Source organism: Saccopteryx leptura, chromosome 2, assembly GCF_036850995.1.
Source record: "Saccopteryx leptura isolate mSacLep1 chromosome 2, mSacLep1_pri_phased_curated, whole genome shotgun sequence".
In the NCBI taxonomy this organism is placed as follows: Eukaryota; Metazoa; Chordata; class Mammalia; order Chiroptera; family Emballonuridae; genus Saccopteryx; species Saccopteryx leptura.
Genome location: NC_089504.1, coordinates 363,600,462 through 363,664,750, shown reverse-complemented (window position 1 = coordinate 363,664,750; position 64,289 = coordinate 363,600,462). Strand labels below are relative to the sequence as shown.

The 64,289-nt window shown below is 53.7% G+C and overlaps 1 protein-coding gene across 1 annotated transcript; it reads left to right on the top strand.

Annotated features, from left to right (window-relative positions):
• The first annotated feature begins 6,303 nt into the window (after positions 1-6,303).
• On the top strand, positions 6,304-38,436 carry PMP22 (peripheral myelin protein 22). The gene is made up of 5 exons (XM_066364921.1): positions 6,304-6,450; positions 8,234-8,346; positions 9,602-9,701; positions 27,863-28,003; positions 37,032-38,436. Exons 2-5 carry the CDS (start codon positions 8,269-8,271, stop codon positions 37,193-37,195), a joined length of 483 nt encoding a protein of 160 aa, XP_066221018.1. The 5' UTR covers positions 6,304-6,450; positions 8,234-8,268; the 3' UTR covers positions 37,196-38,436.
• The last annotated feature ends 25,853 nt before the right edge of the window (positions 38,437-64,289 follow it).

Here is a 64,289-nt window from a genome sequence, read left to right as displayed (position 1 = left end):
CCGTTGCCTCAGTTTCTTTACGTAGAAAATGGCCACGATTCCCTGCCGAGTAAGACACGACACGAAATGGCATTTTATTTGGCAGCTGGAGGTGCGTGGAAAAACAAGGGTCTGCCTCCCACTTCCGATTCTGCGTGGATTCCACCCCCAGGGGTGACAAGAGGGGACAGCCCAGTGACAGGAAACCGCCCCCTCTGTGCGGGATCCACCTGGTACTGGTGCTGTCCCAGTGAGGGGCACAGAGACCGCAGCGGGCAGGGTGAGGGAGGAGGGCGCTTACTGGCGGGGGCGCAGGACTGGTGCCGTCAGCGGAGGTCTTAGGGCATTCTCCCGGTTTACTGATGGAGAGAGAACATTCTCCCGGTTTACTGATGGAGAGAGAAGTGTGACTCTCAGGTAGGCACGGTGTGTCAAGCTCTCAGGCAGGAGAAGGACGTTAGATTACCCAGTGTCTGTGGGAGCCGAAAGACGTGTGGGTGTCTGCGGCCACTGGACAGGGTCAGGGGCACAGCAGGTGCAGGGCGTGGTGTGTGGCTCGGCCACCAGAATGCCTGCTTTGGCTCGGCCGTTCCTCTGGGGGGTGTCCTGAGAGAGTCACCGGATGTCTTTCTGCGCCTCACTAACCCCCCCGACATAAAAGAGGGTGGTGGGCTGCGTGTGCCATAGGCGGCTGCAAGGATGCGACGGTCGGACCCACCCAGCACGTTCAGAACGGTGCCTAGCACACATAGCCAGCACCAAAGTGACCATGAGCTACTGGCCCCATAGCTACTGTGATCAACGACTTCGGATGACGTGTCCGTCACTCAGAAGCTGGAGCGGCTAATGAGGCTCTGAGGAGACTTCGCTGAGTTGCCTCGGGAAGTCTGTCCGTGCTGCTTCTCAGTCTGTGAGATGGGATGGGAGGAAACAGTGGCGATAATGAGAGTCAGACTGGGTGAATATTATGTCCACTATGACGCAGTGTCTCCATGGGATGTTCTCGCGAGCCCCGAGGACAGACACACCGCTCCACACAGACGCCTGGCGGGGGCTCTTGTTTTGTGAGGAGAGCCCCCCCCCCTGCCCCCGCCGCCCCCGCAGGAGGCAGAGAGAGGACCAGAGAGGCATCTCCTCGGTTGACTGCGGGACGCAGAGTCTGGCTCGGGGCGGGTGAAGGCCAGGGCGTTGGGACCTGGTGGATGGCCCCGTGGAGGGCAGCTGTGACCAGCTCTCCGGCCTTGAAGGCTCAGGAGCAGGACAGACAGGCCACACAGGGCACAGCCGAAAGCCGGCAGTGCTCCAGGCCTCGCTGCGGGAGGAAGGGGGTCACAGGAGACACGGGCCAGGACAGCAGGTCCTGAGACGTGGAGCTCAGAGGGTGAAGAGCTGATCAGAGTGGCCCCGTCTCCTCAGAAGCAACGTGGAGCTCCAGGCCTCGCTGCGGGAGGAGGGGGGTCACAGGAGACACGGGCCAGGACAGCAGGTCCTGAGACATGGAGCTCAGAGGGTGAAGAGCTCAGAGGGTGATCAGAGTGGCCCTGTCTCCTCAGAAGCAACGTGCACGCCCCCACCTCTGTCGTTCCTCCTCTGAGCGGGAACGGTCTTCTCAGGGGTCTCCAGGTGTCATCCTGCCCCGAAAGGCCGCAGCCTTCACAGTCTCACTGTGGGGGGCACCCTGGAAGGGGGCTGTCCGGGGAGGCGTGAAAACCACCCACACAGGTCCCCCTCCACGTTAGGAGAGGATAGAGAAAGACTCTTCCCTTTTCCTTCCTTCCTTCCTTCCTTCCTTCCTTCCTTCCTTCCTTCCTTCCTTCCTTCCTTCCTTCCTTCCTTCTTTCCTCCCTCCCTCCCTTCCTTCCTTCCTCCACCCCCCCCCACACACACCCGTGATTGGCTTGGCAGGACGGTGATCTATAACTTGCGGAACGCCGCAGCCCACCCTGGGTCTTGCCTTGATTTGAGCTCCGGAGCAGAAGGCAGCTGGAAGGGAATCGGAACCACTTGACATCTGACACCACAGAACAACCTGGCTGGACCCTGGACCATCCTGGGGAGCATCAGACATTAACCACACCTCAGCACCACCCCGGACCTCGGTGGCAGCTGCTGGGAGCTCAGGCCCCGGAGAGGCGGCTGCAAAGCCCTCAAGTGATGCAGAGGAAAGAGCGTCCGGGGCTGAGCAGCACTGTGGGGAGAATGAATGACGTGCCCGAAGGGAAAAGGCTAGCATTGCCCTGGGATGGGGAGGCTGGCTGGGAGCAGGACAGGGCAGAGGGCCACTTGGAGCCCCCATGCCACTCCCACACCCAGCAGGACCAAGGGTCTGTGGCTGAGGACACTTCCCCACACTGTGCGGGGCATTCCAGATTGGGAGTCCCTGACACAACAGATGGGGGAACTGCCAGAATCTTAGGGGACTTATTCAGTAAGACTGAGTCCCCTTGTCTGGAGGTTTCCTCCCAGGAGAACTTGTGAGGGACAGGGGGACTCTTTCTGAGAGCTGGAAGGGGGTCCAGCCACAGAGAAGCCGAGGACACTGTGCCTTCACTTGTCCGTCTCCCCATGACGTTCCGATGGCGCTTTTAGCTTATTGTGCCTGACGGCTTCGAGGGCTTTCGATAGAGGCTTGCTTACTTGAATTGAATTATTTCATGAAGATCAATATATATATTTTTTGTATTTTTCTGAAGTGAGAAGCAGGGAGGCCGACAGACAGCCTCCTGCATGTGCCCGACCGGGATCCACCCGGCACGCCCACCAGGGGGCAATGCTCTGCCCATCTGGGGCGTTGCTCTGTTGCAACCAGAGCCATTCTAGTGCCTGAGGCAGAGGCCATAGAGACATCCTCAGCGCCTGGGCCAACTTTGCTCCAATGGAGCCTTGGCTGTGGGAAGGGAGGAAAGAGAGAGAAAGGAGAGGGGGAAGGGTGGAGAAGCAGATGGGTGCTTCTCCTGTGTGTCCTTGCTGGGAATCGAACTCGGGACTGCCACATGCCGGGCTGACGCTCTACCACTGAGCCAACCGGCCAGGGCCAAAGATCAACATTTAATAAGGACAGGGGTGTGTGTGGGGGGAACAACACCGAGATAGTTGGTTCCCTGGGTTGATGGCAGGAGACATGATCTGTGCCATGTTGGAGCTCTTTAAAATGATGCAGATGAAAAATGCCATCTGTCTGCACACCTATAACACATGGACACAGAGTCTGCACACAGTGTATTCTGTCTTTGCAGAGTTGACTGGGAGGTGGGCGGGTGGGGTGGCCCCTGAGAGCCCAGGAGACCTCTGTGCTCTCCCACAGTCCGGCACAGCCAGCGGGCACGGCCTCGGTGCCCCGGGTTCCGGGCACAGATGCAGAGCTTGTCTCCTTGTTGGTTTCAGGTTCTGTGTGCCCTGAGGGACCTCTCGGGGTCACTGCGTCTGGAAGCACACAAAGCCGGGCACTGTCTCTTTAAATGGTAGGGGCTGAGATATTCTCAGGCCACCATGACATATCCCAGCATTGGACCAGCTCTTGAATCACTGGAAGGACGCCTGGCCGGGCTCTCAGTGACCGGGAGCAGGACGGGGAGCGTCGTCGTGGGGAGCCTGGCGTGCCAGCTGCTGGTCTCTCTGCTGCCCCGTGGGGAGGGCACCTGGCCTGTGCATCCTTCGCACTCGACTGCAAAGAGAGCCGCCTGGAGGAAGGGGTGACCCTGTTTGGCCCGGTGAGTTTTATTGCAGACTGTGCCTCTGGGTGGTGTGTACATTATGCTTTGTGGAGTATCTGTTGCCCAATTCCCACCCCCCCAACCCCACCCCCCGGGCAAACCGCAAATGGAAAGGTTTGCGGAGGAGACAGTGCATTTGTGCTGGAACTGACTGGGGTGTCAGAATGCTTTAGATCCTGGGTTGAGAGCTGGGTATATATATATATATATATATATATATATATATATATATATATATATATACACTCTGGCTGGTGTGCCAGCCTGTCTCGGGGCATCTAGAAAGCCCAGTGCCTCAGGTTTGAAGAGATGAGGGGGTCCAGATGCTCTTTCCCCGACGGGGGAAACAGCTCAGCACGTACACCCGGCCGGTGAGCTCGCCTCGCCTCGGTAAGCAGGCTCGAGGGAAGCTCCCACCTGTAGGTGAGCCCTGGCCCGCCCTGGGTGTGGCAGTGCCTGCCCGCACTGCACTGACCAGCATTTCACCCGCCACCACTGGGAGCGCGGGAGGCAGGAGGGGCAGGGAGGGGCAGACCACCGGCTCACGTGTTCTGCAGCCCACGGTATGGCTGTGACCTGGTATTTATTCAACTATTTGGTTCAGAAGAAAGGAAGGTGTGAGCTGTGTCTTACAATGTGTATACTTTTCTAGATGTAGCTACTTCATTAAAAAGTTTACTTGGTTGGGGGGGGGGGGGAGAGGGAAGAAGAGAAAAAAATCCTGAGTCAAATATGCTAATATTTATAAAGTGCCTCGAATTGCCCCAGGTACACAATGACCACATAAAGGTTGGTTAAATAAATTAAAAAGTCTAAATGGCTTAAAGCAAAGCAATAACTCCTAGGGCGAACCTGACCATAAAATGACCTGGGGCGAGGGAAGGAAAATAAAATAATAAAAAAAAACCACTTCCCTTTCTTTACTTAGTGGTTCTACTTATATATGTGTGTTTTCAAGCCAGGGGGGTTGCGAGCTATCTCAGTGCAGGGCACTAGGGCTTGACCTTTTTGTGAGAGTTAAATGTGATATCATGATAAGAACGGTAACCACTTACTGGGCAAGGGTCCCTTCCGAGGGTTCAGACACTATGCTCACAGCTTCCCACCTTTTAAAATATGCATTGTTAGTCCCGTTTGTCAAGAGGACAGGAACTCGGCCAAGGCTAGCTTGTCACTCAAATCAACCAGCCCTTAGTAAGCAGGGTAATCCGGTTTGTGTGAGCCCAGAGCCGCAGAGCCTAACCAGTGGACACCCCGCCCCTCACAGACCAGGTGTAAATAAGTCCTGCTCCAGTGTCTGCCCTGTGAGGACACGGAATACAACTTGTACTAGGATTCTTCTATTTGATCTGATAGTATAACAAAACGTGAAAGACCATTGTTTGAGGGCTTCTTCAAATGAATTTATTTCCACTTCAAGATAAGACTAGATAACTAGCTACAAGGAGCAGCTATGTCCTTTCGAATCATAAAATAAGGTGATTTAAATCATTTGGAGTGATGAGGTTTTATGACGCAGTTCACTAAACTGGTGGCAGGTAGGGGTGTGTGTGTGTGTGTGTGTGTGTGTGTGTGTGTGTGTGTGTGTGTGTGTACTGCATTAGCAGGCAAAGACGTTTGGTATCCACATCCAGGCTCTCAGCTCCTGCACCTGGGCTGGCCGCCCCCGTGTCTTACTTGAGCGCATCTCCGCCACACCCGGAAGGGCTGGTCTCTGCCTGCGACGCTGGGCGGGCCCCGTTCAGGCTCAGGCGGCTATGAATCAGCTGATTTCCCTGGCTGTTCTTCCCCCAACCCAAATGGCCAACTCCCCACCTCGTGGCAGGGACGCCAGCTGGGCCCGGGAAGCAAGCCAGGCAAACTTCGCCGGGAGCATACCCGGTGGTATTCTGGTTTAGCCGGGGCTCGGAGGAGCTGGACCCCGGGACAGGCTGTCTCAGAGTGGCCAGGGTTCTCCCTCCGCCCCCTTGCTGTCATTCAAGCGGGCCCGCTAGGTCGGCCCATTTCACTCCTAGAAACCCCACTCACGGCCTTCTGCAGACACGGATGGCACGGGCGCGCGCGGGGTGCAGCTGTGCCCAGCCAAGAAGGCAAGGGCCGGCCAGGTGCGCCAGGACCTGAGAGGGTTAGGAAGGACATCTTCCTAACCTGAACCGGAGCTGAAGGGTCTGCCCACGCCCCCACCCCAAACCCCGACCCCCACTTAGGAATGGAACCAGCCTAGGTCCCCAAGTGAACTCAGTCCGCGTGAGCGAGCCCCCGAAGCCCAGCGCTGGGCACCCGTGGGAGCCAACTCTGTCTGGCTTTCCCCACGTGGGCTGAGGGGGCGGATGGGCCAGTTTATTGGTCAACACTCGGTTTCCGTGAACTCGGCGGAGCAGGGGAAGTGGAGGTGAGAAGCTCCGCTGTTTGCTAGTTTCCAGTCGAGTCGCAGCGGTTCTGCAGTAATCGACTCTCTCCCGAGGAACGCTGAGGACGGAGTAACTGTCTCCGGCCCCCACCCGCCACTTTCCTGCCCTTTCTCCTCCCCGAGCCCCGCCCCCCGCACACGCTGACCCAGGGACACACCCTACCGCAGCGACGCAGACAGGGCGTTGTTCCCGTTAAAGGGGAAGGCCGGGAGCCTCCCTCTGGTCCCTCGCTTCGCGCCTGCAGCCCCGCAGCGCAGCTGTCTTCGGGGACGCCAGCAGCCGCGAGAACGCACCGGGTTTGTGCCTGAGGCCGCTGTGAGGACCGGGGACAGCGATCCCTTTGGGCTGTAAGTGCTTTGGTCGGGAAGGCAGAGAAGATGGAGGAGAAACGTGGGCATCTTCCGTCGATGGTGCCAGAAAGCGCGCAGCAGGCGCAGGCGCGGGGCTGGCCAGGTCCCTGAACTTTGTGTCCGGATCGGTCTGTGCCGTGTGGTTCCTACGGGGCTTGTAGGGAGACAGTGTGGGGTGCTGTGTGGTCTGTAAGCCCTAAGGAGCGCGGGTGTTGGGGTCGGGATGGGAGGCAGGGGCGGAGCCGTTTGCCTTGCCAGAAAGGAGCCCACTCCGGGACGCATTGGCAAAGCAGTGCCTGCCGTGGGCATCGCGGGGGTACTGCAGCTTCCCCCCCACTTTCTAGCTATGTGCCCGGCCATTCTCCTCTTGCTCGCCCCAGGCATTACGAGCCACTGGATTTAATCCAAACCTTCGGGGAGACAGGGCAGAACTGTGCTTCTTTCTTCCTGAGCATTCCTCAACGTCTTAGAATGCGTTGCTCAGGGAGAGAAACGAAGAGGCCTGGGATTGGGTAGTTTAAAACAAAAACGAGTTTTGAGAACGTCTCCCTAGCCAAAGATCCCATCTGTAATGGTCCCCAAAGACGCAGTGGTCTCTCGGCTTTACACATCCTCTAACAGGTTTCCCCAAGGTCTGAAAAACGGGGAGGGGGTGAGGGCGAGGGGCGCACAGCTGCGGGTAGCGGTCTTGCTGGCTGCGCTGCACTTCTCCAGGGACTCAACCCTTAATCCCCCCGCCTCTCCTTCCCGCCGGGCATTTGCTCCGCTCTGCCACAAAACACCCTTTAAGACTTAAAGTTGGAACGTTAAAATTGGCTTTTTCAGAAAAGAGCTTCGCGTCCCAGGTCTGCTGGACCGGGTAGCTTCCCCGCTGCGTGTTAGGGCCCCACAGGGCCCCGGGGGCAAACGTGCGCGGGGGCTGGATCGAAGTGGCGCCCCTACCCACGGGGGCTGCCTCGGAGAAGCGCACGGTGGGCGGTGGGCGCTGGACGCGGGGCGCAGGGTCCCCATCACTCTCTCGGGCCATTCTTTCCTCCCCAACTACCCTGCGCCTCTCTGCGGGGCCGCCAGCGTCTGGCGGGCTGAGCTGAGGCCAGGCCGGCTGCCCGGGCGCTGGCAGCTCCGAGTGGAAACTTGGAGACTAACGGAATGCGGAGCGCGCCGGGAGCTGGGAATCCAACCCACTGCCGGGCGCTCTCCCCCTCGCAGCCCGCCCCTGGGGTCCCCAGGCCTCTGCGTGCAGAAATCCAGCGACGCCGAGCCCCTCACCCTGCCTTAATTCGGAAAGGGAACGTGCGCTCTTTGCCTTCTGCCCCCTTCCCCAAGTTGGGATGTCCCCAGGAGGCGCACGGGGTGGGTGGAGGCGGGCTGTGGCCTCAGCCTGCTAGTCAATCTGGAAAAACTTCTCCTGGAGTGACTTGCCACATGTTTTTTTTTTTCCCCCAAAAGCAAAAGATGTTCTGTCGCAGGATTCCTCCTCCCCGTTCCCCCCTCCGCGTGCACGCGCGCGCGCGCACACACACACACACACTCACACACACACACACCCGCTGATGGCCAGGCGGGCATCCCGTGGTCCGCTGCTGCCCCCTCCCGGCAGGCTGCCGGGCGTCTAGGCGACCCCAGCTCGGAGGCGGGAGGGCGCGGCGCCAGCCCCTGGCATTCCGCTAGCGCGGGGAACCTCCCTCCTCCCTGCTCCCTCCTCCCTCCTTCCGCCCTCGCCCGCTTGGACCAGTCGGTCAGTTCGGCCTCGCGTCCAACGTTGGCCCTCTCCTTGCAGGCAGAGACTCCGCTGAGCAGAACTTGGCCGCCAAAATGCTCCTCCTGTTGCTGGGTATCATTGTCCTCCACGTCGCCGTGCTGGTGCTGCTCTTCGTCTCCACCATCGTCAGCGTGAGTGCCTGGCCGACGGCGGGGGGCGGCGGGACACCCAGCCCTCACCGGTGCTCGGCCTCCGCGGGCCACGATTCCTCCGCGGCCCCCTCTAGTCCAGGACTGCCTAGTTATTTGTAGACAAAAAAAAAAAAAAAGAAAAGAAAAAGAAAAAGTCTCAGATGTTCCAGACGTTTTGCACTTTCTGGCGACCTGCCCCCTTTTAAAGTTGTTTTGAGAAAACCGGAGCGGATTAAGGGGTAGCAGGGACGTGGTCACTGGTCTAGGTTAGCTGCCTAGGCCTCTGGTTAAGCCCAGTCATTTCAGGGCAGATCCGGGGCGCTGCGACCTTTATTTGGTAACATTGTTTAGCATTTTTTTTTTCTTCAGGCAGGTTTGTTTGGAGAGAGGCAGATGGAGTATTTAGGAAGCTTTGCTCCCCCCCCCCCCCCCCAATGTCCTAGGTCTGATGGATGGCTTAGTTCACAAAACACTTTTTAGGACTTAAAATTGGAAAGTTAAAATGGGATTTTTTTTTTTTTTTTTTTGCAGACAAGAGTTCACGGTCAGTCAAGGCTGCACTGTGTGAACAGGCCATCAGGATACCTTGAGTTGCAAAGCTTCCAGTAGATTGGGTTCTAAACCTTATATTCTTGGCCTTGAAGCTGAGCACCCAGGGGGTCAAAGGCTGGGGCTTTAACCTCTTAATACGGGCAAAGCCCAGGCATGATACACTTCCAAGGCTGAGAAAGAACTACGTAGGGATCTGTGCATTTTGTCAGCGTTCTCCGGCCTTTCGGTGGTGCCTGATCATCTGCCCGATGGGGGTTATAAATAGAGTAAAAGGCTCAGCGGGTGGCGGTTTGGGGGACTGAGACCCAGAAGATCCAGGGAGGAGAGGCGGCTGGCAGGCAGGTGTCCCGGGTGGAGTCTCCGGCGGCTTCTTTTGCTGTAGCGCACACCTCTGCCCGTCACAGCTTCTCTGTGTGTGTGTGGCGGGTACTTTTCCATTCACAAAGTGCCCTCTACTTGCAGAAACTGGCCTTGGCCTCCACAGAACGTCTGAGCCACACCAACACCTCTCTCCTTTCTCCAGCCTGACTCTGTGGCCTCTGGCGGGCATCACGGGGCAGGGGCGGGCTGGGTGGACAGGTTGATAGGGCAGCTCTTTGCTTTCCCTTGGATTTCTCTCCCCTCTCCCCCCGCCACCCCTGCCTAGCCCCATTCTGTCAGTCCTCACTGCCTCTCCTGACTTAGGGTGTCTGCTTCTTTCTAGCAATGGATCGTGGGCAATGGACACGCCATCGACCTCTGGCAGAACTGTAGCACCTCCTCCTCGGGCAGCATCCGCCACTGTTACCTGACGTCTGCAAACGGTGAGACGGGCATTCTGCTCCACAGCTCTCTCTGTCTGTAGCACGTGTCCCGGGCCAGACCTGGAAGCCCTTGATTCCGGAAGATGTAGACTCCAAAGTGGTTGTGGGGGGGGGGGTGGAATGTGACAGGGGGCCGTCGATTAAGATGAAGGGAGAGAGGGCAGTGATTTCTGGGTCCTGGGTAGCATTGTACATCCTCGGTACCTAGACACTGCCCCTGAGCTCCCCCTGACCCCTGAGGGTGACGCTGCGTCTTGTGAGTAAGAGACATGTGGATGCAGATAAACAAGCAATAAAGGTGGCGTACTGGCAAGAGCTCGGGTGGACCCCCTGGGGCTTTGGTTTGGTGGCTGACTTTCTCCAGAAATGCCCGCCTCTTCCTGGTGTCTGGACAGGGGGGCTGTTCCAAAAATAGCTGGGTCAGCTTTGGTCCCCCCCCCCCCAGTTATAAAACTGCCTGTCCACGTCTTGGGACTCAGTAATGTATCAGAACCTCTAAGTGTTTCTCTGTGCAGAATGGGGACTTGAAACTATTTGTAAAACCCTCCGCGGAACCTGGGAGGCTCCCTGGTCCTGAAGATTGTCTCTCTCCTCTGTCCTCTGTCCTCTGTCCTCTGCACCCTTGCTTGTGAGACACTGGACACTGGGCTCCCTTGGACTCAGGCGAAGGGGGTAATTGGCAGTGAAGCTGCCAGTACCCCAAGTTCTCAGCGGGGAAGGAATGCTCTGCAGGGGGCCTTGTGTCTAGGTGTGGAAGTAGGATGCCTTCTCTTTGGTGGCTGGGTAACGTTTCGCGGCAGTGTGGACCCTGAAGGGAGCCACAGTGCTCGGCGTCGAGGATGCGTACAGTGAGCCCGGCCCGGCTGCAGTCCTGTGTTCTGAAGGAAGGGTCCTCAGCCTGGAGAAGGAAGCAGGGACAGGTGTGACAGTGCCTTGCTGACATCCTGAGGCTAGATGACCCAGAGCCTACGGGTTTGGATGTGTCTGCAGTGGACTCATCGACCCAGTGTTTCTTGTTGAAGATGCCATACCCGACGAAGAAACCAGTTCAGACCCAGCTCATCAAAGCCGGCTGGGAGGAAGCCCCCAGTTCTGGCTTCGGACAGTCCAGTTTCTGTGGGAGGCTGTGCCTCCCGTGGACTCCACACCCAGAGCCACCCGAGCTGTCGCTGAAGCTTTGCAAACGACCTAGCTCGAACCTCAGGAGCAGGAGACACTGCTAGAATAGTCATTTGGTAGCTGATACGGGGAGGGTAGGCGAAGGGTAGAAAAGCGTGTTTTATGTTCCTGCTTTCCTGGGGGGGGGGGGGTTGGGGACATAGAACCAAGCAGGGCCCGAGCCCTTATGGGAGCCAGCGGTCCTTCTTTTGTCTAAGTGTAGGGAGGGTATCGAATTAAAACCCTCCTAGAAGTCGCCTGATGAGGTTGCATGGTGCGCAGCAAGTAGCACAGGAAATCATCACGAGTGCCTGAGGGTCTGAGACTGGACTGCTTGTCCCCGAAAGCCACAGCGTCCGGCCTCTGCCACTTCGGGGTTCTGGCGGAAGTGCCCCCCAGACCTCGTGCGGGGGGTGGGGGTGGGGGGTGGGAGCCTCCTCCCTCGCCATCGCCCCCTGGTGGTCACACGTGGCGACTCAGTCCGGAAGGCGGGCTCTTCCTCCTGCCAAGCCGCGTCCACAGAGTGTCGGTCCGTTCCCAAGTGGCGTCTGGCCATGCGGGGTTGGCACGGAACCCTGGACTCGGAGGCCCGGAAGGAGGGCAGCTGGAGCAGGCGTCCTGAAACCCCAGCTGGGTTTCAACAGACATGAGGTGGCAGAGGGGTCCTTATCTCAGCTGTGCTGCAACTGTCCGCAGGAAGGAAGGCGGTGCCGGGCTCCTGGCCTGAGATTGACCCGCCCGCACTTGGCAGCCCCTGCGGTGTTGTAAATAGCCGTTGTTCCGTGCTAGAAGCAGAGCTCTGGGAGGCGCGGGTATTACTGCAGTCAGAGAGCTGCTTTATCTCTCAGCTGGCTCTCCACGTACCAGCCTCGTCCCCGAGGGTTGAGGCGGGGCGACTCTGAGCGTGGTGGCAGCTTTCTGCGGGGGTCTCGGAGCACGGGCTCACCCCTCCATTCTCAGCTCCCACAACAAGGGCGTTCTGAGGAAAATCGACCCATCCCCTGGTGTCATGAGGACGTGGGCTTATCCACTGAATGAGCAGTTTCCATTTCAGCGTCTTTGGTGGTCGCTGTCTCTGGTGCCATCTTCCTGATGGGTCAGCACGTGTTACAAACTTCAGCTCTGACGGGGGTGGGGAATCCTCTGGGCCTCTGTTGCCTTTTTTTTGGTGGGGTTTAACAATTTCTGGGGCGGACGGTAAAGCGGAACATAGGTAACTTTTAAAGATGAGACCGTCTTTGTAAAGGAACTCTTATCAGTCGCAAGCCATTTACCTTGCTCTGAATGTGGAATATGCTCTTTCTTTATTTAGCTTAAATCAAAAGTAATTTGTTACTGATAACAATTTAACAGAGTATGTTGCAAGTGTGCTATGTGAAAACACATTGGTTTATACGACCTATTCCTTTGCCTGAAGGGGCTCATTTTTCTATGTGTGCGGCCATGACACGACCCCTTTCTGGGGGTTGACGCTCGCTTGGTTTTTGATATGAGTGGTGCCCCTTGCCCGGCTACCCGCGTGGCCATCAGACGTTTCTTTTACGTAGTTTGAAGGAGGCCTGTGCCAGATCTTGCCTCCTCGTTGCCTCTTCCTATTAGAAGTAGTTTTAGATTTCTTACAAACTGCCTTCAAGTCTGCCTCCCTTTCCAGTCTTAGAATTTACTTGCGTACTTTCTGAGCCCACCCTGATCCTAGGCGGTGCAGGTCAAGGTGAGCGAGGTCCCCTGGGGACAGAGTCACGGTGACCTCGAATTGAGTGCCTCTTAGGCCCAGGGAATCCGAGGACCCAGAGTGTAGGCACCGTGCCGTTGGTGGTCCTGAACCCCTCCGCGCCGTCAGGAGGTAAATGTGGAGGGCTGAATCGCTGTGAAGGCAGCTTCGGCCAGATGCCCGAGGAATGGGGCCAGGCGGGCAGGGCCAGGGTCCAGGGCGGGAAGTGGAAGGCAGGTCTCGTGTGGGAGGTGGAATTCGATCCGTCCTCCAGAGCGCGGGCAGGACTGAAATAAGTACAGGCAGAGAGAGGATCTTCTCTGTCCAGGCCGGGCTGTGACCCGAGGCCAGGGGAAAGCACGGCAGGCGAGGTGACCAGCCGGCCAGCCAGCGTTCCCGTTAAGACGAGGATTCACTGCGGAGAACACAACATCTTCAACTGACGGCGGTTTGAATAAGATAGTGCTTTTGTGCTTCTTTCAAAAGAAGTCTGGAAGTAGCCGATCCAGAGGGAAGCATGGCGGTTTCCTGCAGCTGCCAAGCACTGTTTTTGCTTATTGGCGTTCATCCTCATGGGCCCAAAGCCCGCGAGGGCGCCGGCCACTTCATCCATGCTTCCAGCAATACGAGAAAGGAGGAGGAGCAGAGTGAAGGCATCCTCTTCCCTTTGAGTGAAACATGCCCACTTGTTTCTGTCTTTTATCGGAACTGAGCCACACAGCCACGCCTGGTTTGCAGGAGAGGCTCAGAGCATAGTCATTTATTTGACCATGTGACATTCATGGGCTTCTCCCTTTGTGCTGGGAGGCAGACAGACAGATTCTTGCATGCATCCCAGCTGGGACCCACCGGCAAGCCCCCTGTGGGGCAATGCTCTGCCCATCTGGGGTGTTGCTTTGTTGCTCGTCAACTGAGCTATTTTAGCACCTGAGGTGGAGGCCATGGAGGCATCCTCATCACCTGCGGTCAACTTTGCTCCAATTGAGCCATGGCTGCGGGAGGATAAGAGAGAGACAGAGAGAAAGAAGAGAAAGGGGGAAGCATTAGAGAAGCAGACGGGTTTCTCCTGTGTGCCCTGGCCAGGAATCGAACCCGGGATATCCACATGCCGGGCAGATGCTCTACCACTGAGCCAGCTGGCCAGGGCCTCTTTGTGAAAATTTAATAGCCAGCACCTTCCAGCGAGCTGGCTTGGGACACTTTTCTCCTGTTCCCTGACCCCCTCTCCATGTCCAGTCATACTTTTTTACAGCCCTGCTGGGCCCCTATGCCATCTCAGAGCGGATTTGGGATTCTTCAGATACTCCGTCTCTGCCACACGGGGGCTTTAGCAGCAGTGGTAGCAGCTCCGTCCTCACAGTGACCCATGTTAGAACAGCAGACAGACTCCTTCGGCTCCTCTCTCTCTCTCTCTCTCTCTCTCTCTCTCTCTCTCTCTCTCCCACCTCCCTAGACGTCAGTGCACTCTGATTATTTCACGGTAGCTCTTGAATCTCCGTTTTCTTCCTACCCAGACCTCCCTTCCGAACTTCAGAACCCACCTATGCAGCCATACCTACTGGACACCTCCAGGGGTGTGTCTCAGGGGCACCCCAAGTCAGCCAGCATTCATTGTCCTCTGCCAAGTCCACCCTTTGACAGTTTCTGGTATTTTGGTGAATGCTGCTCCACCAGGCAGCAAGCTAAAACATCAGAGTCTTTTCTGATGTGTGTCCTCCTGGGTCCCCTTTCTCAGAGTCATCACGGGTCCCACGGGCCGTTCCTTATTATATAACAGGCTGCCACACATGCCCGTGCGCTGTGCCAGCCTCTGAGCTCCCAGCCTTTCCTGCTCCCTTGTAACTCGTTTCTCATAGTGAGTCCAAGGTGGTACGTTTTTATTTTCTTTGTATTTTTCCCAAGTTAGAAGTGGGGGGCAGACAGACTCCCGCATGTGCCCGACCGGGATCCACCCGGCATGCCCACCAGGGGGCGATGCTCTGCCCACCAGGGGGTGATGCTCTGCCCATCTGGGGCATCGCTCTGTTGCAACTGGAGCCATTCTAGCACCTGAGGCGGAGGCCATGCAGCTGTCCTCAGCGCCCAGGACAACTTTGCTCCAATGGAGCCTTGACTGCGGGAGGGGAAGAGAGAGACAGAAAGGAAGGAGAGGGGGAGGGGTGGAGAAGCAGATGGGCACTTCTCCTGTGTGCCCTGGCCGGGAATCGAACCTGGGACTTCCGCACGCCAGGCCGACGCTCTGCCACTGAGCCAACCGGCCAGGGCAGAAGGTAGTCCATTTTTAGACATCCAAACCTCACCCTCTTACTCTCAGATGAAAACATTTCAGAGGCCTCAGTGGGTCTCACTCTTCAGCTGGGAATCTTGACCACAGCCTACAGAGAAATCTCCCTGCGTGATCTGCTCCTGTTTCCCACAGCATCTCAGCTTCCGTCTCCCCTCCCTTTCGTCTTGGAAGTTTAGCCTCCTCTTCCTTCCTTGATCATGAGCGTCCGGTCCCGGGACTGCCCCAGCCCCTTCCTCTGCTCTCCCCTTCGGAAGGGCTCTTCCTGAACACCTGCCGTGAACCAGGTGCCGCTGTCCGCACCGAGGGCACAGCAGGGAGTTGGAGCTTCGCTTCTCCCGGGCGAAACAGTCCATAAAGAAGGACAACGTGGGGGCTCGGATAGGAGCTACAAAGAGAATAAAACGGAGTCATGTGATAGAAAGCAGGGGTTGGGTGGGGAGGGGAGGCCTCTGGGAGGGGGGTGGTCAGGAGTCGGCGTAGGAATCTCTCAGAGGTTCCAGGTGGAGGGAGCAGCGAGGGTGAGATCGCTGCGGAGGGAAGGACCCGGCCAAGTCGAGCAGCGGAGGGCAGAGCGGCACAGAGAGCGAGGCATGTGTAGTGAGACGGCCCCACACCCTTGGGGGCCCAGGTGAGGACTCGGGTGCAGCTGGGACGCCTTTCTGGTTTCTACGATGTCACATGGCCTGTTCTGCTTTCTGTGTGTTCCTCAGCTGCCCGTTTCCTGCCAGGTTAGAATGACAGTCCAGGGCCCTTAGAAGGCAGAATAGCGTAGGAACCTTACCAAGCAGGCCCCTCACAGCTGGTAGGCGTCTGGTGACCGGTCGTGCTAGGTCGCCATCCTGGTTCCTTTCTGTTCCTCTGCTGCCTGGCTCCGTTCCCTCAGGGAGATGCTTTTGTTTTTCACAATCAATAGTCTGTGTTAGGGAATTCCTACTGGGTAACACGTAAGGCTCTCTCTGCCTTCGTTAAGAATGGGGTGCACCAAGCCTCCCCCTCGAGTCCTGAAGGTGCCTGTCTCCCTGGGGTCTTCACCCTACAGGTGAGCTGAGTATTTAGCGACCCGAAGGTTAGTTAAAACATTGGCCTTGCGTTGAGCGGACGAATGCTTTTTGCTTCGAGTTCTCGGAATTATTCACGTTTGAAGCCCGGTTACGCGTAGGCGTTCTCGCAGTCTGTGTTTTATGGTGGGGACCTGGCGTGTCGCCGGACGGGTCGGAGGCCCGGGGTCCGGCTGCCGGGAGGGCTAGAGCCGGAGGGCACAGCCCTGGCCCTGCCCCTTGGCCTGGACCTTCGGAGGGCACAGCCCTGGCCCTGCCCCTTGGCCTGGACCTTCGGAGGACACAGCCCTGGCCCTGCCCCTTGGCCTGGACCTTCGGAGGACACAGCCCTGGCCCTGCCCCTTGGCCTGGACCTTCGTCAGCTTCAGGGAGTCCAAGGGAGGCGAGGCCCACGCAGAGGGTGTCGTCGCCCGACCCGCCTCCCGTCTCCACATACAAGGTCCTTGCCTGTCTCCGAAGGGAGCTGAGACCGAAGGCACCTAAAGCGTGTCCCTTCTTGAGGTTTTGTCGTTTTTAAAGGGGAGGCCCGTGCTCAGCGCAGAAGCAGGGAGGGAGACACTGGGCCTCCTTCTAGCCTGTCCACTGTCCTTTGTCACCTCTTCTGTTCAGAGGTGGCTGTGCATAGGCTCCCCCATTTCCCAGGGGAGTGGGATCAGAAGCCAAGAAAATGAGCCCACACTGCCTTTGCCTTCCATTCTGAACGATGTTGACAAACTCACGGTGACCGGCTGGTTGTGGTCAGCCTCAGACCAATGCTTTGGAACGAAAATTAGAAGAAAAAAAATAAACCCTGGCCGTCTGGGGAGCCCCGGGCTCTGGCGCTCGGAGGTCTCCTGTTGTCGGTGGCCCCTGTGCCTCCGGATTTATCCAGTGTAACCCTTGAGTGGGTGGTGACATTCTCTTCCAGGGCATGAGACCATCTCCTCGTCTGTGGCTCAGCTTTCGGTCAGGCTTTAGAAAACACAGGAGGCCCTCTGCTTTTGTGGCTTCATGTTTTGCAATTTGAAATCTTTGTGGCTCCCTGGGCCAACCCACACTCTCGGCCCAAGTAATGTCTCTTGAATTTCCAGACCCTTGTGGGATGCCCGAGCCCTGGCCAGCGAGAGAGGCCCCGGGGGCTGGGCTGTGGTGTCCCGATGCCCACGTATCAGCCCCTCAGCTCTGTCACCGACAGCCAGCAGCTGATTTGAAACGCTCATTCAAACCCGGATCCAAACCATATGGCTCTTGCAGCTCACAGATTTATTTATTTATTTATTTATTTATTTATTTATTTATTTTTGCCTTTTACAAAATTTAAATGGCATTCCTGGGACTTCGCCAGAGTCGGGGAGCCTCCCTGTGCTACTGCAGGAGCAGGGATGGACCGTGACACGGCCTGAGGGGGCAGGGGTTGGTTTCCAGCGGGAGAAAGGTGTGTGTCCGGAAGCCCCTGAGTGTGTGGTCACTGAGACACACGGACGCCCAGTGCTGGCAGTGACCCAGATGGTCATCAGGCCCCTTCCTACACCCTGTCCCACCCAGCTTCGGACCCCTCTGCCGTATGCCTACAACGTGTTTATCCTCCCAGTAACGGGGAGCTCACTACCTTTCCAGAGAGTCCCCCCTGTCACGCCAAGAGCTAACAGCGTGGTCTATTCATTCATTGATTCTCCAGATGGGTGCACCGATCTGACGGGCCCTGTTCCCCTGGAGCCCACAGTTCCTCGGGGAGACAGAGAACACAGGAGTCCGTCGTGGGGGTGGATGGTGGACGGGGCTTCGCAGGGGACAGATAGGGTGGATGGTGGACGGGGCTTCGCAGGGGACAGATAGGGTGCTGGTGGACGGGGCTTCGCAGGGGACAGATAGGGTGGATGGTGGACGGGGCTTCGCAGGGGACAGATAGGGTGCTGGTGGACAGGGCTTCGCAGGGGACAGATAGGGTGCTGGTGGACGGGGCTTCGCAGGGGACAGATAGGGTGCCGACACAGAGAGTCGCCCTGGGGAGGAAACAGCTGGTCTCGAGAGGCCTCTTCCTGTCACGGTCCTGTGGATTGAGACTTAGAGACCGAGAGGGACGGTCACAGGAAGAACCTCAGGAAGAAAACTGCTGGAGGGAATGGAAATGGCTGGAGCTCCCCCCCCTCAGGCAGGAAAGAGCTGATGTGTCTGTCAGTGACAGGGCTAGGGTGACCGAGTGTGCCCGGCTAGAGCAGCCCTGGGGTGGGGGTGGGGGCTACTCACAGACGTCCTGAGCAGCACCCCTGGGAGGAGGAGTCCCGGGGTGGGTGGGGGGCTACTCGGGCCTCACAGACGTCCTGAGCAGCACCCCTGGGCTGGAGGAGTCCCGGGGTGGGGGTGGGGGGTACTCGGGCCTCACAGACGTCCTGAGCAGCACCCCTGGGCTGGAGGAGCCCCAGGGTGGGGGTGGGGGGCTACTCGGGCCTCACAGACGTCCTGAGCAGCACCCCTGGGCTGGAGGAGCCCCAGGGTAGGGGTGGGGGGTACTTGGGCCTCACAGACGTCCTGAGCAGCACCCCTGGGCTAGCACCCCTGGGAGGAGGAGCCCCGGGGTGGGGGTGGGGGGGACTAGGGCCTCACAGACGTCCTGAGCAGCACCCCTGGGCTAGCATCCCTGGGCTGGAGGAGCCCCAGGGTGGGGGTGGGGGGCTACTCGGGCCTCACAGATGTCCTGAGCAGCACCCCTGGGCCGCCACCAAAGGGTGTCAAGCGGCAGAGTGCGGGATTCGCCTTGCGTTTTGAAAGCTCGTCCGGCTGTTCTGTGGAGAGCGTCTATTGTGCACTCGGATTTAGCCGTCTGTCCTTCAAGGCAGAGGTCTGGGCTGGAATCTTGGTCTCTCCAGGGGGCATTTAATGTCGTGATGCTGAACAAAATTACTAGTGGGGGGGGGACTGCACGAGAGGAGAGGGCAGAAAGGAGGGAACAGGGCCCACGGGAGAGTCTCGTCCTGCCCGGGGGGCTCCTGGGGGTACGGGGGGGGGGAGCTGATGAGAGCAGGGAGGAGTGGCCCACGTGTAGGGGGCATGCTATGAGGCCTTGTTCATTAAGACCCTACTTAGCTAACCCCCTCTGTCCCCCTTTCTGTCCGGCCATTTCCGGTTGTCTTCGCTCACGCCTGACGGGTGAGACGTGGTTTTATGCAGCGGCCTGGCTTGTCCTCAAGGAGTTTAAATCTCCTTAGTGTCCCTGGACTGTTTCTCCACGTATTGGAGACGACGGCTTTATCTTCCCCGGGGGTCTTCCTTTCTCCTGAGGATGCGTCCTTCTCGAGGCGCCGAAGTCACGTCTGCGCCCAGGAGTGCCCGTGGGTAGCGGGCCGGAGGTCTGGCCCTGCTGGAGCAGGGTCAGGGGTCCCCTTGGCCTGTGGACGCAGGGAGGTCAGGGGAATCTCTTTCTCTGCACCCCCCCCCCCCCCCCCCGTCTATCTGTTGTGGATTCTAAACATAAAGGAATCGTTACAGCATCATTTTATTCATTAGCTTTCAAACCTGTCGTCGAACTTCTCAGGGTCCCCCCATCTGTTGTAACTGGGAAACCCAGTAGACCGGGCGTCGGGAGTCCTTGCTTTTCTGCCTGGGTCTTGTTCTCACAAACTGGGGGGCTGGGGGAGGGGGCCTGGTGGTGTAGGACCTGGCGTGGGTGCCCACGTGAGTCCCGGGGTCCCCTCCCATGCAGGAGGTAGTTGTGACGTGGGGGACCTCTGGGTGGAGGCAGTCTCAAGCTGGGCCTTGGAGGTCGAGTAGGACTTCTGGAGGCTTGGTGGGGGCGGGGGAGCAGAGGGTTGTGCCCGGGGAGGGACATGTCCCTGCTTTGCTGTGACTGGAGAGCGGTGGGGGCGGGGAGCGCTGGGGTCAGTCTAGGTCAGGGGTCCCCAGACTACAGCCCGCCGGCCGCATGCGGGCCCCCTGAGGCCATTTATCCGGCCCCTGCCGCACTTCCGGAAGGGGCACCTCTTTCATTGGTGGTCAGTGAGAGGAGCATAGTTCCCATTGAAATACTGGTCAGTTTGTTGATTAAAATTTACTTGTTCTTTATTTTAAATATTGTATCTGTTCCCATTTTTTTTTTTTTACTTTAGAATAAGATATGTGCAGTGTGCATAGGGATTTGTTCATAGTTTATTTTATAGTCCGGCCCTCCAACGGTCTGAGGAACAGTGAACTGGCCCCGTGTAAAAAGTTTGGGGACCCCTATTCTAGGTCTTAATTTGCAGGATGCTTGGCCTTTTCTTGTACTTTAGGAGTGAGAGGGAGAGAGGGGGCTTCCGACTATTTTTCTCAGGAGAACGCCTTTTCCACCCAAAGGGTCTGCAAACAACGCAGTCCTCATACTCCCCAGGGCTCTCTCCGTCAGTGCCGTGGGCGGGTGGTCAGGTGATGAAACCCGTCCTTCCCCTCGTCGCTGTCCTTTTCTGTCGATGACCCAGCGTTTCCAAGTGAGCGATTCTATTATTAAAAAAAATTCGGGTAACGAAAGTTAAAGTTAAGCAGGCTCCGCCCCCCCCCCCCATGTCCCCAATGGCGAGATGAATACTCGACTATTTCATTGTTCATTGTAACGTCTGAGGAGGGAGGTTGATACACTTGACCGTGGAACCCACTCCCTCTATTTTTTATTTCTTTTTTAAAATTAACCGGGGGAGGGGGGGTATAAGTCTCCCAACAATGCTTTGGGAAACACAGCCTAACCCGATCTTCTTGATCCAACTAGAGTTTTCCAAGCAGGGAATGAAGGAAGGGAATCTTGATTTTCAGGCAGCCCAGGTACCTCAGTGGCTGTGCTACACATGCCTTTTAAGTCCAAGGGTTAGTGAGCAGAACAAGAGACTCTTGGTGTCACACCACAGGTACCAGCTGGACTCTGAAGCAGTTTCTGTGCGCCCCAGGAAGCCCCTTAGCTTGGAGTGCGTTAATTGAAGGGTGGAGGCAGGTTCAGCCGAAATGGAGCCTCTCACATAACAACGTCCGTATCGCTGTGAGCTCCCGGTCCACGTCTGGGGGCGGAGGGCCCACAGACAGCGTCCTGCTGCGGCCTGCGTTCTGCGTCCCCGCTGGGCCCCGGCAACGTCGCCGTGAGACCCGAACCCTGTTTCAAAGCCAGCTGCTGGTCCAGACGGGGAGGAAGCTGAAGTCCCCTCTGGGGAAGGGAACCGGGCTGGGGCCCCACACAAGTTCCAGCTGGTGGTGGGCGAAGCCAAGTGCAAAGGCCACATTGTTTGGAGGGAGGCCTCTTGGCCAGTCAGCTATTCCTGGAATGACATTCACCCCGAGAAGCGAGAAAAATGGGGATTTGTATGATGGCCGTGGGCCGGGAGGTGTGAGGGTGGGGTCCAGGCCTCGTGGGTCATGTGCTTCGGAGAACAGCCCGGCATTATGCAATGGGTAGTGCTGGCCCTGGCCGTGGGCGGGGTCTGTCCCCTCTGGTGGCCCCTTTCCTCCATGGCTCGTTTCTGTCCCCCGGCCTCTTCACTGTGTGTTGTGACCATTCTGCAACGGGCCTTCCTTCCCCTTTGCAGAAAACCTGTTCTCTTAATTGAGTCAGAAAGCTTTTATGAACTGACCAGAAGTGGGACTTGGTGGGGGGTGGGGGAGAAGGGGTCAGGGGACAAGAGGGGTGGGCGCTGCCTCCTGGGGAGGGAAGACACAGACAAGGACCTGAATGAACTGGTCGTGCAGAAGGGCTTCATCCTTTCTGGGTCCTTAACTTACTCAACTCTAGGCCCCAGGCTAAGAATACAGCTGCGGGGGCATAATATATAATATATCTTTCCTTCGTTGCTCAGCTTCCGGCAGCAGTGGGGGGGGGGGGGAGCGTGTGTGGGGGGGTCTGACCTTGAAGCAGGCTGTGACCACCGTGCGGCCCAGCCTTCCCCCTGACCGGCCTGGGGCGCTGGGTCAGCCTGCGGCCGGGGCCCGTGTCCAGAAGCCGTCCACCAGCCACTTTGCCCGTCACTCTTGCTGGAACAGTAGCAGGTCAGCGACGAGCGTTAGGACCTTTTCATCCCTGTGCTCCGCACCGAGGGTGGCGAGGGGAATGAATGCTGCCGCTGGGAATTCCAGGGATGTTCGCCGGCCCCGAGCCAGGCCCCGAGAGTGACGGTGGGGACGGGCCGTGGGCTTCTGTTAATAACCGCAGACGCATCCGGGCGGCTCAGGGAGGCGTTCCGATCCGTCACCGGGAACGCTGGCCTCAAGCTGGGTCAGCTCGGTAGGAAACAGGCTTGTACTGGACGGCTTGGCCGCGGCATCTGACTCGAGGAGTCCTTGTCCGCACACCTGATTTGTCCGGCTGCCGTGGAGGTTGGCAAATTAGACCGAAGCTGGCCAGCCAGCTGATTTTGTAATGTACGTCTTTATCACTCACGTCTTGACTGAGGCAATTGCGTGCTCCAACGGCCAAGTTCAGGGGCCCGCGGTGGGGACCACGTGAGCCGCCGAGCCTAAACCATCTACGATCCGAATCTTCACAGGTGCGTCGCCCGCCCACCCCTCTGCGGACGATTAAAATAGAAAGGGCTATAAAAGCTGCACCAAAATGCTTTTCGGAGTTCAGGATGGTGTCCTAATAATACGTGCAGCATAGGTAAACACTGCGGTCGCCATTATTCCATCGCTTGGTGGCCCACGTAGAGGTGTCCCCCCCCCAAATAAAAGCCGTACCCTGGAACAGTCTGTAAATGCTGTTTCCCCTCAACACCCTCCATTTCAATAAGACCAGCAGAGATTAAGTACCGGGTTAGAAAGGTGGTCAGCTGAGCTAGGGAGCAAAGCCACCCCGGCCTGTTCCAGGTAGGGCGCAGGGTGTGACGGCTCCTCCTGGTCACTGCCCACCCTTGGGTGAGCCCAGTGCCGATGAATGACCCCAGCTCTGGAGCAGTGTCCTCCGACCCTCAGGATCTCCCCACGGGATCCTGAGCTTCCCTTCGGAGCAGTTGATACCCACGGCCCCCTTTCCATCTCCAGCCAGCCTGGGGGGCCAGACGGGCAGCTGCTTCCTTCTGGCCAGCTCTGTTCGCCCCCCCCCCCCCCCCGCCCCTGTATAGCTTCCGGACGGACAGCAGGCAGGGAAAGAAAAAAGCCCCTGGACCTCAGTCCTGTCCCAGGATTCCGGTAGCTCTTCGAGTTTTGGAATCCTTAACTTATGACTGACCGCCGTGTCTTCTTTACCTTATAATCTTTTAATTGTTTACATATGATGTGAAAATATCCTCCTTGTTAAAAATAAACCAAATTATACAGAGCAAGTGAAACAGGCCTCCTGAACCAACCTCTTCATTCCAGCCCCAGTTCCTAGGGGTGAACCATTGGTATTAGTTTAGCTAACACATTATTGGCTCTTTTTTTCAATGAACACACACACACACACACATGCTTGCATGTGTATATCTCTCTACACATATCGTTTTTTGGTGTGTATTTACATATTGACTTCCTGTGGTGTGTATACTCTGGTCTTTTCATTGTCTTGGAGATCTTTCAAAAGTGGTTCATTTTCTAACTCATGAGTTTTGAACCATTGTAGGGGATATACCCTAATCTGTTTTCACCCATAAGAATGGTGTTACAATGAACAACCGTATTCATTTCTCTTTGAATTTATGTGTATTTATCCAGAATATAGTGATCAAATTGTGCAGTCGTGTTATAGGCATTAAAATTTTTAAATATATTTTGCCAAATTGCTGGTCACAAAGGGATGATTATATCATCATTCCTGTGAACATTGTATGGGGAGGTATTTATCACATACATATTCTGTTCATTTCAATCATTTTGGTATTTTTGACAAGTTGATGGATCAACATTGATATCACATTCCTCGTGAATTTTACTTGCATTTTCCTGGTTATTAGTGGGTCGAGTACCTTCCAGTACGTTTGCTGGCTGCTCAGATTTCTCCTTTGTGAATCACATGTCTATATGGCTTTTAAATTCTACATGTGGCTGTTCGATGCGTCTGGAATTGAACTTTGTGAATGGTGGGAGGTAGAGAGCTAATTTTTATTTTTGACAAACAGATCACAGCACCACTTATCTGTGTCACACTCTTTCCCGACTGATTTCTATGCCGTGTTTATTGTGCGCTGAATTCACGTGTGTGCTTCCACCGTCTTTGTTCTGTCTCTTGTTTTATTTTTCTTTCATGATTAATACCACACTGTTTGAGTTGCTGAAACTTAATCATGAAAATATGAGCTGTGTCTATCTCTGTATCTGACATCGGGTGTGTGGTGTCCGGACTCATGGGTTTTGTTGGTTTATGAGTCTGTTTTTGTTCTTTGCTGTTGTGTTCGGCTCAAAATCATTCTTGGCTATTCTTGCTCATTATGTTTCTTTATTTTTATTGTTTTAAGATGAATCTTTGGAACATTTTGTCAACATTTAGCTGAGATGTTAATTAGGATAACGTGGAATTTGTAGATTACTTTGAAGAAAAGTGACATCTTTCCAACTTTGAGAGTTTCTATCTGGAAGCACAGTATGTTTCTGTTTCTTGAGCCCTTCTCTTATGTACTTTAATAAAATTTATCTACTTTGTTGATTTCTCCTTCCCCCTCCAAAAAAAAAAAAAATCCAGATTCTTTAATTAACTATATTTTTGTCATATTTTTCTATTTCATTAATCTCTGCTTTCGTTAGTACGAAGTCAGTTAATTATGGATTTAACGTTTTTCTGAGTTTAGTTCATTTTTTTCTATGCTTTCTAGCAAGTGCTCTATGGGTACACACATTTCTCTGAGCACTGCGTGGCCACAGCCCACCGGATTGCTGTGCAGAATGCTCAGTATTGTTCCTGCTGGAGAATTTTTTACTTCTCATCTTGGTTCCTTTATCCAAGGGATTATCTGGAATACTATTTTTAAATTTCTGAGTTTATTTTTGGCTAGCTTGTTTTTAATTTCTACTTCTTGTTTGCTTTTTGTTGTGCCTGTCTTATGTCTGTTTTATTTCAGATTTGTTGAGAACACGGTCTGTAAGACTACCCCATGCATATTTGAAAATAATTTATACTCCTTGTGATATGGAGACAAATTTTCTATATACCTATCAAATTGGGTTGGTTGATTCGTTATATAAATAATCTATATTCTACTGTATATTTGATTTATTTGAGTTACCTGTTCTGAGGGAGATATGGTCCACTCTTCACTGGGAGTGTACCTTTATTTGAGTGTCTTCTCACACTTAAACTACTTTTGGCTTTTTGCTCTTTCCCTGGCCTTGTTACATGCATAAAGGTTTCTGACTGACTTTTTTCACGGTCAACTGCATCTTTCCTCATTATGAACTATCCCTCTTTGGCTACTTCTTTCCTATTTAAATTTTTTTGTCTGAAACTATTGTTACTATATCTGCTTTCCTTCCGTTTCCTTTCCTTTCACCTGGTGGCTTCTTTTTAAAATCTTTGATTTTTGACTTGTTTGCTTTAGGTGCATCTCTTATGTAAGACTATATAGATAAGAATTATGTAGTTCAGGATGAAACCCTAAATCGTATCACGAGTGATTTGAGTCCAATCACGCATATTGAGGTTGTTGATAGAATCGGACTCACTACCTTCATGTGTGTGCTTTATTTATGGAGCCTGTGGCGGAAAATGTTCTTCTTCAACTTGATAGCCCCAGAATCCGCCGAAAGGGGCCTGGCTCAAACAGTGGGTGCTCAGCAAATGCTCACTGAGTGGAAACTTCCTTAATCCCCTCATTCTGATCTGATCTGAGAAACAACTCTTGGCAGAATGCCTCAGGGGTCATGAGTGGGAACTAAGGTTTAAATTATTGGTAAGCTGAGTTTTGGAAAAGGATTTGGTTACTTGAAGCAGCTGAGGGATGTGCCCTATTCATGTAGATGGAACGTGTGAGAGTTGGAGTTTTCTCTGAAAATGAGATCTGGTAAAAGTTCCTGTTGTGAATGACAGTGGAGGGTAAAGACGAAGTTAAGGTCTCTGAACAGGAGAGGAGACTCCCGGACATCACCTGCACCCACTGCTGTCCCTTTGCAGGTGCGCGCCGAGGGGACCCCTGTGTCTGCAGGTGCACGCTGAGGGGACCCCCGTGTCTGCAGGTGCACGCCGAGGGGACCCCCGCGTCTGCAGGTGCACGCCGAGGGGACCCCTGTGTCTGCAGGTGCGCGCCAAGGGGACTCCCGTGTCTGCAGGTGCACGCCGAGGGGACCCCCTGTGTCTGCAGGTGCACGCCGAGGGGACCCCCTGTGTTTGCAGGTGCACACTGAGGGGACCCCCTGCAAAGCCAAGTTGCTGTCGGCCTTCGTTGTGGATTTGTGGGCTTGCTTCCAGCTTCTCCTACTAGAGTGATGGATAATTTTTTTTTAAAACAATATTAATGGCAACATTAGCTTTATTGCAGACTGTCCTTCCAGGAGAACCACGAGGCTGGATAGCGACAAACACATCTGATTAGGAATATATAAAAATGCAGCCGGCGTGGCTCAGCACCTGTTAGACATCAGCTTCTTACCTTAATTGACAAAGAAGTTGAAAAACATTTTGAAAAGCATGTGTCCTGTCATAGTGAAAAGTACACTGAATAGGAACCGAGGGCCCCGGGTTCGGCCGTGCCAACTGGGTTCATCCAAACATCCCGGGAAATCTCTTTCCGTATAAGGGAGGTGAATTGGTTGATCTTTCATGTTTTCTTCCGAGTCTAAAATGCTTCTGGAAAATCTTACGTGAGGCTCTTGTAATGTTTAACCAGCACCTTTATTTGTTATTATTTTTTAAAACTTTTAATTTATTGATTGATTTTAGAGAGAGAGAGAGAGGAAATCAACCGGTTCTTCTCTGTGTCCTGACCCGGGATCGAACCAGCAACCTCTGTGCTTCAGGGCGATGCTCGAACCAACTGAGCCATCCGGCCGGGGCTAACCAGCACCTTATAAAATTCTGCCACGAGCCCCCTACGTGTCACTCAAACCAGGCTCATTTTATTGGGTGGCGATTGTAAACCATCCCCAGGCCGTCGCTTGGAAGGCTGCGTTAAGCGCCTGTGTGGTTTTTCCATGACACCCCCGCCCGACCCCGAGCGCAGAGGGTGAAGGCCTGTGGCCCCTGCAGCTGCTCTTCCCCGTGGAGAGCAGTGTCCGAGAAAGGGCGTGGCCGGCGGGTGGGCAAGGCCCCACGCAGCTCTCCCAGGCGGACGCGCCGGGCTCCCTCGGGAGCGCTGGACCCAGGCTGTGCCCCCCCCCCCCCCTTGCTGGAATGCAAAGATGAGGATCAGGACGGACCAAGGAAAGACGGACTTGGCTGAGGAAACGGGTTTCCATGGCTCTTCTCCATTAGCACCTTCTTCCTTTTTATTTTTATTTATTTATTTATTTATTTTTTACCATTTTCTTATTCCCATCTGTCCCCTGTCTGTCTTTGGGGGACACTGATATGTTGAACAGCGGTTTTAAACTATTCTTGTACTACGGGCATTCCAATACGCCCTTTAAACACCTCCGAGGGCAAGGCCAGAGAAGGCAGGGGCAGGGCTCAGGCCCTCTTCCACACATACCCGTCTGTGTGAGGCAGGGGTCCCCAAACTACGGCCCGCAGGCCGCATGCGGCCCCGAGGCCATTTATCCGGCTCCCTCCGCACTTCCGGAAGGGGCACCTCTTTCATTGGTGGTCAGTGAGAGGAGCACATTGACCATCTCATTAGCCAAAAGCAGGCCCATAGTTCCCATTGAAATACTGGTCAGTTTGTTGATTTACATTTACCTGTTCTTTATTTTAAATATTGTATTTGTTCCCGTTTCGTTTTTTTACTTTAAAATAAGATATGTGCAGTGTGCATAGGGATTTGTTCATAGTTTATTTTATAGTCCGGCCCTCCAGCGGTCTGAGGGACAGTGAACTGGCCCCTGGGTAAAGGGTTTGGGGACCCCTGGTGTAAGGGGTACGTTTGGGGTGCCGGCCCTCACGCGGCGTCTCTCCCTCCAGAATGGCTGCAGTCCGTCCAGGCCACCATGATCCTGTCCATCATCTTCAGCGTCCTGTCCCTGTTCCTGTTCTTCTGCCAGCTCTTCACACTCACCAAGGGGGGCCGCTTTTACCTCACGGGCTTCTTCCAGATCCTGGCCGGTGAGTGGGGACACCGCCGTCCGCGGCTGTGGGGCGGTCAGTGCTAGAGGGACGTGGCCCGGAATGACTGATTTTCCCGAGTCTGCCCGCTGGACGGTTTTCCTGAAGGACAGGTGTGTGTGTGTGTGTGTGTGTGTGTGCGTGTGCGCGTGTCTGTGTGCACACGCACGCGTGTGTGTATACCTTAGAATTCGGGAAGTGCCCCTTCTTCGTGGAATGCCGTGCACAGGAAGTAGGACCAGGGGCTCTGGAAGGAAGGTCCCTAACCAAACCCAGAGCCTTCGCCGGGAAGGACGCTGCAGTCTGGGCACAACATCCGCCCTGAGCGCTGAGGGTGCAGTGTGGCAGAGGCCAGTCCTGAGGGTGGATTCGCACAGATTGTGTTAGGTCCCCACGGAGCCATTCCAGCCCCGGCACAGAAAGTGGCGCCGACCTGATGAAACCACACTCACAAGCTCTCACTCCCCTCTGCCCCCTCTCCTCGGTTCCGCGGGGCTTTGACTTACTGTTGTCACTTGCAGGTGTCTCCATTTTGACACCGTGGTGAAACTTGCCATCTTTTCCAACTCTGGGACCCTGCCGACACACCAGGAGGTCTTTATCTCCTTCCCAAACTGCCCCCCCCCCCACAGGCTGTCCAGATGTATGGTGTGCAGAGCCCTCGAAACTTCTGCTGCAGAGGGCGACACCTCCCCGTCCCCTCTCTAGAGTTTGACCGCGTCCTACTTCTTGTCCTTTTGTCCGTAGACTGCCGGCTCACTGAGTCAGCAGGACGTTGTCGAGACGTAAGAGGCAAATGTGGTGGTGGATTCTGTAGCCCAGGTTAATGAATGGCGAACTCCCTACGGGCCAGAGCACAGCTGGGCACCGTGCGATGTTCTGCGTTCTGACTGAGCAGGCGAATGGCAGAACATCTCTTGCTAAAAAGAGACAGAGGCAGAGAAGGAGCGAGAGGGACAGAGACAGACAAGAAGGGAGAGAGAGGAGAAGCATCAGCTCATAGTTGTGTCACCTTAGTTATTCATTGATTACTTCTCATATGTTCCTTGATGGGGGGGGGGGCTCCAGCTGAGTCAGTGACCCCTTGTTCAAGCCAGCAACCTTGGGCTTGAAGCCAGCAACCTTTGGGTTCAAGCCAGTGACCATAGGATCGTGTCAAAGAGCCCACACTCAAGCCAGCAACCCCATGCTCAAGACAGATGAGCTTGCGCTCCAGCTGGTGACCCTGGGGTTTCAATCCTCTATCCCAGGTTGATGCTCTAGCCAGTGCACCACCATCTGGTCACACTAGCATCTCTTGTTTTAAGTGCTTGTCAGAGTGTCACTAGTGCTGAGTCACCCCCTTGTGCTCGGGAGCAGTCATGTGAGGGTTGAAAACGGTCCATGTGCCCTTGATGGATGAGCAGATAAGTGCATCTAATGGCTTGCATAGAGCTGTACGGTAAGACACAGCCTGAAGTTGAATGTTGCTGATTTTTTTTTAGAAGCCAGAGATGTATTTATCCTTTCCAGGAAAAAAGGAAGTAACCTGGAGATCCACTTCTCATTGCATGCTTAAATATAACGTTTCAATATATACAGTTTCAGGATTTCATAAACAAACAGTGCTTTTCTACTTCCACAGTTTTACTACACCAGACCAAGCTCCTGGGTTGTCACCAGCTGGGCTGAGTTACTAAGGATTCAGTGAAGGCCGTTTCTAGGTATATTAGAGGCGGAGTCACCGTTATTCACTCAAATTTCCGGAAGTTATACATAAAACTAGAATGTATGCTGGCATTGCTTTGGCTCACCGCATTTGAATGTGATATAAATTCAAATGGTGATCTCATCCACTGTATCAATGGATGTATGCTCAAGTAATATAGTCTTCCGAAGCAGAAGTCTCATAAAATGTTTCTATTTGATCTAGACAAGGTTGTTACTTTACTGATAAATAAGCTGCCGCCGGCAGAGAATACACTGAGTGTGCAAGGCCACCCTGCTAGGAGAGTGAGTGTTTACACTTCTTGTAGCACAGGGACTGAGGACAGTTTGGTACCATTTTTATAGTCAGAGACACAGACTACACCAAAAATCTTTAAGGAACACAACATCCAAGGTAGACACTCAGCTTTTGGTCCTATGATTCTTATTTTATTGAATGGACGTCAGTGCAGACTCGCATTGTACATTATTCCCGAGTCCCACACTTCGGTGGCTGGCTCGCAAGTGCCTGCGCCGTGAGGACGGATTAAACCGCAAATACTGGGCTCGGAAAAGCTGTCGCTGTTGAAGGGGCTTCTCCGAGCGGACAGCACTTTTCCTCTGCACCCCCCCCCCCCCCCCCCCCCCCGCTGAGATAGTTCAGCTTTAAACTCTGTAACAACGATGCCCCATTAACAGCATCGTGTTAGGTCAAAACCCGAGGTCCAGAGACAAGCACCGTCAAGTCAGCTGCAGATGAAATGCCGAGGCTGCCCTGTGTGTCCGAGTATTCAGCCCAGCAAAATACTCTGTGTGTTTAGATTTGCCTGATCTTACGAAGCGTGGTTACTGGCCACACTCACTTCTCCTCGGAGCTCGGTGGGGCCTTCTGGAACTCGGCCGTGAACACCACCGAGCTGGAGAAGCACGTAGGGCTGCCCCTCCTTGATCCTCCGCAGATCTGGCCGCTCGCCTCTCACGAGGCCCACGGGCCCCTTACCACTGGGTCGGCGTCGCCGCCCGCCCTGGGAGGGGACCTTATCTCGCGTGGGAGCTGGCGAGCCAGCACGACAGTTGCCATTTGTTAGGTCCTAAGAGTTTTCTGTTCTTAACCCGCGAACTCCCCAGTCCAGCGGGATCCGAACGGCGGTCTTCGGGGACGCTCAGGTCCCTGGAGGGCTGCATTTGACCTTGCTGTAGAGTCTCCCCGTTAAAACTCAGCACGAAAAAGATGGAAGGATCTGACTCAGAGGTTGCCTGACTCTTAATGCCTGACAGTTCTAAATCGGCCGGGTCCTGTGTGTTTCCCAGCTCACAACCCAGGGAGAAGTCGGTGACCACAGAGGAAAGGAGGGGAAGGTTTGTTGGAGTTGAGAAGTGGGGCCAGCCCTGAGAACTCACAGCTTAATCCTGACGAACCAATCAGAAAACTAACACACACACACACACAACAAGAAGAGGGAAGGAACAGAGGGAGGGAGGGAGGAAGGAAAAAGAAAGAAAGCAGCCCCACCATCATGGGATGTACAATCTTAAGAGTGTTCCTGCCACAATAGACAAGGTCCGGGCAGGGCAGGTGCGTCCTGAAAGCCTGAGGCATTTGAGGTGGAAGGCACCAGGATCTTCGCCGAGTCTCTCTGGTGACAGTTGCAGGTTGGATGATGTCTGCATAGCTTCTTTCTGGAGGGCCTGGCTGTGATCTTTACAGACCTTACACCCGAGGGACAGGACAGGCCGGTGCAAGGCCAGGGGGTGGGGCTTGCGGAGCTGACTAGGTATTTAGGAGCGGTCTCTGCCTTCCTCCGTCCGGACCCGGCTCTGCACGGGGCTACAGGTCCGCCTGCTGGGCTGCATCAGGCTCCTCCCCTTTCACAATGAGCCACCGGTCTCCCGCTGAGGAACGAGCTTTCCTGGGCTGCACATGACTTAGGCTGGCTGCCTCCTAAGTGTCATCCTCTAGTTGAGTGCTTTTCCATCTTAGCTGCATGTCAGACGACCCTGTAAGACGGGGTGCTTTTTAAAAAAAATGCCCGGTGCTCAGACTTCATCCCTGGGGTGTCCTACTTAAGAGCTCTTGGGTGGGGCTGCTCTGAGGTTCGTGCAAGGTCGGGAGCCACCGGGGTGGCCGTTCCACTGCCCCTCATCCCACTGAAGGTCTTCTAGGACATTTCTCCACAGACGCTCATCCTAGTCACGAGCCATTGGTTCTTCTGAGCCCCCTTCTTAGAGAAGGGCCGTCCCGATCCTGTATCTGGGTTCTGGTGTCATTCTTATTTTCAGAGCCCGGAGACATCTGTCCCCAGACAGTAGCTACCCTTACCCCTAACTCTGTCGGGCTGGGTCACACTGGGTGGGAAAACCTGAAGAAATTCATGAAGATATGGGCCTGAAAGAGAGGCACGTTTTCCTCTATTTCACCTCTTGCACCCAGCAGTGAGCTAGCTCTGAGCCTGCGCATAACAGAAGGCCCCGGGTCACCTAGTGGTTGGATGACAGCATCACTGTGTCCCGTGGGCGGAGTCAGACTCGAGTCACATGTGTCGTTACTGTTTACTGTCTCCCGAGGGAGATTCTCTTTTTCCCATTTGTTTCATTTCTTCTGCCAGACAGACTGATGCAGATGTGGTAGAGAAAGGGCGTGAGGGCACAATACGTTGGGAAGCGAAGCAAAGCCTGGTGGCCTCCCTCTGTTCAAAGACCGATGGATGCCCCGTTTAGAAACCTCTCCTTCCGAGAGAGGCGTTCCGGATGTTGCCCAGGCCGTGCCCAGAGCAGAATCTAGAACGCTGTGGGTGACTTTCCAGGCTGCCGGGGTCCCTTGGGTGCTGGAATGGACGCGGGGCCGGCAGCACAGAGAAGGCTTGGTGCAGCTCGGACGTGGAGGCCAGTGCCTTCAGAGCGTTGGCCCTCCCAGCCTCTTCCTGCCCCAGCTTGCCACCCTCAGGCTGAGGTGGGGCGAGGAAAAGGCACGCTCTCACTCATCAGACCCACGCCACGGAGGCACCTTCTGCTGACCGGCTCGGGGGTCCCGCTTGACGTCCACTTTCTGGCCGACCGCACTCTGGCCTCTGTTCCAATGAACTTCTTTTGCAAAAAGGTTACCGAGGTCTCCACCTTTAAACCTTTTGCAGAATTCACCCACAACTCCTTTCAACACTGTTGACTGTTCACTACTTGAAACTGTTTATTCTCTAGGCTTCCAAGCCGTTACTGTTTCCTAGCGACCCCAGTTAACCCACTGGACAGGCCTGCCAGGGTCCCCTCCCCCTCCTCCCCTGTCCGAGGCACCACCAAGGCCAGCCGGTGGGCGCCATCCTACGTAGATGCGTCCATTTCTCTTCTCGTCCTCACTGACGCCGCTGCAGCCCTGCAGAAGCCAGCACATGCACCCTGCTGTCCCCTCTCTTGTCCCCTCCCCGAAAGCCGTTTCCCACACTGCTGTGGGGCTGATCTCCTGAAACACACCTCTGACCCTGCTTTCTCCTCCGCTGAGGATGGGCTCCCCACCACGGCTTCCTCAGCCCGCCGCTCCGGCCCCTCTCCCGGCCGAGGCGGGCTCTCCTTGCACTGCGGGGACACTCAGTGTCCCTTGCCTCGCTCCGGTCTTCCTCCTTCCCTGGGCTCCCTTCCCTCCTCTCTCCGCCTGGCCAACTCGGACGCACCCTTTGGTCCCAGGCCGGCCCCGTCTCTGCCGCCAGACTTCTCCAGGCCCCTGGTTTGGACCCAGTGCCCACCGTGCTCTCGGGGCATGGAGTGCACTCCTCTCTCCCTCTCTTCTCACATCCTACGGTATTGGACGTTTCCGCTGACCCCTGAAGGCGGGGCTCTGGCCTCGTTCATCTGGGTGCTCTCAGCACCCAGGATGGCGCCTGCACACAGTGGGTCCTCGCTACGGGTTTGTGGAGCCCAACAGAATAGAGGTAAGGAAGTTTGAGGATCCCCACCATTTCTTCCTTTGCCTCCGGCACCTTCCTCGCTCCCTTCCGAAAGTTCTGGGCTCTACCTCAGTCCTCTGCAGTTGCTGTCATTGTTAAAGGGTCTTGAGGTCTCCTCTTCTCCAGGGTTTAGGGAGGATTTTCTGGGAGCTGTTTCAGACTCGGCCATCCCGAAATGGGTGGAAACTCTTGCGAACTCTTGAATGCCTGGTACTTTTGTGTTATCTGGAAGGGTCTGTGTCCTTCCACTCAAGGATGACCTACACTCCCAGAAGCAGGCCCCTCTCAAGGTGTCTCTTGTCACTGCAAAGCACAGACCCTCAGGGCATCCCTGTCGCTGCTAAAACACAGACTGCTCCCCAGTGGGAAAAGCAGGGTCCCTGCCAGTGGCTTCACCAACCTTCTTCATGGGGAACCTTCATTACAGGGAACCTTTATCACGGGGAACCTTTGTCACGGGGAACCTTCATCACGGGGAACCTTCATCAATGCATTTTCACTTGCTGGTTGCTGAGAAAGGGAGTCACAGTTCACTTGTGAGAAGCAATGTTTGACTTTTAGGGACTATTTTAGGACATTAACTTCTCCAGGTTCCAGGGTGCGTCTATGGCATTTCCCAAGAGACAGCCTTATAATCTCGCATTTCCCTAAGACTTCGGTCCCCTGAGAACAACCATGATAAAGCGTGTAACGTGTCTTTGGCTTTGTAAGTAAGCCAATTGCTCTTTGAAGCAAAAGCTACATTCCTTGACTCCTGAGGTTCCAGGAGGGGACATGTCATAAATTAAGCTTTAATGCGGTGCTAATTAGTCATCGCACATGTGTTGTGTCCTGCCCCTCTCTCTCCCTCCTGGTCGTGGACAGGATGTTTTCTCTTTGGCATTTTTTTTGCCAGTGAGATCTGGGCACAGCTGGTCTCCAAGGCTACAGGGGCCTTGTTCTTGCCAGCGCTGGTTAGGCCCACACCCCATTCGGAAGCTCAGCGGGAACAATAAGCATTGTCCCAGCCTTTTAGCATGCTGTTCATCCCTCCCTCTCTCCTTGGGTCCTGCTTCTCTCCTCTCTTGCTGTAGCCCCGCCCTCCTTAGGTAGCTGCGCTCTAGCCCAAGAGACAACTTCAGTATCTCTTTGAGACAGGACTTAGCACTTTGGAGAGGTGAGCCCTGGAGTCGTAGGTGAAGATCACGGAGGATCGTGGATCTCAAGGCAAACGGAGTGTGTTCCCAGTAGATCAACACTGTGTTTTCTCAAACAGAAACCGGCCGGCTGTGGTGGCCCCTCTGACACAGACAGAGGTCTTGGGTGTCTCCCAGCCCGCAGTAGGTGGCGGGGTCCTGGATCTGGTCCCACCGTCGCTCTGAGACTGTTGTGTGGCTTTCTCAACGGGGGCCAGTTCAGTGGGAGTTTTCTGTTCTTCTGACATGCAGAAGGACGGTCTTATCAGGGTGGCGAATGTGACCTAGTCCCCATTCTGCACTTTATTCAGACAAAGTTGCAGTGTCCCGACAAATAGCAGTGAGGTTAGGTGTGGGCGGCCCAGTGCATGGGGAGCTTTGGAACCACAGGAATCCCACACGGCCTGCTGGGTTCATAATGGACTCACTCAGAGCCTTTCAAAGACCCTGCTTTCAGGAGGAAACAGAGCCGCTTTGTGCGGCTGCAGCCTGGCGTGCTGACGGCGCAGACCCCTCCCTGCAGGGGATGCTGACTGTCGTGGTGGGCTGGGACTGTCACGCTGGAACTTGCCGGCTCCGTGAGGACCAAGGTGGAGGCTGTTCTTCTCCTTCCCGCACCAAAGGGCTGCGTTGGCGGGCAAGGAAGGGTGGCCCGCTCTTCTGCCAGGGTACGTGCTGTCGTCTCAGCCTTCTTTTGGCTCCCAGTCCAACCTCGGAGGCACCGAGAACTGGGGAAAGGGACCTGGGGCAGTGAGCTTGCCCGGGTCATCTCCTCCCTCTGTGGCTGTGTGTCCCTCTCCTGTCCTGTCCGCCCTCCTGGTTTCCTCCTCACCCCGTCATCCCCGGAGATCTCTCTGTCTGCCCAGCCGTGCCCACAGGCGTGGCATGTTTTGTCTCTTACATGGCAGGCCGTCCTGCTAAGAGGGTTAGCACGGGGTTCTGCCCGTGTTCCGCCAGGGGCCCAATGGTGTGTCCGTGACGTGACTCACAGAATGGCAAAGTGTCATTTCACATTCACGGGCTCTCCAGATAACACCCTTCTCGTTGGTAGAGTGCTCCACAGGTCTGCAGCTCCCACACCCGGCCATCCTTGGAAAGAGATAGGCAGGTGTATCTTGCAACCCAAATTCTCTTGGCGACCTTGTGCCTGCTGGAAGTTGGTGACAGAGCAAGAGAAATAGGGCAGAAAAGATGATAAAGACCCGTGGCTGGGTGGCTCAGTGAATCAAGTTGTCCTGGCATGTCAGAAGTCGTGCGTTTGACCCCTACTCAGGCATGCATGAGCAGCAATCAGTGAGTACACGACCAAATGGAACAGCTACGTGAAAGAGTTGATGCTTCTCTCCTCTCCCTCCCTCCTTCTCTCTTCCTCCTCTCTCCTTCTTCCTCTTTCTTCTTTCCTCTCTCTCTTCCTCCTCCCTCCTTCTTCCTTTCTCTCTCTCTCTCTCTCTTCCTCCTCTCTCCTTCCTTTCTCTCCCTTCCTCTCTCTCCCTTCCTCTCTCTTCCTCCTCTCTCGTTCTTCCTCTTTCTTCTTTCCTCTCTCTCTTCCTTCCTCTCTTCCTCCTCCCTCCTTCTTCCTTTCTCTCTCTCTCTCTCTTCCTCCTCTCTCCTTCTTCCTTTCTCTCCCTTCCTCTCTCTCCCTTCCTCTCTCTTCCTCCTCTCTCGTTCTTCCTCTTTCTTCTTTCCTCTCTCTCTCTTCCTCCTCTCTCCTTCTTCCTCTTTCTTCTTTCCTCTCTCTCTCTTCCTCCTCTCTCCTTCTTCCTTTCTCTCTCCCTTCCTCTCACAAATCAATGAAAAACAAGCAAAGCTGACAAGGACGATGGCCGGGGTCGCACAGATGGGACGCGGTGTGCAGACCGCCTTCCATGGTCCTGTATCTGCAGGCCTCCTCCTCTCGCCTCTGGACCTGGCTGCAGATCCTTCTAGAGCCCCGTGTGCTCTCACACTGCATGCCTGCCCCCTGCAGCCCGTGCGGTGGCCTGCGTGCGCGTGCGTGCGTGCGCGTGCGTGTCTGTGCGTGCGCGTGTGCGTGCGTGCGTGCGCGTGTGCGTGCGCGTGTGCGTGTCTGTGCGTGCGCGTGTGCGTGTCTGCGCGTGTGCGTGCGCATGTGCTTGCGTGCATAGTCAGGAGCAGCGAGAGGTGCGGGCGGCTGTCCGGGGTCCCGCCTGGGGGTGGCGGAGAGGGGTCCCCACGGCGATCCCCCGCTCACTGCGCGTGTCCCCCTCTCCCCAGGTCTGTGTGTGATGAGCGCGGCGGCCATCTACACGGTGAGACACCCGGAGTGGCACCTCAACTCGGACTACTCCTACGGCTTCGCCTACATCCTGGCCTGGGTGGCCTTCCCCCTGGCCCTTCTCAGCGGCGTCATCTACGTGATCCTGCGGAAGCGCGAATGAGGCGCCCGGACAGTCTGTCCGCGGCTCTGAGCGCACACGGGGAAGGGAGGAAGGAAACCCAAGACAGACACACAAACAAACAAACAAAAACACCACCAAAAAAAAATAGCTAGCCAAAAAACCCAAACTCAAACCAAACCAAGCAGAAAGCAGTAGGGGGGTGGGGGGAGGGGTCCGTGTTGATCGAAGATGTATATAATATCTACGGTTTATAAAACCTATTTATAACACTTTTTACATATATGTACATAGTATTGTTTGCTTTATATGTTGACCATCAGCCTTGTGTTGAAACCTTAAAGAAGTAGCTAAGGAACTTTGACATCCTAATCTTATAACCACGCTCAGTATTTTTGTTTTGTTTTGTTTTTGTTTTTCATTATTCTTGATTTTTCCCAGAAAGAAAATAACTCCATCTCACCCCCTTCCCTTTCATTTGAAAGAAGATACCTCCCTCCCACACCACCTCATTTAGAAAACCAAAATGTGGGTAGAAACCCCAAATGGCCAAAAAGCCCACTTATTGTGGGCGACCTAGTGTCCTCCCAGAGACACCACGGCCCACACTCCCGCACGCACGCGTGGCCGAGACCCTGAAAAACTGGAGCCCTCGGCAGAAATCACGGCTGTGGCTCTGAGGGGGATTGCCCTTGAGGGGTGAGTGTCCCGGCCACACATCTCGATGAGAAATTGGTGACCAAAAAAATAAATAAATAAATAAAACACAACAAAAACAACAGAAAACCGAAAACCTATGAAATGGTGCTATGTATTTACCATTCCTTGTTATCACTAATCGTCTAAACGACTCACTGGAAATTCAATTAACCGTTTTACACCCTAAAGGAGAATGGGGAGACCTGAGTAATTCTGTGTAATATAAACAATTTATAACTGCTTTTCTAACTAGCGAGGCTGCTCTTATTACTATAATAAATACACAAGAGGCACCGCTGGCGACCCCTCCCACACTTTTCTCGCGGTCGGAGCGTTCTGGACAAGTCTCTGGACCCTCTGGAGCCCCGAGTTCCTGGGGCTCAGCGGGGGTCTAGCCTGTCCTCTGTCTCCAAGGACTGTCTGGCAATGACTTGCACTGGCCCCCAACTGTAGATGTGTATGTGGTGCCTTCTGATGCTAAGACTCCAGACCTTCTTTTGTTTTCCCCCTCGCTTTGCTTTTTTTCTGATTTTATACCAACAGTGTGGACTAAGATGCATTAAAATAAACATCAGAGTAACTCACTGATCTCTGTCGGGTTTTTTGGGGGGGGACCTGGGTGTGAGTGTGAAACACCTGTGGGCATGGAGGGGGGGGGGGGGAAAACCCCAGCGGAAAGTGTAGGTTTGGTGTGAAGGGACCAAAAAAAGCATCTCGCTTTTGTACAAACCTTCCGGAAGCCCGGGCAAATGTCTACTGGTTGGAGAGGGCCGAGAACCACAGCTGAAACGGGAATTGTATTGATAGATGGACCAGGAGGGACGCGAGGGTCCGTTTAGTCAACCCTCTCTCGTGCTCTGTTCTCTGATGACCGGCGTGGGGACCACAGGAGTCTTCCTGCACTCACCTCACGTATGGGGAGTGTTCGTATGAACTGCACAGACCTAACGGTCAGAAGGAAGGGAGGGAGGGTACAGCGGAACGTACACGATCGCGATCTGAGGCCGAACTTGCGGATACAACGTTGGCTGGCATCAGCTGAGCTCCTAGCGCCGTCCTGGGGAAGGGAAAGGGCTGATGGTGTCATCCTGCTCCTAGTTGCTGAACTGTGTGTCTCATTTATATTTTGACCTCCTGGACCTTTTAGCGTGCACCTCTGACCTACATCAAGGCCATGATGCATTTAATATTCTTCAATATTCAGTGAGCACCTAGGTTGAACTTGGCACCAGAGGTTGAGAGAAAATAATGTCATTCTCAACGCGGAAAGGTCGCATCTCCGTGAGAGGCTCAAGCAAGCAAGCAGAGCGTCGGCTTTATAATGAAGAGCGTATAAATTAGGCAGCCGCACTGCGCTTGAGCCTGTCCTCTGCCCCTTACCAGCGGCATGAGGTCGGATACGCTACTTAAACTTTTTTTTTTTTTTGTGACATAGAGAGAGAGAGAGAGACAGACAGACAGAAAGGGAGAGAGATGAGAAGCATCAATGCTTTGTTGTGGTACCTTAGTTGTCCATTGATGGCTCCCTCATATATGCCTTGACTGGGGGACTACAGCAGACCGAGTGACCCCTTGCTCAAGCCAGTGACCTTGGGCTCAAGCTGGTGAACCTTGCTCAAACCAGATGAGCCTGCGTTCAAGCTGGTGGCCTTGGGGTTTCGAACCTGGGTCCTCCGCATCCCAGTCCGGTGCTCTATCCACTGCACCACCGCCTGGTCAGGTGCTAGTTAAACTCTTAAGATTCCTTTTCCTCATCTGTAAGATGAAGACGTCAATGCCGCCGTGTTGATCTCGTCGAGGTTAAAAGGAGGTAACAGGTGTAAAATGCTTGGCATGGTGATGGTAGTTAGAAAAGATTCTACAAACCAGTGTTTATCAGAAATGTCATCCTGGAGGTGTGGGGGAGGGAGATATTGATCGGAAAATCTCAACGCCAGGCTGCACATTAGGGTCCCCCATGCTGGGCCCACCCCAGAGATCTGATGCCTTGTGTGTCTGTGGTGGGCATCAGACCCACCCTGTCTGGAGAGGGTTAGAGAACCCTGCCGGTGATGACAGCGTACAGCCAGGGATGACAGCCTCCGACCTTAGATTTTAACGTTAGTGTGTCTCCTGTCAAATACAATACAAGTTCTAGCTCCCTGGGTCTGGGGTGGGGGTTTGGATTCCGTGTTTCCGGTTAGTGCTGGTGCTGCCGGTCACACCCTGAGTGGCAGGGACCCAGTGGGAAGCGGCCTCAGGCGCCTCCTGTGCACATCGGTGAGGAAGGACTCCCTCCTCCTGAGGTCCCCAGGAGTGACCGGCTCGCCCTGCCTCCGAGTCTGGCGGATTGAGGTCCCCAGGAGTGACCAGGTCGCCCTGCCTCCGAGTCTGGCGGATTGAGGTCCCCAGGAGTGACCAGGTCGCCCTGCCTCCGAGTCTGGCGGATTGAGGTCTCCAGGAGTGACCAGGTCGCCCTGCCTCCGAGTCTGGCGGATTGAGGTCTCCAGGAGTGACCAGGTCGCCCTGCCTCCGAGTCTGGCGGATCGAGGTCCCCAGGAGTGACCGGCTCGCCCTGCCTCCGAGTCTGGCGGATTGAGGTCCCCAGGAGTGACCAGCTCTCCCTGCCTCCGAGTCTGGCGAATTGAGGTCCCCAGGAGTGACCAGGTCGCCCTGCCTCTGAGTCTGGCGGATTGAGGTCCCCAGGAGTGACCGGCTCGCCCTGCCTCCGAGTCTGGCGGATTGAGGTCCCCAGGAGTGACCGACTCGCCCTGCCTCCGAGTCTGGCGGATCGAGGTCCCCAGGAGTGACCGACTCGCCCTGCCTCCGAGTCTGGCGGATTGAGGTCCCCAGGAGTGACCGGCTCGCCCTGCCTCCGAGTCTGGCGGATTGAGGTCTCCAGGAGTGACCAGGTCGCCCTGCCTCCGAGTCTGGCGGATTGAGGTCCCCAGGAGTGACCAGGTCGCCCTGCCTCCGAGTCTGGCGGATTGAGGTCCCCAGGAGTGACCGGCTCGCCCTGCCTCCGAGTCTGGCGGATTGAGGTCCCCAGGAGTGACCAGGTCGCCCTGCCTCCGAGTCTGGCGGATCGAGGTCTCCAGGAGTGACCAGGTCGCCCTGCCTCCGAGTCTGGCGGATTGAGGTCCCCAGGAGTGACCGGCTCGCCCTGCCTCCGAGTCTGGCGGATTGAGGTCTCCAGGAGTGACCAGGTCGCCCTGCCTCCGAGTCTGGCGGATTGAGGTCCCCAGGAGTGACCGGCTCGCCCTGCCTCCGAGTCTGGCGGATTGAGGTCCCCAGGAGTGACCAGGTCGCCCTGCCTCCGAGTCTGGCGGATTGAGGTCCCCAGGAGTGACCAGGTCGCCCTGCCTCCGAGTCTGGTGGATTGAGGTCCCCAGGAGTGACCGGCTCGCCCTGCCTCCGAGTCTGGCGGATTGAGGTCCCCAGGAGTGACCAGGTCGCCCTGCCTCCGAGTCTGGCGGATTGAGGTCCCCAGGAGTGACCAGGTCGCCCTGCCTCCGAGTCTGGCGGATTGAGGTCCCCAGGAGTGACCAGGTCGCCCTGCCTCCGAGTCTGGCAGATTAAGGTCCCCAGGAGTGACCGGCTCTCCCTGCCTCCGAGTCTGGCGGATTGAGGTCCCCAGGAGTGACCGGCTCGCCCTGCCTCCGAGTCTGGCGGATTGAGGTCCCCAGGAGTGACCAGGTCGCCCTGCCTCCGAGTCTGGCGGATTGAGGTCCCCAGGAGTGACCGGCTCGCCCTGCCTCCGAGTCTGGCGGATTGAGGTCCCCAGGAGTGACCAGGTCGCCCTGCCTCCGAGTCTGGCGGATTGAGGTCTCCAGGAGTGACCAGGTCGCCCTGCCTCCGAGTCTGGCGGATTGAGGTCCCCAGGAGTGACCAGGTCGCCCTGCCTCCGAGTCTGGCGGATTGAGGTCCCCAGGAGTGACCAGGTCGCCCTGCCTCCGAGTCTGGCGGATCGAGGTCCCCAGGAGTGACCGGCTCGCCCTGCCTCCGAGTCTGGCGGATTGCTTACGGTGGCACAGAGGGCCACGGAGGGCGGGGGAGACAGAGGCGATTGGACAGCGGGCAGTTTCACCTCACCAGCTTAAACTTTGTACAGGTGTGCAGGCGTGCCTCAGAGACCCTACGGGTCAGTTCCAGACCACGGTCATCAGTCGAGTCATGACCTTTCTGCCGGAGGCTCTTGCCTTCAATTTGTAAGAAGACAAACAAACAAACAAATGAACAGCATCTGTGAAATGCAATAAAATGAGGCTTGCCTGCATTTGTATTTCATAAACTTTCTTTTATAACCTTTAAGTAAAAATGAAAAATTAGCCCTGGCCGGATGGTTTGGTTGGTTGGAGCACAGAGGTTGCTGGTTTGAGTCCTCAGTCAGGGCACATAGAAGAGTGGCTCGATGTCCCTGTCTCTCTCTCAAAATAATAATAATAATAATAATAATAATAATAATATAAAGTAATACAGACAATACTAGAAATAAAGAGGAACAATTTATAACAATAAAAGACTCAATGCACCTGGAAGGTATAACAGTTATAAATATATATGCACTTAATATTAGAGTACCAAAATAGTTGAAACAAAAACTGAAGAAAAATGAAGAGAAAATAGACAATGAAACAATGACAGCTAGAGCTAGAAATACCCAGATGGAACTTTCCAGATGGATGAAAAAGTGAACAGAAAATCAACATAGAAATAAAATACTTGAAAAGTTCTATAAGCCAACTAGACCTAACATAAGTTTTTAAGCCATTCCGTCTAACAACACGAAACCGTACAGTCTTCCCAAGCGTACACAAATGCAGCCTCCAAGATTTGTCACATGTGAGGCCATCAAATAAATCTCAATCCACTTAAATGAATAAAAATAATACCAAGTATGTTCCTTGACCACAATAACATGAAACGAGGAATTAATAGCAGGGAAAGAAACTGAGAAAGCTCTGTGGAAATTAAACAACACACCGCTAAAATAACAAATGGGTTAAAGAGAAAATCGAAAGAAAAATCAGAAAATTCTTGAGATGAATGAAAACAAAGACACAATGTATCAAAACGTACGGGATGCAGTTAAAGCAATGGTTAAGGTGAGATGTAATTATATAACTGTAAATGACTATATTAAGAAAGAAGAGCTCAAAATCACAATCTAGCCTCCATCTTACAACACTGGGGAGAAAAAGCAAGTTGAACTTACACATGCAGAAGAAAATAGTAAAGATCGCAGCAGAAATTAACAAAATAGAATATAGTTCCTAATCCCATCACCTTGGGGATTAAAATGTCAACATATGGATTTTGGGAGGGCAAAAGCATTCAGACGAGAGCATTCCTCTGTGCACCATTCCTCTTTTTTTTTTGTGAATGTGAAATGGGTTCTTATAATTCATATAATTACCTTTTCTACTATACCTATGCTTTAGAACAGGGGTCCCCAAACTACGGCCCATGGGCTGCATGCGGCCCCCTGAGGCCATTTATCTAGCCCCCACCGCACTTCCGGAAGAGGCACCTCTTTCATTGGTGGTCAGTGAGAGGAGCATAGTTCCCATTGAAATACTGGTCAGTTTGTTTTTACTTGTTCTTTATTTTAAATATTGTATTTGTTCCCGTTTTGTTTTTTTACTTTAAAATAAGATATGTGCAGTGTGCATAGGGATTTGTTCATAGTTTTTTTTATAGTCTGGCCCTCCAACGGTCTGAGGGACAGTGAACTGGCCCCCTGTGTAAAAAGTTTGGGGACCCCTGCTTTAGAAGGAGGCAGTAACAATTATTTTTATACTTTTTAAACTGTATCATCAATCATTTCGTTATCATTGTTCTCACAGCTTTTAGACCTCACCCCGTATTTTTATGCCATAACTTTCCTCATTCTTGAATTCTTAAATGGATTTTATTTCTTAGTATATTGTAGGATATCTTCAACTATTCCTCCCCCCCCCCAAAAGACGTGGGTGCGGTGTTTTCTGTATCTGCGAATAACTGAGAATGACCTTCCGTTATCTGAATACCTACACAGGTTTTTTCCTCCTTAAAATGCTAGAGAAATTATTGCCTCTGGGTGTTCATTCAGCGTAGCTGTTAGAGCCAATGAGCAGCCATATTTTTATTCTTATAAAGATTGCCTGATTTCTTTTTCTCATGCTGCCTATGGGTTTTAGTATATGCCTTTGCACATAGTAAGCATTTAATACATATTTCTGTATTACATAAATAAACAAATGAGGAAAATTTTCTAACACATGTATATTAATGAGTTCTTATTCTTGATTAAAGTGTTTAAACATTTCTTGCCAATCAATAAGAAATCATAAATAGACCAGTAGAAAAACAGGTGAATGTTATAAGCAGGGAATTTGCAGATAGCGAATTCTAAAATGTGCTAAAAACATAACTGAAAAATTACAAATTAAAACGAGATATTTTTTTTTTTTGTATACTAAACTGAAAAAGAGAAGTTAGTTCAGAGTTACACAGTGGAGGGGCCTTTCTGAGGAACAGTTTGTTAATGTGCATCAAAATTATTCTCCTTTTGACTGAAGGCCAGGTGCGAAGGTTTAGCTTTACAGATACACGTTTTAGACCTTTTCAAACACGAACACTTGGAAACAAGGGGAAAAGACCGTTGCAGTGAATTCTGATGCCTCTGCACGGGGCATACCGGGCTGTCATTAAATATTATATGTTGGTGCAGAAGAATTGATCAGAAGGGAAATATGATCACCCTGCATGCTCGAATAAAGTGGGCTATCAAACAGTATTTCACTGTAATTCTACTCATTTCAACATCACCCCTTTTTACTGATCGTCTCCAGTACTGTCGTTGGTTTCGGGGGAGGAAGACTTACTTTTCTCTGTGAGGAGGAGCCATTTCTCTAAACTGGTTTGTTTGCCAAATCAACGTGTTAACAGCATCACGGGTCTCCGGTGCCACGCGTCAACGAATGAAACTCCCTCCACGTGCATTCTAGAAAGTCAGGTAAGTTCTTGGTGGACAGGTCTTGTATAGTCTTCCAGGCAGACTTCCCGCGGAGGCCACAGAAGGCGCTCTGTGACTGTCGTCGGACTGACTTGCGTTCCTCACCTTGATCTTCCATCTCGCTCAGCTGGTCAGACCGTGGGAGCGTCGCTGGTGTGCAAAGCTGACGTGTGGCGTGAGCTCAGTCTCTGTGAGGACGGAGGAGATGTCCGTTTGTTTCGTTGGCCACCGGATGGGAAGACTCGTCTTCCTTACCTTTATTTTTAGAAGTTTTTGCTTCCTGTGCATTTCTGCGCCAAACGGCTGCTGGGAATTCTAAGCCAGCCCACAACGGATTGACCTGTTGATTTGACGGCACCGGCCATGCCTTTCAGACTCTTATCGTGCCCAGTCTAATCGGCGGATCCCAAAATTTAACTCTGGGTGTTGAGAATTGCAAATGGATACGGTTCGGAGTTTATAGCGGGTTTTTAAGCACCCCGTGTGGAGCCAGGAAAAAGGCAGTATGAGATTTAACGCGCAAGCCTTGTCCCTGTGTTACAGATTTAATACAAAGTATCTGCAGTGTGCTTATCTGCGTCGACCAGGCAGGTTGGTTTACGAGTCGGAGAGGTAAGGCCATCATCTTGAGGTGCCTGTGACGTTTTTTCAGGACCTAAATCTTTGAGAAATATATAGTGAGTTTCATATCTCGGATAAAACTGCAGCCGAGAAACATTTTCTAAATGCCCGTCGGGGGCTGAGAAGAAAATCCTTCTCTGCTCTCTTTTTTTCTCTCCTTTGGGTTCCATTGGCTGTTTCCCAGAATAATTTTATTGCTCTGGCAAGTTAATAACAACAACAACAACAGGAGAGCATTCTCTAGGAGCATTTCCCTCAGGTTTGTAGCATCTTTCCATGTTCATCCTCGAGCGGATGAATATTCTGTTACTTTATACTAAATCGGCCACTTAGCTCTAAACGTATTGGAAAGGCTTTTTATTACCTATTTAGACAGGTGATGTCAATCCTGAAAGTTCAAATTATGAATGTAAGGGAGATAAAAGTTTTGTCACCCCAAAACGTGCCTTTGGGGATATTGACTTAAGCTGGTTATTAAGAAACAAAGATTTGCCTGACCAGGTGGTGGCGCAGTGGATAGAGCATCGGACTGGGATGCAGAGGACCCAGGTTCGAGACCCTGAGGTCACCAGCTTGAGCGCGGCTTATCTGGTTTGAGCACAGCTCACCAGCTTGAACCCAAGGTCACTGGCTCGAACAAGGGGTTACTCAGTCTGCTGAAGGTCCACAGTCAAGACACATATGAGAAAGCAGTCAATGAATAACTAAAGTGTTGCAACAAAATACTGATGATAGATGCTTCTCATCTCTCTCCGTTCCTGTCTGTCTGTCCCTATCTATCCCTCTCTCTGACTCTCTGTATGTCTCTGTAAAAAAACACACAAAAGATTTGGCCCTGGCCGGTGGCTCAGTGGATAGAGCATTGGCCCAGATTATGGATGTCCCAGGTTTGATTCCCAAACCTGGTCAGGGAACACAGGAGAAGTGACCATCTGCTTCTCCCTCTCCCCATTTTATCCCTCTTCCCCTCCCACAGCCAATGGCTTGATTGATTTGAGCATGGCCCTGGGCATTGAGGAGAGCTTGGTTGGTATGAGCACAGTAGCCTCAGGCACTAAAAATAGCTTGGTACTTTAGCATCGGCCACGGAGGAAGTTGTCAGGTGGATCCCAGTCGGGGCACATGTGAGAGTCTGTCTTACTATCTCCCCTCCTTTCAGTTTATAAAGGAAGAAAGAAAAGAGAAAGAAAGAAAGAAAGAGAGAGAGAGAGAGAAAGAAAGAAAGAGAAAGAAAGAAAGAAAGAAAGAAAGAAAGAAAGAAAGAAAGAAAGAAAGAAAGAAAGAAAGAAAAAGACAGACAAACTCAGGAAAAAAACCTTTGACCCTCCCTTCCTGTCTAAAGGAATTCAGATAGGAAACCTATTTCAGGAAGGAATCTTAGCACATTCACCTCTGCACGTATAAATTCGCATTTATGTGACGATCCGGAAGAAATCTAGCAAAGCCAGCTTACTTCTGTGTCTCGATGTCTCTAAACGGCCCAGCCACAATTTGATGACCACACGCTTGCTCTTCTCTGCTGCCCGTGACTGACCTCCTTCCTTCCTCTCTGGATTCCCAGACCCCCGAGTCCACCCGCGCCCCTGGCCACTTCCCCTTTGTCCAGAATGGCATCTAAATCTCAACGGCCTGATGCATCTGAGGTCTGCTATCTTGTGACAGCCCAGCATGCACACCCACAGTAAACGTTCTACGCTTTCTCCTGCTCATCTGCCCTTGTTCCTCTGAGTATTTGCCCAGCCGGAAGAACTTACAAGGTGAGAGGAAAGATTGCAGCCTCGGGCAGCTGCTTTTCCTGGTCCCCTACCTCCCCGGTTCTTCATTCGAGGAGTCATTCACAGTTTGTGGATTCCAAAATAGATTTCCAGCAGAGGGAGCCCCTGCTCGGGGAATGGAAGGCAAGGATCCTTTCTTCTTTCTTGTGTGTCTTTGTGAAAACTTACAGACTAAAAGATTTTGAATGGAATTTATTTTTATATATTTTTTTCTAACCCTCCCCCCCCCGTTATATTTGTGCACTAAACACAAGCTTCCCTTGGGCCAAAATGAACTGAATGACCATTTCTCTGTCTAGATCCCAGAGCAGGTGTCTCCCAGGGTCCAGGACCCCGGCTTTGGTGACTTCCACCTGAGAGTGTCCGGAAACACCCCTTCCATCTGTCCTGGGGGCTTGTGGGCCCCATCACCACTTACATACTTTGCTGCCATAAAAGACGTGTTTACCTATGTGCTGAGAGGCTCTGTTTGAGTGAGAGCCGGGTGTGCGTCTGGGAATTAAGTCCACCCAGCCCTCCTCACCACCATGCTCTTCTCATGGCTGGAGCTTTGAATGGGTGCAGTGAAGAGGCCAGTCCTTGGCAGAGACGGGCATGGCGGGGGAAGAGGCTGTAGGCAGGCTGGCTCTCTCGTTTTCCAGCTGCAAACACTTTGCCTAATCGGTGACGAAAGCACGTGGCAGAAGGCCCCTCTTGTGTGCGTAGCCGATATCAGGCTACAGATACTCCCCCCCACCCCCACCGCCAGGGGCTGATGTTCCCTGTTTGCTCGCCCACTGCCCACTCCCTGGCCCACTTCCGCGAGAATCCAATCAACGGGAGTGGCCCAAAGCCTTCTGGTTCCGCGGTTCTTCCGACGTCTGCCCGAGCCCGGCGTGGACCTCCCTGGCCTCTACCACCAGCATGACGGGCCCTGAAGCCCCACCCTGCAGCTCGTCCACCCTCCCTGAGAGTGGAACATTCTGAGGCCTGTCTGAATGGTAAGGAAAGTGACATTCCTGAGTTAGGCGGAAAAGTGTGTTAATATCCATACATTCAAACCCTGGTTGTCTCCGCAGTGCCAAACAAGAGTGTTTACTTACTGATTCCTTTCTAAAAAAATTTATTTAGAAAGTTAACTAGAATGAGGTGGCATTGATCGATCAGAGTACCTAGGTTTCGGGAACACATTTCTTTAGCATTAGAACTGTTGATTGTGTTGTGTGCCCATCACCCTAAGTCAAATAATCTTCTGTCACCTTATATTTGTCCCTCTTAACTCCCCTCCCTCTCCCACCCCTTCCCCTGGTAACCACTCACTTTTATCTGTGTCCTTGAGTCTCAGTTTTATATCCCACCTATGTGTGAAATCATATTGTTCTTAGCTTTTTCTGATGTACTTAATTTCACTCAGGATAATGTTCTCAGGGTCCATCATGGTGTCATAAATGTCATTATGTCATCATTTCTTATGGCTGAGTAGTATTCCATTGTATATATGTACCACATCTTCTTTATCCAATCCTCTATCGGGGGACACTTTGGTTGTTTCCATGTCTTGGCCACTGTGAACAATGCTGCCATAAACATGGGGGTGCACGTGTCTTTACATACTAGCGTTTTCAAGTGTTTTGGGTTGATACCCAGTAGAGGGATTGCTGGGTCATGTGGTAGTTCTATCCTTAATTTTTTGAGGAAGCACCATACTGTCTTCCATAACTGCTGCACCAGTTTACATTCCCACCAGCAGTGAGTGAGGGTTCCTTTTTCTCCACAGCCTCTCCAACACTTGTTATTACCTGTCTTGTTGATAATAGCCAAACAAACAGGTGTGTGTTTCATTCCAGTTTTATTTTAGCTATTCTGACAGGTGTGTGTTGATTTCTTATTGTGGTTTTAACTTATATTTCTCTCATGGCTAATGATTTAGAATATCTGTTCATTTGCTCGTTTGCCATCTGTCTATAATGATGCTGCCTTGTTTGAACATGTGATGTGTATGAACAGGTATGTGGGGATGTCCCCACGTGTCTGTGCGATGACGAAGTCTACCTTGATGTTTATGCGTGATGCCCCCCCCCCCAATAAAGCTGGGTCGAATGCTCTGTTCAGGTCACACAGCTCTGGGAACAATCCCCAGTGCATTCTGTGCTTGCAATAAAATTCCTTCCCGTGAAATCACCCTGGGTTGTCCTCTGCCTGGCATCTGCTGAGCATTTGGACCTGGTTGGTTGGGGAACCGACCCTTCCTTTTCCTCAGGATACAACTTCTCTCCATTTCTAGAACTGCTCTGGGCCCATTCCATCACAATGACCTGGCCGGGAAGAAACCAAGACACAGCAAGGACTGGCGGGAGCAAAAACAATGAGCGTTCATTCACTGATGATACAATGTAGCTACATGGTAAGCCCTCCTCTTCCTCTCCTCCCCTTCCTCCCGTGTTTGAGGCGACTGGGGGACAAGGTGGGGACAGGGATGGAGGGGACCACGTCTAGAGGAGGCGAACAGACTTAGAGTGACTCGTAAGGTGATTGTTTCTCTGTCGCTTCCTGGCTGATGCTAAAGTGAGTCCCTAACGCTAACAGAGATGACACAGCAGAAAGAATGCGCGGGAGGCCTTGTCATTATTGTTTCTAAACCACAGCACTGCTTCCTGCGGCCCTTCCGTCGGTGGGTGTTCTCAGGAGGTCCTTCTCTCACCGACCTGTCTGTGTTTCCAGCACGTTAGTGCTCACAGAGTCTGCAGGATGCCAACCTCGCCATTCAGGCATCGTGCACTCGGCTATCAAGATCTGAATTTTTAGAGTTGGCTCTTTTCAGAGCCCCTGTGCTCGAAGCATCTGACGAGGAGGTCTGCAGAGTACAGAAAACTTCTCTAAGAATTTCCCTCGAGTTTGATCTTGGGAACCGGACATAATGTGTGTGACAGAGACCCGCAGCGTTGGGTAAGCCGAGGAAAACCAAGTGCTCGTGGGGAACGTCCCTTAATCTAGCAGTGGCTTTATCAGTTTGTGAGCATATCCCAGGCCTGAGCCTTGGAGGGAAAGTATCCAGTCAGAAAATGAGGTCAAGCTGGGATTTTTACACTGCTGTTAACAGCTCGACATAAAGGCAGAGGCGTCTTCTGCCTTTGAGTGGTGTGAACACCCCCCATCCCCCCCCACCCCCCCACTCCCCCCCACCCCCCCACTCCACGCCTCCACCCCCCATCCCCCCCACCCCCCCACTCCCCCCACCCCCCCACTCCCCCCCACCCCCCCACTCCACGCCTCCACCCCCCATCCCCCCCACCCCCCCACTCCCCTCACCCCCCCACTCCCCCCCCACCCCCCCACTCCACGCCTCCACCCCCCATCCCCCCCACCCCCCCACTCCCCCCCACCCCCCTCCACCCCCACCCCCCCACTCCACCCCATCCCCCCCACCCCCCCTCCACCCCCATCCCCCCCACCCCCCCACTCCACCCCCACCCCCCCACCCGCCAGGGGCTAACCTTTGTTGTTACTGTTGGCCTTCAACAGGCCAGGCCAGGCTAGCCCGAGCAGGAAAGAGGCGGGGAGGAGGAAGAAAGGGAAAGAAAAATGTGGCTTCCTGGGGTTTTATGAGGGTCACATCAGTCTAGGAAGTGGGGATCCTGGGAGCACTAAGCGTATGCAAATGCCGCTCCACTTCTCAGAGGGGATTTGTTCCGTTCCTTCATTAGGGCACCAAGGCCAAGGGCAGTCAGTCCAGAGCTAATCATGCAAAGTAGATCCGAGGGCTCCCTTTTGTTTGCGTCCAGGTCTTCGGGGCAGTGGGAGCAAAGGGGTGACACAGCGGACAGTGATGTCCTTGAAAGGGGGGCAGAACCTGGGAGCTCTCCCAAGCCCTCTTGGCGTGAATACCGGCTTTTGTCTCCTGAGGGCTCCCCGAGAGTCCCAGTAATGAAGCGCTTGATTAAGACCTCATTAAAAGTTCATTGCCATTCATCCTGGCCGGAGCCATCATCATCGCCACTGCCCAGAGAGGCTGGAGGGAGGAGGTGACCAGCAGGGAAGCATAGAAGCCGCCTTCCGCATGCTCTTGCCGCCCCTCCGTAGCAGCTTGGTTTTCCTCCGGTAAAGTCTCTCCCTCTCCCTCGGGACACCGTTTTCCTCAGCTCGAAGTAACTCCGATGCGAGGCTGCTGTGAGCAGCACTGGGAAAGGTGTAGTCGTTTTGTGCGACCTCATTCTTACCGCCCACCACTTGCCGTTTTCTTCCTCTGGTGGGACGGGCCCTTTAGGACCAGCCAAGGACAGGCCTTTGTTGCCTTACAGCACCGGGGAGCGTCTTGCGACAGGAAGGACCTCCAGAAACATAGCCGGGTTAGCGGAGAAAGCAAGGGCTTCCGGCCTCTGGCAGGTTCTACGAAGGGGGTGGGAGGCAGGGAAGTCTGAGCTGCTTCCCCCCCCCCCCCAGGAACCTGCAAGTCCCCCTTCGTGTCCATGTGGCTTCATGCCAACCTCAGCCAGGGCAGCTTAACACCCACGGTTCGATTTATTTCTGTTGTCTTGGACGTAGGCCTGTTACAAGACAGAATTCAACTGAACAGGTTTTAAGGGTCTTGCTGATTTTATTCAATAATTCACGAGTCAGGCAGCATCCCATCTAAAGAGAGGAGCTCTGAGTCACCAGACAGAATGAAAGACTTGTACAGGCAGAAAGGACAAGGAAGTTGCACGAGGCAGAAAAGGCAGGCTGGTTACTACAAGGTCACTTTCCTTTGTGGGACGGCAGGGGTCTAGGAGGCCGATTATCTTAGGACTGCTGGACCAGGTGACTCCTGATTGATGGGCTTTAACATCCCATTTCTTAGAGGGCCAAAAACTATAATTCCGTCTTGGTTTGTTAGTATGGGACTTAGCATAAGTGACTCCATTTTGGATCTGAAAATAGCCTGTTCAACTCTGAGACCCTTGTCCTCTGAAGATTCTGTACGCATATGCGTTTTTTAACATCACCTCCAACCTCAAATAGCCTCTCATTCTTTCTTTCTTACCTGAGGTTGATATCTTTTCTTGTTCTGGGCAGAGAAGACTCTTATATCATGACTGATTTCCCCCATACTCCAATAGATATTATAAGCTTCATGTCTGATTCCTCCACTGACAGCCAAGTTTCTAAGAAATCAAAGCTTTCATCTTTTTTTTTTTTTTTTTTTTTTTGCTGAAAAGCTATGTCTTTTAAATCTGTATTTAAAATATAGATTTATAAAGGCCTGCTTTGGAGCGCAACAGCCAATGAAGTCTTTGTTCTCTCTGAGTCTTCCCTACCCGGAAGGCAGTTTTTCTAGGGTTCTATAGTAACCGTTTGACTGAGAGAACAGTGGCAGTGTCTGCACTAAGAGGGATTAGAGGTGGCCCTGGCTGGGTAGCTCAGTGCTGTCCCAATGTGCCGAGGTTGTAAGTTTGATCCCCGATCTGGGTACATATGACAATCAATCAATGACAGCATGACTAAGTGGAACAACAAATTGACATTTCTCTCTCTCTCCCTTCTCCTCTCTTTAAAAATCAATATAAATATAAATATATATATATATATATATATATATATTTTTTGTATTTTTCTGAAGCTGGAAACAGGGATAGACAGTCAGACAGACTCCCGCATGCGCCCCACCGGGATCCACCTGGCATGCCCACCAGGGGGCGACGCTTTGCCCCTCCGGGGCATCGCTCTGTTGCGACCAGAGCCACTCTAGCGCCTGGGGCAGAGGCCAAGGAGCCATCCCCAGCACCCGGGCCATCTTTGCTCCAATGGAGCCTCGCTGTGGGAGGGGAAGAGAGAGACAGAGAGGAAGGAGGGGGGGAGGGGTGGAGAAGCAGATGGGCGCTTCTCCTGTGTGCCCTGGCCGGGAATCGAACCCAGGACTTCTGCACGCCAGGCTGTCGCTCTACCACTGAGCCAACTGGCCAGGGCCTATAAATATTTTTTAAAGAGGGAGTATATGATATTGGCATTCTTTTTTTCTGTTCTTTTTTTTTTTTTTTAGCAAGAGCAAGAGAAAGAGACAGACAGACAGGAAGGGAGAGAGATGAGAAGCATCAACTCCTAGTTGTGGCACTTTAGTTGTTCATTGATACATGCCTTGACGGGGGGTGGGGGCAGCTCAGTCAGTGATCCCTGGCTCAAGCCAGCGACCTTGGGGGCTATGTCTATTTGGCACATAAAATTTGATGATGTTATATCTTTATTGTACAGTGTTCCTTTTATAAATAAATAAAGAACTCCAGTACTCCTTGTTCCATTAGCCTTCCATTAGCCTTTCGCCTGAATCCAGCTCCCTCTGACATGAATATGCTCGCTCCGCTGTGTTCCGTTGGCGTTGCCCGCTCTCTCGTTTCGGAGATGCAGCCTCTGTGCTCAACAGCAGCCGTAGTGGTGTCTGCGCGGACGCTGCTCTCAGATGGTTTAACATGACAGTGGTCAGTGACTTCACAGCCTTATTCTCTGGCCCACTTGGAGAGTGAGGCAGTCGATTATCACGGAGTGAATTGTGCCGCACCCCAAAATGTATAAGTCGAAGCCCTAACCCTCATTCCCTCATAATGTGACTACAATTAAAAATAAAGCGTTCAAAGGAATGGTTAAGTTAAAGTGAGATCGTTAGGCTGAGCCCTGATCCAACGTTGCTGGTGTCCTTGTAAAGAGTGATTAGGACACAAGGGGGACACTATGGACGCTCTGTAGGGATAAGAGCCCGGGCCAGGGCACAGTGAGCAGGCAGCCACCTGCAAGCCAAGGAGAGACGTCTCAGAAGAAGAAATCAGCCTCACTGACACCTTGACCTTGTACTTCCAGACTCCGAAATGGCAAGAAAATAAAAGTCCTCTGTTTAATCTACCCAGCCTGTGGAATGCAGGTCCGGCGAATTAGTTTCTCAGTCCCCACCCACACTGGTTCAAAGGTAGACGCACAATCCAGGTCCGGCCATTCGGAGTCCTTGCCTAGAACTTGGCCTCGTAAGAATGATGAAAAAGGATGTTCCCCGTAGGACCGGAGGGGCCGGTGGCTCTGGAGGCCACGTGTCGCCATGTGGAGAGAGCCTCACGGGAAGTTTCCAACCTCAGGCGAGACTTCCCAGGAGGTGAAGGGAGCGAGAGAGATTCCGAGGATGCCGTCGAGCCCTGTGACCGTGTGTGCTTGTGTGTGTCTCGTTCACTCTCAAATCATCACCACAGCCACTTCTGACACCCCCTCTGTGGCGGCATCCCCACCGGACAATTCTCTGGGACTGTGGCCGGCTGTCCTACAACCGAGCCGAACTCTCACACCGTCTTGCCTGGAGACACAGCATCAGCTCCCACCGGTGAAGGACTGAGGCTCGCCGGACTACGGCCTCATCCCCACAGTTCAGATGCCATTTGCAGGTCGTCGGTCCCCAGGTTGGCCCACAACTCCAGTCTGACGGGACTACACACCAGGTCCCCGTGACCCCCGCCCCAGGGGCTCGATGACCTTGCTAGAGCAGCTCGCAGGACTCCGGGAATCGCTTACGTGCGTCTTACCAGTTCAGTAGAGGATCTGATAAAGGATTCAGGTGAGCAAACAGAGGGCGGGGTGCAAAGGGTGAGGCCAGGGAGGATCCCGGGCCCAGGAGCTTCTATCCCCATGGAGTTGGAGTGCGTCACCTCCCGGTGTGTCTGTGCTCACCGACCTGGACGCCTCTCTGAACCCCGACTGTTGGGTTTTAGGGCGACTTCCTCCTGTGGTCACGACTGATCACTAACTCCATTTCCAGTCCTCTCCCCTCTCTGGAGAATGCAGGGAGGGCTAGACCTTCCCTGCGGGGGATGAACTCAGAAGTGCAATGAAAAGAAACGCTCTTTTCTTCTCCTGCAGGACTGATGCATCCCCTCCCCGGGTCACTGCACGGAGTCCCCTGAACGTGCCAGGATGCTGGGGCTGTGGGAGACGGAGGGGGCACAGGGGGGCCGAGAAGGGGGAGAAAGTGCTGGAAAGGCAGAGAGACACCTACCGGGTCAGCCTGACTCCAGGGAAACCTGCATCCAATTTCTTTCTTTTCTTCCTTTTCCTTTTTTTTTTTTGCTGTCCACCTGATATTCAAGAAAAGGGAGATTCAGGACCGTGGACTTAGAGCACCTCCACCTTCTCTCATACACAGCGGTGGCTGTCGCTTACAGACTCCGGGGAGATTCAGGGCCGTGGACTTAGAGCACCTCCACCTTCTCTCATACACCAGGTGGCTGTCGCTTACAGACTCCGGGGAGATTCAGGGCCGTGGACTTAGAGCACCTCCACCTTCTCTCATACACAGCGGTGGCTGTCGCTTACAGACTCCGGGGAGATTCAGGACCGTGGACTTAGAGCACCTCCACCTTCTCTCATACACCAGGTGGCTGTCGCTTACAGACTCCGGGGAGATTCAGGACCGTGGACTTAGAGCACCTCCACCTTCTCTCATACACAGCGGTGGCTGTCGCTTACAGACTCCGGGGAGATTCAGGGCCGTGGACTTAGAGCACCTTGACCTTCTCTCATACACCAGGTGGCTGTTGCTTACAGACTCCGGGGAGATTCAGGGCCGTGGACTTAGAGCACCTGAACCTTCTCTCATACACAGCGGTGGCTGTCGCTTACAGACTCCGGGGAGATTCAGGGCCGTGGACTTAGAGCACCTCCACCTTCTCTCATACACCAGGTGGCTGTCGCTTACAGACTCCGGCTTTTAAAAAGGACTGAGACGTGATGTCCAGTGAATGAGTGTAGGATCCCGTCCTGTGTGATTCCCCACCATGTGACGAGGTGATGTGTCTGAGCACACGGTGCTGCTGCCCGTTGGACACAGTCCACAGAGCAGAATGCCCTGCTCTGGTGTCACTCTTGACCCGCTGACTCTTAAACTGACGTACAGTCCTGCTTGGACATAGTGTCCTTTCGTTTGTCGCCTTGGGCACTCAGTGTTCTGTTGTGAGATAAAGAAGGCACATTTGATGACCCACCTTTCTGAGCTGAAGTGCCCAGATTATTATTTTTTTTTTTTGTATTTTTTTTTCTGAAGCTGGAAACGGGGAGAGACAGTCAGACAGACTCCCGCATGCGCCCGACTGGGATCCACCCGGCACGCCCACCAGGGGCGACGCTCTGCCCACCAGGGGGCGATGCTCTGCCCCTCTGGGGCGTCGCTCTGCGGCGACCAGAGCCACTCTAGGGCCTGGGGCAGAGGCCAAGGAGCCATCCCCAGCGCCTGGGCCATCTTTGCTCTAATGGAGCCTTGGCTGCGGGAGGGGAAGAGAGAGACAGAGAGGAAGGAGGGGGAGGGGGTGGAGAAGCAAATGGGCGCTTCTCCTATGTGCCCTGGCTGGGAATCGAACCCGGGTCCCCCGCACGCCAGGCCGACGCTCTACCGCTGAGCCAACTGGCCAGGGCCCAGATTCTTAATAACCATTTATTGACTAGATCAGGGGTAGTCAACCTTTTTATACCTACTGCCCACTTTTGTAGTTCTGTTAGTAGTAACATTTTCTAACCGCCCACCGGTTCCACAGTCATGGTGATTTATAAAGTAGAGAAGTAACTTTACTTTATAAAATTTATAAAGCAGAGTGACAGCAAGTTAAAGAGATAATAACGATTACTTACCAAGTAATTTATGTTGGATTTTCGCTAAGTTTGGCAGAATAAATCTTTATAAAACAACTTACTATAGTTAAATCTGTCTTTTTTATTTACACTTTGGTTGCTCCGCTACCGCCCACCATGAAAGCTGGAACGCCCACTAGTGGGTGGTAGGGTCCAGGTTGACTATCACTGGACTACATAAAAATGGAGTAACTGTGATTCCCCAATTTTGTGTGTGTGTGTGTGTGTGTGTATGTGTGTGTGTATGTGTGTGTGTGTGTGTGTATGTGTGTGTGTGTATGTGTGTGTGTGTGTGTGTGTATGTGTGTGTGTGTGTATGTGTGTGTGTGTATGTGTGTGTGTGTATGTGTGTGTGTGTATGTGTGTGTGTATGTGTGTGTGTGTATGTGTGTGTGTATGTGTGTGTGTGTATGTGTGTGTGTATGTGTGTGTGTGTTTGTGTGTGTGTATGTGTGTGTGTATGTATGTGTGTGTGTGTATGTGTGTGTGTATGTGTGTGTGTGTGCGTGTGTGTGTGTGTGTGTGTGTATGTGTGTGTGTGTGCGTGTGTGTATGTGTGTGTGTGTATGTGTGTGTATGTGTGTGTGTGTGTATGTGTGTGTGTGTATGTGTGTGTGTGTGTGTGTGTGTGTATGTGTGTGTGTGTGTGTGTGTGTGTGTGCGCTTTGCCCTTAGGCATCAGAGGCAGAATCCAAGTTTTCTAGTATCTGGCCAGGATATTCTGCCCGAGTCTCTCCTGAGCTTCTGCCTGCCAGTCTTCTTGGCAAAGGATCAACGTGAACCCCAGATGTGACCAGGGCCAATTCCATGGTTACAGCTTTAATGGAGGAGCTAGTAAGTTGGGTTTTTTTTTTTTCCTTTTCCCACAGCTCTGGGTCCTTGAGGCAAAAGCATATCTTGGGTCGGGCCTGTCAGGTAGATGCTGACCCTCAACAGATCAGCAGGCAGAGAAGAGGGAAGGCAGGAGAAGTCTCCACTCGGGAGAGAGCTGGATCTCTTGATCTTCTGGGAGATAATACTTTTAATTTTCATCAGCGCAAGACTCCGTCCCAAACCAGAAGGGGTTTGCCTAATTCATCATGCGTCCTCGCCGCACAATGGGACCCCTGACAAGCAGAACATGGGGGAATAAGAGAAATGGACATCGTGAGTGCTCATGAATTGCAAATGCTTCTTCATTAAAGGATGCTATCTTGCTTGGGACCATCTGCTTGATATAACAGGGGGGCCCAGGTCCTCGGGCTAGAAACATCTGCCACTTTAATAATTTTACCTCTTAATTACAGCACAACCAGAAGGAGGCCAAACAGAGCTGTGACCCTGGACATGTTGGGCTTTAGCCACAACACGGCGCGGAGAACGCGTCGGTCTCGGCTGGCTCGGCGTAAACAGGAACACATAGGTAGGTATGCCGTCCACCCGACGGGTGGGGGGGAAGCAAATCCGGGCAAGTGAGTCCCCTTCCCCCGTTAACTTGATGCCCCATTTCTGAGACTCCTTGTCTTCAAATTTAATTATTCTTCCACCGATGGGAAGGGACCTCTGACCAGTTGTCTTTTAGCTGCTCTGCCCTGAGGCATTCTTGGTCAAGCAGTTAATGATCTATAAATAAACAGTTTGATACACTGGGGAGGGGGAGGATGCTGTTTAAAGGAGCCCTACACTAATCCTTTCGTACCCTATACAGCGAAGAATCCTTTTGTAATACAAAGAGTCACCCTTTAATTACCCTGTTTTGTAAGTTCAGATTTTCGTACCAATTTCACGTACGTCACAGGTGGAACAAAGTGTGGCAGCAGCCCCGTGCGACCTAGGACAGGGGCTGAGAGAACGGCGGGTGTCACTATTGTTGTCCACTTTGGGGTGCAGCCCAGCCCCCTTGAGCTTCGGTCAAACTGTAAGTGCCCTGCAGAGATGGGTCTGTCTTTCTGAGCCTGGATACATATGTATACATTTCTCCTCACCATGGTCTCACACTGAGCTCTGTACCCCGGAAGTGGCTGGCCACCAACAGGATGGGGTGAGAAGCAGGACCCGTCACTTATTTATTATTCATTCACTCCACAAACAAAACATTCATTGAGCATCATTTTATGCCCTTAGAATGCAGCCATAAGCAAAACAGGGTAATGACTTTATGGAGCTTTGTTCAAGTGAAGAAGAGGGAAAAAAATATATATCTAATACTCAATAAAATGTCAGCAATAAGTGTTATCTGTGAAGAAGAATGAAGCAGATGAACAAACTATGTTAAATAGTCTTACAGTGAAACGTTTAGTAAATTACAAGATGCGCGCTATACCAACTGATGGATACATGAATTTACCAAAACTTCCAAACTGCCCTGTTGCTGTTCCGCTTGTCTATCTGACCCCACCCTTACTTACTGGACTATCGCCCCTGAAACAGAAAAGTTCTAGAAAGCTGGTCAGCCACCCTGAGGAGAAGCGTTCCAAGAAGCCGATACTGTAAAACTACAGAAGGGAGCACACCAGAACTGCTGACGTGACACACACTTGCTCAAAGCTCTCCCTTGACCCTATAGAAAATTAGCCTCAGAATCTGTGTGGGTGCACTTCTCCTGGAGGAGTGCCCCGGCAGGTCTTTCTCCTCTAATAAAGCCTGCACACCTGGTGTTCGAGTGCCGTCTCATTCTTACACCAACCTTATAAATTCTTTAAAAAGTTTTTTGAGAGAGAGAGAGAGAGAAAGAGAGAGACAAGAAAGGAGAGAGATGAGAAGCATCAACTCATAGTTGTGGCACCTTAGTTGTTCACTGATTACTTTCTCATATGTGCCTTGACTGGGGGGCTCTAGCTGAGCCAGTGACCCCTTGCTCAAGCCAGTGACCTTGGGTTCAAGCCAACAACCTTGGGCTTCAAGCCAGTGACCTTGGGCTTCAGTCCAGCGATTTTGGGCTGAAGCCAGTGACCATGGAGTCATGTCTATGATCCCATGCTCAAGCCAGTGAACCCATGCTGAAAATGGTGACCTTGGGGTTTTGAACCTCAGCATTCCCACGTTGACTCTCTATCCTGGTCAGGTGATCTTATTATCATTTTTTATTGATAATACAGAGGTTTAAAAACACCTTTTTGTGTATAAATGACTCAGTCTTCCTCTTTATGAGTCTGGAATTTATGGTCTGTTTAGAAGAAATGTCAGCATTTGTAAATCAGTTTATTTTAAAATTAATTTTGATGGGGTGACATTGATAAATCAGGGTACATAGGTTCAGAGAAAACATCTCCAGGTTATTTTGACATTTGATTATGTTGCATACCCATCACCCAAAGTCAAATTGTCTTCTGTCACCTTCTATCTGGTTTTCTTTGTGCCCCTTCCTCCCCCTCCCCCTCCTTTTCCTCCCTTTTCCCCCCCCCCTCCCGTAACCACCACACTCTTGTCCATGTCTCTGAGTCTCATTTTTATGTCCCATCTATGTATGGAATCATATACTTCATATTTTTTCTGATTTACTTATTTCACTCAGTATAATGTTATCAAGGTCTATCCATGTTGTTGTAAATGATCCGATGTCATCATTTCTTATGGCTGAGTAGTATTCCATAGTGTATATGTGCCACATCTTCTTTATCCAGTCATCTATTGAAGGGCTTTTTGGTTGTTTCCATGTCTTGGCCACTGTCAACAATGTTGCAATGAACATGGGGCTGCATGTGTCTTTACGTACCAGTGTGTTTGAGTTTTGGGGGTACCGTATGACCCAGCAATCCCTCTACTGGGTATATACCCCCCAAACTCAAACACACTGATAAATCAGCATCTTCCTGTGTGGCGGGTAAAAGCGTCACTCTGGAACGTGCCAGCCCCCCCCCCCCCCCATGCATGCTGACTGTTTCCAGCTGAAAGCAATTAAATAAACCCCATCCACTCAGGAAGAGCTGTGGGTTGGTTTGTTTGTTTATTTTACCTCCCCCTTACCTGCCTAAGAAGATTCAGATGATAACAAAACTGTTTCAGGAAAGGGAGTGTATGTGGCCGACCGGGAGCCCACATTCCCAAGCGAAAACCTGCTTGCTGGATTCCCCACTGGGTCCCCCTCTTCCAGGGGACCGGGCAGGGATTTGTTCACCAAGTGTTTGCTCATCTACCTGTGAGCTGTCTGCCTCCTCCCCATCCCTCTGGGTACAAAGTGACACGCATCCTTCCTTTTGCCTTATTATCTTTGGAGTTGTCCTGTCTAGGTGACTTCCTTGTGTGCATATATTAGATTTTATTTTCTCCTGCTAATCTGCTGTGTACCGTTAAAATTGTATGGCCAACCGCAAGAACTAAAAAATGAGGGGAAAGTTTCCCCCAGTCTCTATACTTGCCTTCTTATAAAAACAAGAAGAAACAAACAAAAAAAGCCCGATAGCTTTATGACTTTAAAAAATACTTAAAAATAAATAACTATAATAACAGGTCTCTATGTCCACAGCAAGATTGTAACAGATTCATTCATTTAATCGGCACTTCTTTAAAGTCTTAGCTATCTGACTTAGAGAGATGGAAAAAAACACCTCTTGTCTTCAAGGGGCTCTTCTTCTTACAGGAAGAGATAGTTCATTCATCGGTACCTGTATAGATTATATAATTGCGTTATTATGCCATTTGATAGTACTAGAATATATTTCATAATTAATTCATTAAGAGAAACTAGGACGTCGCCTGGGTTAATATGGATGATATACATGCATATGCAGCAAAATTCATTCATCAAAAATTTAGTGTGTCCTTGCACAGAGGAGGGAATGGATGATCTGAGCTTCCGGACAGGACGGACGCCGTCCAGGACGCGGAGAGGTCAGCACGTGGTTCAAGCCACTGCGGACGATGTGAGCGCAGATGGGCTGCCGTCCCTGGGGTGCGTGTGTGGTGGGGGCGGGGGGGGCAGAGCAGAGGCTGAGCTGCCAATCAGAGGGTTCCCTGGAGGTCCAGTCTGTCCCTTTTCCCACGCAGGTAAATCTGAAACCCTTAATTTCTTTCCCTCAGGAGAGAAGAGGGGAGACACTGCCCAGCGAGGTGTGGGGAGGGCTGACGATGGTGCGGCCAGTGGCTGCGGAGAGCGGCCGAGGCCCTCGCTGGGGCGCCTGGAGCGCAGAACCCTCCGCGGGACCGGAGCCCCGGGAGGAGCTGAGCCCCGGGAGGAGCTGAGCCCCGGGAGGAGCGGAGCCCCGGGAGGACCGGAGCCCCGGGAGGAGCTGAGCCCCGGGAGGACCGGAGCCCCGGGAGGAGCTGAGCCCCGGGAGGACCGGAGCCCCGGGAGGAGCTGAGCCCCGGGAGGACCGGAGCCCCGGGAGGACTGGAGCCCCAGGAGGAGCTGAGCCCCAGGAGGAGCTGAGCCCCGGGAGGAGCTGAGCCCCGGGAGGACCGGAGCCCCGGGAGGACCGGAGCCCCGGGAGGAGCTGAGCCCCGGGAGGAGCTGAGCCCCGGGAGGACCGGAGCCCCGGGAGGAGCTGAGCCCCGGGAGGAGCTGACCACGGGAGGAGCTGAGCCCCGGGAGGACCGGAGCCCCGGGAGGAGCTGAGCCCCGGGAGGACCGGAGCCCCGGGAGGACCGGAGCCCCGGGAGGAGCTGAGCCCCGGGAGGAGCTGAGCCCCGGGAGGAGCTGACCACGGAGCGGAGACTGACGCGGACAAGGGAGGCGCTCGCGATCCACAGGCAGGCGCAGAGCAGGGCTGGTGGGCCGGTCCCGAGGGCCACCAGAGCAGAAGCCCCTGGGGACCTGGACACAGACAAACGGGGCGGGGACCCTCCCCCAGCACCACCTTCCTCCCCTGGCGCCTCGCTGGCCTCGAGGTCCTGCCCCCTCGGCCTCAGCTGTCCCTCCTCCTCGTCCCAGGGGATGGCCAGCGCGGGTCTCCGGCTCCCGTGCCTTTGGACCGGGCCCAGCACGCTCCCGTGCCTTTGGACCGGGCCCAGCACGCTCCGTGCCTTTGGACCGGGCTCAGCACGGCAGGCTCCAGCCTCCCTGGGGCTCGGTGGGGCTTGGGCACCGACCTTGAATCCCTCTCCTTCTCTGTGGGTCATAAAAAGCGGTGACCCCGCTGGGACGCCCCGGCAGGCTGCGAGCTGAGGGAAGATGCGCTTTGAGCCGGGGGCCTCTTTACTGCTGTGTCTGAGTCCTGTCTCCCAGCCCCAGAGCCACCCCGAGAGCACCCCCTTGGCCCCTGGCACCTGCGATTGAAGGACAGGCGTAGGCAGCAGGTCCCCCTCTTGTCCCCGAGTCCCAGAGGCGCAGGGCCGCGGTGCAGGCACAGGACAGAAAGCAGCCCCAGCTGTCCTCAGCCTCGGTCCCCCGTGGACAGACCCCTGCCTGAGCCCGGGTCTGCTTCCGGCTGGCCCCCACTTCTTCGCCGTCTCCCTTCCTTATCGCCACCCCCACCCCCACGTCAGCACGGGGTTAGAGCCCACTCGACAGAAAGCCCCGTGAAGAGACACGTGTTCTTCTCAGACAGTCTTACCTCCACTCGCCGCCCGCCTGCGTGGCCCCCAGCTCCCGCCCCACTCTCCCCTCCTAGTTGACAGAGTCGACTGGCTCTGCCCCTTGCTCCTCCCACGGTCACCCACAGCTCCCTGGCCCTCACCCACCGTGCCGTCCATCGCTGGCTGACTGCTGGGTCACTCACCTTGCGTTTCGGTGCGGGGGGCCTCCACGGCCATTCCTGCCTGTCCCCCCCCAGCCTGTATCCATCACAATCTGCCAGGGCCTGTGGCCTGGGCCACCCCCCTGCCCGGAGCCCCGCGGAGATGAGGGTAGAGACCCCGCCCCCTGCTGGAGCCCCGGGGAGATGAGGGTAGAGACCCTGCCCCCCTGCTGGAGCCCCGGGGAGATGAGGGTAGAGACCCTGCCGCCCCCCTGCCCGGAGCCCCGGGGAGATGAGGGTAGAGACCCTGCCGCCCCCCTGCCCGGAGCCCCGGGGGAGATGAGGGTAGAGACCCTGCCGCCCCCCTGCCCGGAGCCCCGGGGAGATGAGGGTAGAGACCCTGCCCCCCTGCTGGAGCCCCGGGGAGATGAGGGTAGAGACCCTGCCGCCCCCCCTGCCCGGAGCCCCGGGGAGATGAGGGTAGAGACCCCGCCCCCTGCTGGAGCCCCGGGGAGATGAGGGTAGAGACCCTGCCGCCCCCCTGCCCGGAGCCCGTAGAGACCCTGCCGCCCCCCTGCCCGGAGCCCCGGGGAGATGAGGGTAGAGACCCCGCCCCCTGCCTGGAGCCCCGGGGAGATGAGGGTAGAGACCCTGCCCCCTGCCCGGAGCCCCAGGGAGATGAGGGTAGAGACCCTGCCCCCTGCCCGGAGCCCTGGGGAGATGAGGGTAGAGACCCTGCCGCCCCCCGTGCCCGGAGCCCCGGGGAGATGAGGGTAGAGACCCTGCCGCCCCCCGTGCCCGGAGCCCCGGGGAGATGAGGGTAGAGACCCTGCCGCCCCCCGTGCCCGGAGCCCCGGGGAGATGAG

Coding starts and splice junctions, on each gene's coding strand:
- PMP22 (XM_066364921.1), top strand. CDS start 8,269: ATGCTCCTCCTGTTGCTGGGTATCATTGTCCTCCACGTCGCCGTGCTG. Junction 9,702..27,862: donor TTACCTGACGTCTGCAAACG/GTGAGACGGGCA, acceptor CTCTCCCTCCAG/AATGGCTGCAGTCCGTCCAG. Junction 28,004..37,031: donor CTTCTTCCAGATCCTGGCCG/GTGAGTGGGGAC, acceptor CCCTCTCCCCAG/GTCTGTGTGTGATGAGCGCG.